Genomic DNA, 72,089 nt, shown 5'->3' on the forward strand with positions numbered 1-72,089 from the left:
AATGTACCTCAATGCCCATGTCAATAAACTGAATTTGACTTGACCTGACCTTTCATATTTATATTACCAAATGTTCTTTCCACAATTCAAGACAGATTTGTCCATTTCATTTAATCAGTTCATAACAAACCATAGCAGCATAAAATATAACAGTGTTTGTAGTGCTCAGGTTGGCTTCATACCTGATTACATTTTTCAGTGAAACAAAAAAATGTGACTATGGACAAGCCAAAATAAATGTTTTTGAGGATTAAGTTATATAATTATGGGACTTACTGTGTAAATAGGCCAAATTAATATAACATTGGCTTAGCCTAATTTACTGTCTTTCTTCAACTGGTGTAATTATTGTGCAATTGTGCAACAATATATGTCACCATTAAAATTATTTTTTTATATTAGAACAAAAACAAAATTTTAAGGTATGGGGAACAAGAACAAAGAGATTGGGCAGCATGGTTTATGTAGTAGGGCAGCATGGTTTATGTAGTGCTTAGTCCAACACTATTCCAACACAATGACCCAGTTCAAATCCAGCACTCTCTGTAAGGAGTTTGTATGTTTTCCCCTTATCCACGTAGGTTTCATCTGGGGCATTGTGGACTTATGGTTTGGAAGGGCCTGTTACCATGCTGCATCTCTCAATTTAAAAATATACATTAAATTAAATAATCATGTGGCTTGCTGGCCAGAAAGTCAAAATATTTTTAATATAATCATCTTGCATCCACCATTGAACCTTACAACACTAAACAGGCCCTTTGGCCCTTCTAGTCTGTGCCGATCTATTTTTCTGCCTTGTCCAGTGGTTCTCAACCTTTTTCTTTCCACTCACATAACACTTTAAGTAATCCTTATGCCATGTGCTCTGTGATTAGTAAGGGATTGCTTAAGGGATTGGCATGTGAGTGGGAAAAAAGGTTGAGAACTACTGTTCTAGACCTTATTGTTACTGAAATATTTTACATGAGAAAAATTGTCATTAGCCCATTTCCTTTGGAGTTATGAAACTGTGCACATAACCAGTTAATTAGGTATGATTAAAACAGCGGTTTTCAAACTTTTTCTTTCCACCCACATACCACCTTAAGCATCACTTACTAATCACAGAGCACCTATGGCATAGGGAATACTTAAAGTGTATGTGAGTGGAAAGAAAAAGATTGAGAACCATTGATCTAGTTCCACTGACCTGCACTCAGTCCATAGCTCTCCATACTCCTCTCATCCATGCACCTGTCCAAATTCTTCTTAAATGTTAAAATTGAGCCCACATTCATCACTTCAGCTGGCAGCTTATTCCACACACCCACCACTCTCTGTGTGAAGTTTCCCCTCACGTTCCCCCTAAACCTTTCCCCCTTTCATTCTTAACCTGTGTCCTTTGGTTTGTATATCTCCTACCCTGAATGGAAAAAGACTAACTTTATTTATTCTGTCTATACCCCTCATAATTTTAAATACCTCTATCAAATCTCTCCTCATTTTTCTCTGCTCCAGGGAATAAAGTCCTAACCTGTTTAACCTTTCCCTGTAACAAAATGCAACACCTCATACTTAGCTGAATTAAATTCCATCTGCCATTTTTCAGGCCATTTTGCAGCTGGTCCAGATCCCTCTGTAAGGTTTTGAAAGCCTTCTTCACTCTCCACAACACCTCCAATCTTAGTGTCATCAGCAAATTTGCTGATTCAATTTACCACATTATCATCCAAATCATTTACGTGCCCTCTATAATGTTTGGGACAATGACACTTCTCTCATTAAGTTGCCCCTGTGCTCCACAGTTTTAAATTTATAATTAAAAAATTCACATGTCATTAAAGCGGTGCACATTCCAGATTTTATTCAAGGTTATTTGTATATGTTTTGGTTTAACCATGAAGAAATTACAGCACTTTTTAAACATCGTCCTCTCATTTCAGGGCACCATAATGCTTGAGTCATTTGATTTCACAGGTGTTTGTGAGCACTTAGGTATGTTTAATTACTTCACTGATGCAGGTATAAAAGAACTTCTGATCACCTTTGGAGTCTGCAGTTGCCATTTTTCAACTTGAAGACCAGAATTGTACCAATGAAAAGAGTCTGTTATGAGGCTGAAAAACAAGAATAAAACAGTAAGAGACAAAACCCAAACCTTAGGATTACCAAAATCAACAGTTTGCCACATCATTAAGAAAAAAGAACATACTGGTGAGCTCAGTAATGGCAATAGGACTGGTATTCCAAGGAAGATCTCCACTGCTGATAACAGGAGAATTCTCATCGTAATGAAGAAAAATCCCCAAACATATGTCTGTCAGATCAGAAACACTCTTCAGGAGACAGGTGTGGATGTGTCAATGACTACTGACAGCAGAAGGCTTCATGAAAAGGAATTCAGAGGCTTCAATACAAGATGCAAACCATGGCAAAGGTGGTATGTTTTGGATCTTGGGCAGTTTTTTTATACCTCCATACTTTGCTCTTGTCATCATTCTGATACAGGTTAATCGTGATCTTATTTGTCCAAAAGACCTTTTTTTTCGAGAATTTTGCATGCTCTTTTAAATACTTCTCAGCGAGCTGTAATCAGGCCATCCAGTTTCTGTGGCTAATTAATGGTTTGTATCTTGGAGTGTAGCCACTGTATTTTTTTTCATGTCTGCAGACAGTAGTCATTAACACTTCCACACATGCCTCCTGTGGTGTTTCTGATCTGTCGGATATGTGTTTGGGATTTTTCTTCAGTTTTTTCTTTTATTTAATTACCCATTTCCCCCCCCCCCCCCATTTTCTTCATTATAATGAGAATTTTTCTGTCATTAGTAGTGGAGGTCTTCCTTGGAATACGAGTCCCTGTGCAATTTTGCAATACAAGGAAAATGATGAAGCAATGTACAAACCTAAACAAGGTTGGGAAAAAGATTTTAAAATATGAATAAAGAACGAAACATGGGAGGGACTATGCACTGGAACCATGAGTAATACAATAAATACTCAGTTTCGTATGATACAATACAATTGGCTCCATAGATTAAATGTGACACCACAAAAGTTAAAAGAATGGAATCCAACACTATCAGATAAATTTGGACATGTACAAAAGTGAAAACTTTTTTGAGAGGATTTAAACTTAATATTAAATAGAATTACAAAAAAGTAAGATACCAAAAAATCTTCCTGTTAAACAACATAAAAGACAAAGAATTAAGCCTAAAATTAAAAAAGATTTACTATGATTGCATTCGCAGCAGCAAAATAGAGTATAATGATAACTTGGAAAACGAGGCTACTTTAAAAATACAACAATGGTACATAGAAATTAACAAATGTATTCCGTTAGAAAAAAATTCCTTTCAATCTAAAAGACAAACATACTTTATTTGAACAAATTTGGGAACCATACATAGAGTTTATTAGAAACTGTCAATTTCAGACCCCCATCTCTTAAAGTGATAAGCTACAAGTACAAAAATACTTAAATATGGAATTTTGGACGATACGATTTCTGTTTCTTTTCTATTGTGTTCTTTTTTGTTTATTTATTTTTCTTCTTTCTTTCTATTCTTGCTTTACGTTATAGGGGGTGAGGAGGGTGGGAGGAATGAGGGGAAAAAATAAAAATGTCACTGTATATTTTAATGACAAATGTTTGTATATATTGTTATTGACATGGTTCATGGTGAAGTATTAAATAAAAATTTTTTTTTTAAAAAGCAGTGGAGGTCTTCCTTGGAATACCAGTCCTATTGAATTATTGAGCTCACCAGTACATTCTTTCTTCTTAATTATGTTCCAAACTGTTGGGGTTGGTAAAAAGAGGCAGCATGGTTGGAGTAGCTGTGAGTACAACACCTTTACAGTGCCAGCAATCAGGACCAGGGCTTGAATCTCACGCTGTCTGTAAGGCGTTTCTATGTTTTTCTGCGTGGGTTTTCCCTGGGGGCTCTGGTTTCTTCCCACCGTTCAAAACATACCAGGAGCGTAGATTAATTGAGTGGAAATTGGGCAGCACAGAATTGTGGGCCGAAATGGCTTGTTACTGTGTTGCATTTCTAATTTTTTTTTAATTGAAGTTGGGGAATGTCTGTTACTGTTTTATTCTTGTTTTCAGTCTCATAATGGCTTCTTTGACTTTCATTGGGACAATTCTGGTCCTCACATTGAAAAATGGCAACTACAGACTCTAAAGGTGATCAGAAACTTAGAAGCAAGCCTAGCTCTCTTATATCTGCACCAATGAAGCAATTAAACATAGCTGAGTCATCACAAACACCTGTGAAGCCAAATGTCTCAAATATTATGGTGCCCTGAAATGAGGGCATAAAAAGTGCTGTAATTTCTTCAAACCAAAACATATACAAATAACCTTGAATAAAATCTGGATTGTGCACTTTAATTACATGTGAATTGTTTGATTACAAATTTTAAACTGTGGACCACAGGGGCAAATGAAGGAAAAAACTGTCTTTGACCCAAACATTATGGAGACCACTGTGGATGGCAATGCTTGTGTTTTGAATGATTACACACGTGGTAACAAGAAGCCTAGGAAATAGTGATTTTAGACATAAACCACCTTGAATAAAGTTTAGCAATAAAATCTAAAATCTAAAATCATTGCCAGTCACTTTTAATTAAATTCTGTAACAATCATTCATAGAATCAGAAATTTTAATTTCATAAGAAGGCTATTCACATGATTGTGGTGTAATGGTCCAAAAGTTTTGCCAGTAGGATTTTTGACAAAGGATCTTCAACCTAAAACATTGACTCTTTTTGACTTCCAACAGATGAGTTGTGACCGATAATGAGTTTACAAATTGTACAATGTACATATGCCAGAAATTCTTACTTGCTGGAGATGGGGCTTGACCTGCTGAGTATTCCCACCATTTTCTATTTTTATTTAGATATGCAGCATCTACAGTTTTTTTATTTCTAATTTGTGAAATGGACAGTTTGTCTGAAAGGGAAGATTGGATAGCAAGCAGTTTGTTTCTCCTTGACTTGAGAAGTTTGAGAGAAACATAAACTGCTGAGAGTTCTTTAAACACTGGTGAATGAGGAGAGGATTTTTACTCTTGAGGGAGAATTTAGAATTAAGTGTTACAGTTTAAAAATAAAGGATCACTCACTGAAAACTAACATGAGGCAAATCTTTTTTTTGGGCTCTGGAAGGAAGGACTTTGAATAGTTTATGAGATATATATATATATTGAGGTTTTAGAAGACATTGGTCAGACTCAGTTGGAGAATATGTCTTGGTATCGGAGAGGATCCAGAGGAGGTTCCCTGGAATGAACGGATAATCACATCAGGAAAGTTAATATATCATGAAAATCTGTAGACACAAAATATATGTTGGTGATGTATTTTTACCTTTGCTACATAAAGGATACTACTTGACCTGCTGAGCTTCTCCAGCATTTTGTGTTTTTACCTCAGGGATGTTGGTTGGCTGAATTTGCTGGAGTTCGGGGGATCTCAATGAAAACGATCAAATACTGAAAGGACTGGATAGAATGGATGTGGAGAGGTTATTTCTGATGGTGCGGAGTCTGGGAGCAGAAGGTGCAGCCTCAGAATACCAAAATATCCCTTTGGAACAGAGATGAGGAGGAATTTCTTTACCCAGCGTGATTAATCTATGGAATTTATTGCTACTGATGGCTGTGGAGGCCAAGTCATTGAGTATATTTTTGCTTCGGAAGGGAATCAAGGGTTACGGAATGGGGTGAAGAGGATAGTAAAATGGACATATTGGAATGACGGGGCGGACTCGATGGGCAGAATGGCCTAATTCCACTCCTAAAGGCGACTTTAGACCCAGAGTAATGCCGAAAAGAATAATCCGGGATTTAAACATGAGCTGCTGGATTTCGGGAAGGGAGAAGGGACGGGAAGGGTTTCCTTGTTCAAAAAAAAATGACGCCACCAACAATGACGCCGACATTGTCCGAGAGCAACCAATAAGATCTCGGATTATTTTTCGGATTTGACCAATTGGACTGCTGTTGCTGGGGCACACTGCAGGTGCGACTCGGTTTGCCCACCCGCTCAAGCGCACGCGCAAACAGCGGCCAATCGGAGCGGTGGTGAGGGTGGAGCTGGAGTTCCGCCCCCTCCCCAAGCCCGCGGCGCTGGAACGAGGCCGCAGTGCCGTGGTGAACGGTGAGAAGCGGCGGCCATTTTATCTCGTCAGAGAACAAAGAAGGTGCGGCGTGTGAGCGGGAGAGACATTAAAAGAGCCATCCTCATCTCGGTAAGGAGACTGACCCCGACTAAATGCGAGGGGGATGACACAATAATAGGCGCCCAGTTAAATCCATCTCAATGAGGTCTTTCAGGATGTGCTATGTATTTCTTCCTCATTCCTTCGGTTGCTTAGTGACAGGTTGAGAGCGCCTCCATCGCTGGCTATGTCCTCCTCCCATTCTAGGGTTAAATTTAATCGACTCGCGATTATTTTTCTTGTGTATCTTCATCAACCAGACCATTTTTAACCCTCATTACCCGCCTCGAGGGATGGGAGGTCTTTCCCACGTGGGTTCCCCCCCCCCTCCTCATTGTGTTCTTTTAATCATTAAATCCATGATTTTCCTACTTCCTAAAAAGTATCTCATAAACGATTTTCCTTCCAGAGCCCAAAGACTCGGAGTTGTATTTGGACCCTTGACTGTTGCTTTGTTGACTAATCAATAATGCAACATTCTTGCTTTTGGCGGAAGAGTTCGCTGGTCCCTCCAATTGATTGCAGAGGTTGTTTGCTATGTGCCGCTTGCTCTCAGCGGCGAAATTTTGTGCTGGTCCCTTTTGAAATGTTAAACATGATTCGGATTGAGTGCAGCGTCCTCGCATCCTTTCCCGCTAATCGCCCCCTTGGCCGCAGCAACTGCTACACTTGCGCCCCCACCTCCACCTTCTCACACCTGGCTTTATTGTTAATATAAAAAATAATCTGGTATCAACGCAAATTTGTCCAGGGAAAGACAGTCACCTATGTGTGCATGATCATGGTGACCTGTCGGTGTGAATTACGAAGCTGTCAATAATACTTCCGGATATATTTACAGCATGAGAGCTGCCTCTAGGTATTACATGAAGTAATTGTTCCCTTATTTTATTTAAGTTTTAAGAAAATAGATTGTCAATATAATAACAATAAGACATTGAAAAACTTTCATGAGGTCTGGGGGGGGGGAAAAAAAAGGTAAAGGATCCCTCTTCTCCCAGCACCCCCACCCCAGGATAGAATCCTTAGTTCATCAGATTTGCATCCTGTTATTGAGGGCAACATTACCACGATATTGAACTGCAGAGTAATTCTGCTTTGCTTCTTAATCCAGAAGTTGTGCCTTCCTACTTTTTTTGAACATGAGACAAATACGTCATATCAACATTATTATTTAATTACTGTTAAAGGTTCCATACAAGCACTATTCCTAGTAATTCAAATCTGTTTATAAGAACTTTTTCATGTACTAAATAGCTTCCAGATTGCCAAACCACTACCATTGTTGCATATTACTTTTTTTAATTAATTGTTATACTATTTGCTTTCAAGTAGATATGTTTCTCTCAACTAGTGGTTTTCAAACTGTCCCCCTGAACTCTCATTCGACCTTAAGCAATTCTTATGCCATAAGTGCACTGTGATTAGGAAGGGATTGCTTGAGGTGGGACGTGAGTGGAAAGAAAAAGGTTTGAAAACCACTGTTTTAATCGTACCTAATTGACTCGTTATGTGCATGGTTTCATAACTCCAAAGGAAATGGGCCAATGACAAATTTTCTCAAGCAAAATATTTCAGTAACAATTGGATCTAGAGCAGTGCTTCTCAGCTTTCCCTTTCCACTTGCATGCCACTTTAAGCAATCCCTTACTAATCACAGAGGACTTGTGGCATCGAGATTGTTTAAGGTGGAATGCAGTTTAGTGGGGCAGTTTGAAAACCATTACAGACTAAACCCTAACTTGCTTGGTATTGTTGGATATCTGGATTAAGTGAAATACCACCAGAAAATGAAACTATGAAACCATATCTGGATTTTCTTTTGCAGCTGAGGAAATTAAAAATTAAGATGTAACATTTTCCCACAGATTATTTTTAAGGAAAGAGAAGAATTCTTTATTAACAGAATAGTAAAGGAAAAGACCCTTTGGCCCTCGATGCCTGCACTGGATATAATGTCCAAATTAAATTAAAATTTTGCAACATGATATATATCTTTCCATTTCCTGTATATTAATCTAGAAGCTCTTTAATGCTCCTACCATTTACACCCATCACTACCCCTGGCAGACTGTACCAGGCTTCTATCACCCTGTGAGGGAGGGGGGGACTCACCCCACACATTTCCTTTAAACTTCCCCCTACCTCACTTTAAATGTCTTTGACCATGTGACACTTTTACTCTGGAAAAGTTTTATGTAGTCATAACATGACTTCCTTGCTCTTATACTCCTGCTTGGCAAGGAACTCTGGACTGCAACCTCTCGATCCCTGTGCTTTTAAGAATCCTGCCATTAATTTCATATGTTCTCCTTAAATTTGATCTCCCAAAATGTACCACTGCATACTTGTCCTGATTAAGCTCCACCTGCCAAATATCAGAATCAGGATTTATTGTCATGAACAAATCACAGAATTTGCTGTATTGTAGCAGTATCAAAGTGAAAACGTGCATATTATAACATCTTATGACATTACTATAAAAAATAAAATAATAACAATCACAGGGCACTAAAAGTAAGGCAATGTATTTGGTTCATTGATTATATGGGAATCTGATGGCAGTGGGGAAGAAGCTGTCTTTGTGCCACTGAGTGGATGTCTTTAGGCTCCTGAACCTTTTCCCTGATGGTAGAATGAAGAGGGCATGGCCTGGGTGGGTGGTTTTTGAGGATAGAGGCTGCTTTTTTAAAACGATGCCTCGTGTAGATGACCTCGATGGAGTGAAGGCTGGTGCCTATGTCGTCGCAGGCTGAGTTAACAACCATCTTGAGTTTATTCTTGTCCTGAGAGATGGCACCTCCATACCAGGCATGATGCAACCAACCAGAATGCTTTTTATGGTGCACCAGTAGAAGTTTATGAGTGTGTTCGGTGACGTACCGAATCTCCTCAGATACCTCAAAGTATCAATGGAGGCTCCAGAACAGTTCCTTGGAGGTGTTGCATCAATGGAGGCTCCAGGACAGTTCCTTGGAGATGTTGACACCCAGGAATTTGAAGTTCCAAACACTGGTGTTTGGTCAGTGCTATGGAGGGTGTAGCCTTTAGGGTGCAGTGCCATGTCTGCATTTAACCACATTTCTGTAAAGCGCAGCGCTCTCTGATGTCTCTCTGATGTTGAAGTCTGGCTTGCAGTTAATCAAATTTGTTCTCCAAGGACTACGTTGGCCAGGAGAATGGTAGGGAGCGAAAGCTTTGGTTCCTGGTGTCTCAGCTTGACCTGTAGCCCCCTCTTACGCCCCCCCCCCACCCTTGTGTCCACATGGTTGGATCTTCTTTACCTGCCTCATGGGTCTGCTGCTGGAGTTATGTTGTACCTGCTTGAGCCGTTTAAAACTTCACAGAATTGTTGTACTTGCGCGAGCTGTTTAAAGGTCCCCCGGCTCGACAGAGTTTGCTGGTCCTGTCAATCCCAAGAGATCTTAGGACCTCCATGCTGTCGGGCAAGTTTGATATTTTTGTTTCACTTTTTTGTTTGATTTTTAGGAGTTCTGAAAGGGAATGTTTGATTATTCCTGTCAGAGCTGCTCGCAAAAAGTTGCCGCTGTAAGGCGTCATTTTAGATTGGTCCATATCTGTGACCAATCTAGGTGTGTATTCTTTAATATCCCAGTAACATTCCACAACTCCACTAATCTTTGTGTCATCTTCACACGTACTAATCTCAAGGAAACACAAAAGTCTGCAGAAGCTGTGTTGTAAAAACACAACAAAATGCTGGAGGAACTCAGATAGTCTTCTCTGCATCAATAGCAGAGATATGTTGCTGATGTTTCAGGCCTGAGCCCTTCAAGGATTTAGCAGAATAAGCCAGAAGCAGGAAATTGCAGCATTTAGACCAGGGGTTCCCAACCTGGGGTACATGTACCCCCAGTGGTACATTTGCACTTTTCAGGGGGTACATTGGGTGTGAGAGGTACAATACATGATGTTGTAATCTGCAGTCAGATTGCACAATGTCGTGTTTTTTTAATCCTTAATTTTTAGGGGTACACGGGAACCTATAAAAATGCCCAAGAGGTACAGAGCAACAAAAAGGTTGGGAACCCCTGACTTAGACAATGCTGGCTGGAGGACCATCAAATGGTATTAATTGGATATGATAAGGGGTGAGGTAAGAATTTATCATATTTATGCAAAAGGAGACAGATCTGAGAGCCCGAGGTCGGGGAAAATGACAGGGGAAGAAGTGGGGTGGGGGAGGGGGGGTGGATGTTTAACGAAAGGCAGAGAAGTCAATATTAATGCCATCTGGTTGGAGGGTGTTCATTCGGAAGATGAGGTGTTGTACCTCCAATTTGTAGGTGGTCTCAATCTGGCAGTGCATTCGACCTTGGACAGGCATGTCAGCAAGGGATGATGTAATTTAATTTAATAAAATCAACTGGAAATCTTAAGGTAATCTGTGTACAGTTCAAAGTCCTAGAAATTATTGTAACATGCAGATATTTGTATTTTCTTTTGGGCAAAGCAGTTTTTATTTTGCAATGTTCTGCTCAACAGTTGTAGTGTGGAAGAAATTTACTTTAAAGTGATATTTTCACCAAGATCCTCATAATGTTATTTTAGAGTATTAGAAACTTTACAAATAAAATATTGAGCAGCACTGTTTGTGTAGTGGTTTGTGATGGGAACTTGGATTTGAATCCTGTGCTGTCTATCAGGAGTTTGTACGTTCTACCCATGTCTGCATTGGTTTTCTCCGGGTGCTCCGGTTTCTTCCCATCATTCAAAAATGTACTGGGGGTTGTAGGTCAATCCGGTGTAATTGGTTGGCACAGGTTTGTGGCGGAAAGGGCCTGTTACTGTCTGTATGTCTAAATTTAAATAATTGCTTTAAGATGTATATTATGCAACAGAGAAGGTGATAATGTGATTAATCCCAATTCTTCAAATGACATCCTTTAGTATTTTTTATACTATCAAGTAATTTAAAATGGCACTTAATGCAAAATCTTCTGCTTGTCATGACAAATGTTGATCTTTCTTGTTGCATAATTATAAATACTCCATGTAGTGAGGAAATTCACATGGGTGGAAATATTCTGTTGTGGTTCTGTCTTTTAACGTAGAACTTTACAGCCTTTGGTCCATGATGTTGTGCCAACCTAAATAAACCTATTCAACAAACTAAACCTTCCCTTCCTCACATCCATAACCCTCTATTTTTCTTGTATGCATATGCCTGTCTAAGAGTCTTAAATATCCCTATTATACCAGACTTTACCACTGTTGGCAATGCATTCCAGACACCCACTACTGTGTAATTTTTTTTAAAAAAAAACCTTGCTCCTAATGTTTTCCTAAACCAGTGGTACTTAACCTTTTTATTTCCACTCACATACCACTTTAAGTAATCCCAATGCCATCAGTGTTCAGTAAGGTGGTATGTGAGTGGCTTTAGTTGCCCATTCAGAGCCAGTTCTCCAGCGCATGATGTCCTGTTTTGCGGAAACTGCCAAAATGTTTGGCCTGGAAGTCAGCCTGAAGAAAACTGAGGTCCTCCATCAGCCAGCTCCCCACCATGACCACCAGCCCCCCCACATCTCCATCGGGCACACTGAACTCAAACGGTCAACCAGTTTACCTACCTCGGCTGCACCATTTCATCGGATGCAAGGATCAACAAAGAGATAGACAACAGACTCGCCAAGGCAAATAGTGCCTTTGGAAGACTACACAAAAGAGTCTGGAAAAACAACCACCTGAAGAAACACACAAAGATCAGCGTGTACAGAGCCGTTGTCATACCCACGCTCATGTTCGGCTCCGAATCATGGGTCCTCTACCGGCATCACCTACGGCTCCTAGAATGCTTCCTTCAGCGCTGTCTCCGCTCCATCCTCAACATTCATTGGAATGACTTCATCACCAACATCGAAGTACTCGAGCTGGCAGAGTCCGCAAGCATTGAATCCATACTGCTGAAGACCCAACTGCGCTGGGTGGGTCACGTCTCCAGAATGGAGGACCATTGCCTTCCCAAGATCGTGTTATATGGCGAGCTCTCCACTGGCCACCGAGACAGAGGTGCACCAAAGAAGAGGTACAAGGACTGCTTAAAGAAATCTCTTGGTGCCTGCCACATTGACCACTGCCAGTGGGCTGATATCGCCTCCAACCGTGCATCTTGGCGCCTCACAGTTCGGCGGGTAGCAACCTCCTTTGAAGAAGACCACAGAGCCCACCTCACTGACAAAAGACAAAGGAGGAAAAACCCCAACACCCAACCCCAACCCACCAATTTTCCCTTGCAACCGTGCCTGCCTGTCCCACGTCGGACTTGTCAGTCACCAACGAGCCTGCAGGAGACGTGGACATACCCCTCCATAAATCTTCATCCGCGAAGCCAAGCCAAAGAAAGAAAGAATATGAGTGGCAAGGGAAAGTTGAGAATCACTGCTCTAGACCCAATTGTTAGTGAAATATTTTGAGAAAAATTGTCCTTGACCCATTTCCTTTGGCGTTAAACCATGCACATAACGAGTCAATTAGGTACGATTAAGAGTGTTTTCAAACTTTTTTTTCCCTCCCATGTACCACTAAACAATTCTTACTAATCACAAAGCACCTATGGCATAGAAAATATTTAAAGTGTTATGTGAATGGAAAGAAAAAGGTTGAGAACTGCTGCCCTAAACTTTCCTCTTCTCACCTTGTACAGATGTCTTCTGGGGTTTGCTAGTCCCTCCTCCCTTCCCCCCCCCCCCCCCCCCAGGAAAAAGATGTTGGCTGTCTACTCCATCTATGCCTCTCATAATCTTGTAGACCTCTAAGTCACCTCTTATCCTTCATTCCAAAGAGAAAAGCCCTAGCTTTGTCAACTTTGCCTCATAAAACTTTTTTTTCCAATCCAGGCAACATCCTGGTAAATCTCCTCTTCATAGCTTCCACATCCTGTAATGAGATGACCAGAACTGAACACAATATTTCAAGTGGTATAACCAGAGATTTATAGAGATGCAATATTACCTCATGACTCTTGACCTCAATCACTGGCTAATGAAGGCCAGCAGACCATAATCCTTCTTAACTACCCTATCAACCTTTGCAGCAACCTTGAGAGATCTGTGGATTTTGGAGCCCAAGGTCCCTCTCCATGTTGTTAAGAATCGTGCCATTAACCATCTACTCTGCCTTCAAGTTTGACCATCCAAAATGCATCACTTTACTCGCCTCTGAAACATCTGCTACTTTTTTGTGCAACTCTGCATCTTGTCTCTATCCTGTTGTAATCTAAGACAACCCATCTGTAAACTTATTGACCCATCCCTCTACTACTTTGTCCATATCATTTATATTCAAAAAAATCACAAAAAGCAGAGGTCCCAGAACAGATCCCTGTAGAACTTGACCCTGACCTTCAGGCAGGACATGTCCATCTACTACTATCTCTGCTTTCCTCAAGCAAGCCAATTCTGAATACACACTGTCAAGGTTCCCTGGATCCCATGCCTCATAACTTTCTGAATGAGTCTACCATGGGAGAACCTTGTCAAATGCCTTACTAAAATCCATATGCACCACATCTACCACCCTACCTTCTTATCAATTTATTTTGTTACTTCCTCAAATAACTCAATTAGGCTCATGAAGCACAACCTACCCCTCACAAAGCCATGCTGACTATCCCTGAAAATACTACACTTCTATAATTACTCTTAAATCCTGACTAAGAATCACTGCCTTAAGATGCACTGGTCTATAATTGCAAGGATTCTCCCTATTACCTTTTTAAGCAAGGGGATCATGTTTGCCATTCTCCAATTCTCTGGAGGATGCAAATATCATTGCCAATGCTCCAGCTACTCTTCCTGTAGTAACCTGTGCTATATCTCGTCTGGTCCCAATCCTAATATTTCTAAGATCCAGCACTTTTTCTTAATCTCAAACATGCTGCAGCACATAAGCATGTTCTATGCTATTCCCACATTGACCCTCTTTCTTGTGAACACTGAAGCAAATATTCATTTAGGACCTCCCCTACCACCTCTGCTCCAGGCATTTGTTGCCTCCCTTATCCTTGAGCAGCCCTACATTCACTCTCGTCATCTTTCTGCTCTTCACATATGCATAGAATGTCATAGGGTTTTTCTTAATCCTATTTGCCTTGTGCGCTCTTCTAGCTCTCCTAAGTCTTAAGGTCTTTCCTGGCTACTGTACAATTTTCATGACCCTTTCCTGTCTTTTGCTTCCTAAATCTTATGTATGCTTCCTTCAGGAAGAGAAAGCAAGAGGTATACAATCCAGTGATCATTTGGGAATCCCAGGTGGAGAGGAGAGGATATTTAAGTTCTTGGGAGTCATTATCTCAGAGGATCTTTCCTGGACCCAACACACTAATGGCATCGTGAAGAAAGCACGTCAGCACCTCTACTTCCTCAGGAGTTTGCAGAGGTTTGGTATGACACCAGAAACCCTAGCAAATTTCTATAGATGTGTGGTGGATCGTGGTCTGCTTTACCCCTAAGTGTAAAGCCCTTCTGAAAGTAGTGGAAACAGCCCAGGCCATCACAAGCAAAACCTTTCCCACTATTGAGGACATCTACATGGAACACTGCCATCGGAGAGCAGCAGCAAACGTCAGTGATGCACATCATCCAACACCTGCTGTTTTCTCACTACTGCCATCAGGAAAGGGGTATAGGTGCCACAAGACTCGCCACCACCAGGTTCCGGAACAGCTGCTACCCCTCCACTATCAGACTCCTCAGCAACAAACTCATTTAATGATCTCTTGTGCACTTTGTTGATTTTTTTTAAATTCTCTCTGTATTGCACAGTTCTTTATTTACATGAATACACCATGTACAGTCTTTTGCACAATCAATAAGTAGTAATTCTGCCTTGCCTGCAGGAAAAAGAATCTCAGCTGTATGTGATGTGTTTGTGTATGTACTCGGAAATAAATCTGAATCCTCTTAACACACTATCTCACCTCTTGTCAACTATGATACACTTATCCTACCATCTTTTCTCTGTTTCACTGGTACAAACTAGCCAGAACCCCTGCGTAAGTGGTCCCTAAACAATCCACCTCATTGCTTCTGTCATTTTCCCTGAAAACATCTGTTCCCAATTTACTCTCCCCATTTCCAGCCTCATCCCATCATAATTAGCCCTTCTCCAATTAAACACCTTACCATTTTATCTACTCCTATTGTTGTCCATTGCTATGTTAAAGATCAGGAAATTATTAATACTGTCACCTGACCAGGTTCATTACCCAATACCAGATCCAGTATGGCCTCTCCTCAAGATGTCTTGTACTGTTGGAATTATTCTTGGACACACCTGACAAATTCTGCCCCATCTATCCCTCTTTCAGTAAAGAGGTGGCAGTCAATATCTGGGAAGTTGAAATCTCCCATAACAACAACCCTGTAATTTCTTTGCCTTTCCAAAATCTGCCTACTTTTATGCTCGTTAGTCTCCTGGGGTCTATTTGGGGGCCTTTAGACTATTCCCAATGTGGTGATTGCTCTCTTTTTTTCTGACTTCCATCCACACTGATTCAGTCGACATACCTCCACAACATCCTCTCTGCAGCTGTAATAATGTCTGTGATTAGTAATACTACTCTTTCCCACACCACCCCCCCAAATCTTTTTCCTCCCATCCTGTTCCCTTTTAAAAGGGTATCTGCATCAGCCAATCTTGTCTTTGTGCCAGCCACAGTTTAATAATTTTACTTAACTGATCCATGCCCTAATTTCATCTGTTTTCCCTAATACTTTCATTGAAATAAACACATTAAAAACGCTCCAGTTGACTGCATTTATGCTTCCTCCACTTCCATTCCTTCCTCTTAAACTCACTACACATTGCATCAATTTTTTCATCATCTGCTCTATTATTTGCCCTCTCATTTTTGTTCCCTTCCCCCTGGCGAACAAGTTTAAACAGTTCTTTTTTTTTAAAAAACCCTCCCTGCCGGGATATTGGTCCCCCTCCGGTTAGATGCAACCCATCATTTTTGTACAGGTCATACCTTCCCCAGAAGAGATCCCAATGATCCACAATCTGAACCCCTGCACCAGCTCTTCAGCCAGCTCTGGCATAACTTCCTATTCCTGCCCTCACTGGTGAGTGGCACAAGGAGCAATTGAGAAATTACAACCCTTAAAGTCCTGCTTTTCAGCTTCCTTTCTAACTCCCTATATTCCCTCTTCAGGACCTCATCCGTAAACCCATCTATGTCATTGGTACCAAAGTGGACAATGACATCTAGCTGCTCACTCTGCACTTGAGATTGCTGTGAACTTGATCTGAGACATCACTGACCCCTGGGAGGTAACATTCCATCTAGGAGTCTTGATCTTGTGCACAGAATCTAATTTCTGTTCCCTTAATATTGAATCCCCAATCACTACAACTCACATCTTCTCCCCCTTTCCTTCTGAGCCTTAAGTCCCAGCCTCTGTGCCAGAGACCTGACCATTACCACTTGTCGGTGGTAGATCATTGCTGCCAACAGTATCTAAAACAATATACTTATTGAGGGTATCGGTCTCAAAAACAAGCCAACGGTCTTGTCTATTCACCTTGCCTCTCCTCAAAGTTGCCCTGCTCCCTTCCTCTTTTGTATGACTGTCTCCTTATAGCTTCTATCATCTCCTCTGACTTCTGAATGATCCGGAGTTCATGCAGCTCCCTAATGCAGCCTGTAAGGAGCTGCAGCTTGGTGCACCTCTTGCAGGTATAGTCATCAGAGACACTTGTGTTGTCCTAGATTTCCCACAAACTGCAATTGGAGCATACCTCTCGTTGCCATGTCCACTACCTACTTTGGGTGATTACAAAAGGATCTTTCCTGACTTTGCCTTGAAGATTGTACATAATTTAATGGTTATGCATAATTTATGTTAAGTCTGCAATCAATGGTTTTTCATGCAATCTTTGCTATATTTTATATTCAGATCAAAATATTTTTAAAAACTGAATATAGGATTTTGCAATGCTGTTTGCAAAATTTGAACAGACATACCGGTAAATTATGGTTGATAATTTTTTTACAGTGCAAATCATTCTTGATTGAGCTTTTGGATCAAAATGCAAAATCAACTCTAATCCAGCACCCTTATAACGTGTCAGCTGTAAGATTTTCAAAACTATTGGATATTGTCCCTATTAATATACATTAAAATTACTTGTACAACACAGTAAAATATATTAAAAACACAACAAAATGCTTGAGGAACTCAGACAGTCTTAATTCTTTGCTTCTTCCTTGAAGAAGGGCTCAGGCCTGAAATGTTGGCCATATATATATTTGTCTCCTATGGATGCTGAAAAACTGGCTGAGCTCCTCCAACATTTCAGTGTGTTTTTACTACAATCACAGTGCCTGCAGACTTTTGTGTTTCACTTAGTAAAATACACTCACTGGGTTCACTGGAAAATGTAAAGGAAGCATTGGAACTAGAACCAAGTAATCCAGATGCCAAGTAATTAGGATTTATAAACAATAGGCAGGCAGATTATCAGAATTTTACTGTACCTTTTAATTAATTAAACCAAATGTCTTATAATGCTTCTTCTTTGGCTCAGGTTTCTGCAGCTTGATGATTGTGTTTTGTTTTTAATCCATGTCCAGTCTTGACAGTAAACATATGTTTATTATAACTGAACTTATTAAGTACACTTGCAGGATACCCAGCTTTGCCCAGGAAATAAAACATTCAGTTACTGTTCGCTCCAGAAGATGTCATCTTGAATGCTGAGTTGTAGGCTCTGATCATCTTTAGGAAATGTTTGGACTCTGCTGGTGGCAAGCAGCAGCATTTTCGATGGCTGAGAAGGTTTGCCCAGTAGAGATATGTCAAGATTTCCATTGGAGCAACATATCGATGGTGTTTCACCTTTCCACTTCTTAGCTCCACAATGTACGCATACCTCTGACATTGAGCCAATTACAACAGCATTAATGAAAAAATTTCATTTTTCATGTCACCCTAATGTCAACTGAGTAATTGAATGAAGCATTTAGTAAGCTGCCTGCCCCCTTCATCTGGTGGCTTTTGTTAACATTGCCTGGAGTCTTGCTTTTTCTTCCTCAGCAGACTTATCCTACCATCTTTTCTCTGTTTCACTGGTACAAGCTAGTCAAAACCCCTGTGTAAGTGGTCCCTAAACAATCCACCTCATTGCTTCTGTCATTTTCCCTGAAAACATCTGTTCCCAATTTACTCTCCCCAAGTGATTCTCAACTTTTCCTTGCCACTCCATGATACACCTGTAGAAGTTTACGAAAGTCTTCAATGATGTACCAAATCTCCTCGGGCGCCTCACAAAATATAGCAGCTGGTGAGCCTTCTTTGTGATTGCTTCAACATGGAGGTTCCAGGACAGTTGCTCAGAGATGTTCGCACCCAGGAATTTGAAGCCCTTGATCCTCTCCACTACTGAGCCCTCGATGAGACTGGGTCGTGTTCCCCTGATTTCCTTCTGAAGTCCTTGGTTTTGCTAATGTTGAGTGCAAGGATGTTGTCATTACTATTCAACGAGCTGATCTATCTCCTTCCTGTACGCATCTTCGTTGCCATTTGTGATTCTGCCGACAACTGTGGTGTCATTGGCAAACTTATAGATGGCATTGGAATTGTTCCTGGCCACACAGTCATTGGTCTATAATGAGAAGAGCAGTGGGCTAAGGATGTATCCTTGAGGTGCGCCTGTGTTGATCAGTGAGGAGGAGATGTTGTTTCTAATTCGTTTTGACTGGTCTTCTGATGAGAAAGTTGAGGATACAGTTCCAGAGGGGGTTACAGAGTCCTAGAGTTTGTAGCTTCTTGACCAGCACTGAGGGAATAGTGGTATTGAAAGCTGAGCTGTAGTTGAAGTGTTGGTTAATATAGCATATCACAGTTTCTTTCAGAAGATGAAAGGAAAATTGAGAAAATAGCTCTTAAGCTTTTTTAAATCATATTCTGATCAGCTTTGCAGCTAATGTTTTAATTTCATTTGCAATTTTATATACAGTAAAATCCATTTGTTTTCCACTTTGGTTTTGGTACTTCTAATAATAAAATCTATTTTGCTATCATTTGTTTTTAAAGTTGCCCTCACAGATGGGTGAGTATTTTTGTAATTTTCAAGTGTGCTGATAGTTATAGTACAGTACTGAAACCTTTGGCCCAACTCATTTGTGTCATCCAGATTATTGATAGGGATGCCTGCCCATTTACAACTTAAAAACAAAACAAGCTGGAAAATTGCAGGCTGGTAGTGTACAGAAAAAGAAATGGTTAAAATTTCAAGTTGAAAATATTTCATCAAACTAGGAGAGAGAGGTCAATTTTTAGTGAATTGGGTTAATCAAATATAATCTGTTAAGGTATGTCAATAAATTCAGAATTTGCTGAAATACAAACCTGCTCCTATTTACAGGGTAAATACATGCAGTTTGCCATGGTACTGTTGACATTTTCTGGCAAGATTTGGCCTTGTCAGAGGGTTTTGCTAGTGTGATAAGCCATTGTACTTATTTGCAATTCTGAGAATTCTCTTATTGGATTATATTTTTTCCATTATATCAACAGTTTTCTGCTTGGATTTACTTTTCAGTTCTTGGACTCTATTTAGATTATTACATGCAGGCAATTAGTATGTAGGAAACTGATTTAGCATACTCCATCTTGGATTATTTACATAGTACATTAGATTGGGCATGTGGGTAACATCAGATTTATATTTATTGTCAGAGTACATAGATGACATCACATATAACTCTGAGATTCCTTTCTCCTGCAGGAGTGGCAGAATTACCACTGATTGGTAGTGCAAAAATAAACTGTACACAGTGTAAACATGTAAACAAAGAACTGTGAACAGATAATGAATGTAAACAAAATGAATACAGAGAACAAAAAGAAAATAAAGTACACAAGTAAGAGTCCTGGAGTCTGATGGTGGAGTGGTAGCAGCTGTTCCTGAACCTGGTGGTTAAGTCTTGTGATACCTATACCTTTTTCCTGATGGCAACAATGAGAACAGAGCATGTGCTAAATGGTGTGGGTCTTTGATGATTGCTGCTGCCCTCCAATAGCAGCGTTCCCTGTAGATGTACTCAGAGGTGGGGAGTGTTTTTCTGTGATGTCCTGGGCTGTGTCTACTACCTTTTGGAAGGCTTTACGCTCAAGGGTATTGGGGTTCCCATACCAGACCATGATGCAGGTGGTCAGCAAACTTTTCTCCACACATCTGTAGAAACTTGCCAGGGTTTCTGGTATCATACCAAACCTCCGCAAACTCCTTAGAAAGTGGAGGCGCTGATGTGCTGTCTTCACAAAGTTACTGGTGTGCTGGGTCCAGGAAAGATCTTCCGAGATAGTGACTCCCAAGACCTTAAATTTGCTCACCCTTTCCACCTCTGATTTCCCCCTCCCCAATGATCACTGGATTGTATACCTCTGGCTTTCCTTTCCTGAAGTCAACAAATCACTCTACCATTCCATTAGATTATGTAAATAATGTAAAAATAGAAAACAATTTGGTGCATGCATGAAAGGATACTTGTGGATAAAATTGATGGATGAGAAGTAGATGATAAGCATTGCTCTGGAATCCAAAAGCTTGCAGTAGCATTTCACCTTTCTTCCCAGACTTGGGATTTTAAGTTCAATAATTTTTTGACCCCCTTTTCTACAAATACCATGAATAGATAGTCATCTTCACAAGGTCTCTAATGCTGAACAATAATTGTGAAATTTATGCTGGATATATTTGGAACAGTTACAGACTAACTTCTTTAGGATCAGAAAATAGAATGAAATCTTATTAAAAGGCAAGTTCAGGACTAGGGTCAAGAAACATTTATTTGCACACATAAGGCATAAGATGATTCACTGTTGAGAATAATTAGAGGCAATTAAACATAGTTGAATGATGAGGACAGACCTTTAAGCCCACAAGTCTGCACCAACCAAGGTTCCAATCTAATCTTGTGTGCTGCCTGGACATGATCTACATTCTTTTTCCCTATGTATTGTTTGTTGGTATATGTGTTATGTCTGGGTTGTGTTTTGCTGTTTCGTTAGGTTGTACTTGTGAAATCAGATTACAATATACTTGTTCTTTTATCTCCTATAGATGCTGAAAAGACCAGCTGAGTTCCTCCAGCATTCAGTGTGTTTACCTTTGCAGAACACCACTGATCTCTGACCTCAAGTCAGAAAGTCACCCCATCACCACTCCTCTGTCTTGACTGGCAAAAATTAATTTTGGATTGAATTTTCCTAGATTCCATGTTACTTATTTTGGACTAGCCCATCATGAGGGGCGGTCAAATACTTAAATCAAGTGCATCCACTCCCCTACCCTCACATTTAATAAGTACGAATGGATTCCTTCCTCTGTACACTTCAGAGTGCAGCAAATCTTAATTACTGTAGATGTCACTTCTGAACCAAGGCACTTTCTCATGGCTAATGTGGTCACCATGAGATTGTGTGGATACCAATCCTTGAATCAGACTTGCCTGCTGAGCTGCCAGCCAGGCCAATCAAAAAAGCCTGCCTGCAACCAGTCTTTTAATCTCTTTCACATCTGGAAAATTGATGCACTTGCCTTGCAGCCACTTACAGAACAGTAGTTCATTGCTATTATTGCCTACCTTTGGAGCCCACCCTTAAACTCTCCTATTTTAATTTGTTCAATTTTGATCTTGTATCAGATTACTGGTAATCTTGTTGTTTTTAAATTTTAATTTAATTCACATACAGCACACTAACAGACCTTTCTGGCCCATGTTGCTCAAATACACCAATTATCTTAACTCCGTATCTTTTTGGAGGCGGGGGGGGGGGGGGGGAAAGGCAGGAGCACCTGGAGGAAACCCACGCAGACATGGGGAGAATGTACAAACCTCAGACACCACCACATTCCACGCTGCAATGGCATTGTGCTGAGTGCTCTGCTGTCCATGTCAGATGCACAAAATAGGGTTTTTTAATCTTCTTTCAGGCCCTTAAACTAACTGGACAGCCATAACAAGGAGGTATGAATATAAAAGCAAAATGCTGGAGGTCTTCAGCAGCATTAGTGAAGAAAGAAACAGTTGATGTTTCGGGTTGATTCAGGGAAAAAAAACATTACAGTGGTACAGGCAATAAACAGCAGTTGTCATGTGGGGCTTTAATCTGCATGTAGATTGAGTGAATCAAGTTGGTTGAGGCAGTCTTGATAGGATGCATCACTGATGGCTTTCTTGAAGAGCATGTTACTGAAGCTACAGGTGATCTGGTCCTGTACAATGAGTCAGATAAAATTTTACAGTCAGGCATCTTTTACAATCATGAGCTATAATCACACTAATTTAAAGCTACTCTATTGTCTTATTTGACTTCTGTAGGTCTGGTCAGTACAAATTGTTTCATAGGAATAAAACATGAAAGTTTGCATGTGCTGTGAAACTCAGGGATTGGGTCAGTCCAAATTCTCGGCAGTATCTTTAAAATTTAATTACAGATAAATTTTGATAGTTTATTAACGAATATCTTTTCACATAAAATACGAAGTACAAAAAACAAATACATATTTTTTGTTAAATTTCCGCTACAGGTACACAATCCTTTATTGGACATCTATAATTCGGAAAGCTCCAAAAACTAGCAAGTGGGGAGAGAGACCGGCAGCGCGAGTCAGGCGGGCGAGAGACCGGCAGCGCGAGTCGGGCGGGCGAGAGACCGGCAGCGCGAGTCGGGCGGGCGAGAGACCGGCAGCGCGAGTCGGGCGGGCGAGAGACCGGCAGCGCGAGTCGGGCGGGCGAGAGACCGGCGGGCGCGAGACCGGCGGGCGCGAGACCGGCGGGCGCGAGACCGGCGGGTGCGAGACCGGCGGGCGCGAGACCGGCGGGCGCGAGACCGGCGGGCGCGAGACCGGCGGTGGGGGAGAGACCGGCAGCGCGAGGCGGGCGGGGGGTGGAGAGGCCGGCAGCGCGAGGCGGGCGGGGGGGGGGAGAGGCCGGCAGCGCGAGTCGGGTGGGCGGGGGGGGGGAGAGGCCGGCAGCGCGAGTCGGGTGGGCGGGGGGGGGGAGAGGCCGGCAGCGCGAGTCGGGCGGGCGGGGGGGGTGGGGAGACCGGTAGCACAACTGGAAGGGGTGGGGGTGGATACGGTAGCACAATTCAGGTGGGCTTAAATCTGGCTTTCCGAAATCCGTAAAAATCAGAAATTCGGAACACACTGTCCCCTAAGGGTTCCGGGTAAAGGATTGTATACCTATACTTCCACGTAGTTGCACTCCTACAAAAGCTAAGAGTTTTCAAGAAGTCCTGATTCTTGGGTGGTCCGGATTTCAGCCAAGAATATTTGCTAGTCTTTACTATGGAGAAGATCATGGAAGCTGAGGAAATGAAGCAATCAGACTTTGTTTGCAAAAAGAGTGGCAGAGAGGATCAATGGAGTCTCCCTTCGCCCCCTCCCCCATCGAAGTGATCTACCGGGACCATTGCCTGAAGAGGGCGCACAAAATCAGTGAACCCGTGCAGACTTGAAAGGCCAACGTGGCCTGTTTCCACTCCGTAAATGGTTATATGGTTAAATGAGTTATCATGCCTTGGACTAATAAGAATTACCACTGGAGAGGTGTTGATGTCCTTGAAGCACATTAGGTGGATAAATCCCTACAACCTCATGGAGAGAGTTTTCTTCATCTTTCATCAATGGTGAAGTCCCTGAAGACTGGAGGATGGCACATACTGTTTGAGCAGAGCAAGGACAAGCCGAGGATCTACAGGCTAGTGTGCCTAATGTTAGTAATAGGCAAGTTGCTGGAGGGGATTCTGAGAGATGCAGACTGATTAAAGGTCAGTTTTGTTCATGGGAGACCATGTCTCTCAAATCTGAACTTTTTTTCAAGAGGTATCCAAGGGGAATGCTAAAGGCATGAATAGACTGAATGCTCAATCTTTCCCAGAGTAGATGATTCTCGAGGTCAAAAGCATAGACTTAAGATGAGGGGGAGGAGATGTAAAAGGGATCTGGGGGTAATTTCTTTTTTGGCATTCGGGGAGATGTGTATATAGGAAAGGATCAGAATGGTATGGACCAAAACAAGCAAATGGGATTACCCCAGAATGCTAACTCTATGGGCATGGTCTAGTGAGGTCAAAGGGCCTTTCTAGGACATGGAGGAGCCATATATAATCATAATATTTAAAGGGCTATTTGGGCAGGTGTTTAAGCAAAGACTAAAAATAATTAAATGCTTAATACAGGCTAGTACAATTAGAATAGACCCTTCATGTAGCAATGACCTCCTTTGTCTTGGACTTCAGTTAAATCTGAATTCTAAATGTTATTGTACTTTATTCTTCTAAAAGAGTATGTTGAATCTTTGTTCTTGTTCTTTTCATTCAACCCTTCATAAAAATTCAGCTGTAAGTCATTTGCAACTCAACTACACTGAAAATTTTGATTTTGGGACCTTGCTGGAATTATGCTGTTAGTAATTTTTGTAATCCTCCTCCAGAATCACAAGTTTCTCTTGAGTTCACCTTTTGAGGGCTTAGAAACTTAGTTGAGAGATAGACTGCACTGGTTATTAGGTTGCATATCTATTTTTGCTGTATTTTGTAAGAGCACTGATTTACCTAGTTTACACACAATTAAAGAATACACTCACTCATTTCTTTCTTTATTCGCTTCAAATACAACACTGTATTCTTCAACTCCACAAAGGAATGAATGTATCGAACCGTCCGGCCAAACCTCCTATGATATTGCAAGGCAGGTGATGTATAGCCCGAATGGCAGGGGTGCAACTGGTCCTCCGACTCTAGCTTCAATGCAGAACATGGATCATCAATCTTCGCCTGCTTCCATCTGTCACTGGAGATCGTGTCAGGTTTTCCATTCCTGTCATTTACAAAAATTTTTGGGTGGTGTTGCAAGACCTGAAAAGGACCATTGTAAACAGTCTGAAATGGTTTGCAAACAGCATCATGCCAAAGGAACACAAGTACATTGTTGTAAACCATTGGTAAATATTTGGTCCACCTAGATGAAGCACCTCCTGCTGTCAATGGTGTTTTCAATTGGCGATGGAAACACTCAACGAGGCCGTTGACCTGCAGATAGTAATGTGGGTAGTGCCCAAAAGATCAGTGAGATTTTAGAACAATGCTGACTTGAACTGAGACCCTCAATCTGTTGTAATAGTGCCCAGAACACTGAAAGATGTAATTCAGCAAACCATGAAAGCACGAGCTATTGTTTCCGCGGAGATGTCAGTGACAGAAATGGCCTCCCACCTGATGGTCCAATCCTCGCGTGAGCAGATAAGTATATCCCCGGGGTGGTGGAAGTGGGCCTACCAAGTCCAGGCACGTGATGGAAACAGGAATGTGGAACACAAAATCCCCCAACTTTGATTTCATATTCCACATTCTGGAGACTTTAGAGCATTGACACGGCAAGTAGGTCCTTGCCCATAATCCAACATCCCGTTTAACATGAGGTGAGATAAAACATTCCATAATTAGTTTGATTGATGGTCTTCTACTAGGATGAGGTAGATTACAAAGAGACTCAAAAATCTCCTGCCTCATAGCTGCCAGCACAAAAGGCCTAGATCTTTCTGTGGAAAAATCACAGACTAACGATTCATCCAGGGTCACATCTTGAAGATGGAGACCAGAGTTGATCCACCCATGCCGGATGAGATTAGGATCGATGTCCTGTGCACGAGCCATGGCGGTGAAATCGTTGGCAGTAGTTGTATGTAAGGTATCAATGTCGCACCTGGATAGGGTGGACCATGGCATTCGCTTTCCCTTGGATGTGCCCTATGTCTGATGAAAATTATAAGATGAAGTCCAAGTGCTGAATTTCTCAGGCCGAATAAAGATGTGAGCTGGTACTCGTGGTATGCGTAAGAGGCTGGTGGTCAAGAGTTCTCAACCAACCGTTCTATACTTTGCCTGACCCAGTGACCGCTTGGCTGCAAAAAGCCAGTGGCTTCAATTGCCCATGGACTCATTCTAACACTGTTCCAACGGCACTGACAGATGCATCTTTGTAGAGAGAGCAAGGCGTTGGGCTTTTGAATGTACAAGCATTGTGGTATGTGCAAGTGGAGTCTTCACATCGTTGAAAACGTGCAGGAAACTGTAATAGAAATTCATCGTGCCTAAAAAAAAATCTCAACTAGCCAATCGTTACATGTGTAGGAAATTCTCTAATTTCTCTCACTTTTGATTAATCAGGCAAAATAACTACGTTACCTAACTCTATGTCACGAAAATATAAGATCAGCAGTGCCAAAAATGCACTTACTGTGATCACAATGTCAAATTCATCAAGCCTCTGAAACAATGAGATAAGGCAACGCTTGTGTTCTTCATCCACGCTCATGACAAGAATACTGTCAATGTAAGCAAACACAAAATAGAGGCCAGCGAATATGTGGTCCATAAACCACTGGAATGTCTGAGCTGCATTCGCATAAACTCATGTGTCCCAAAAGGAGTAATTACTGCTGTCTTGGTGACATCAGAAGGCTCAACTAGTACCTGATAATAATCACATACTTGATCTATTTTCACAAATACACTTTTGCCGTGGAGGTTTGCTGAGAAGTGTTGTAAATTGCTTATTACTCCTAAGCGTCACTTTGGATAAGTCATCAGTCTTTCAACATTGTCTAGACCTACGTATGCCCTGTTTAAAAGTCCCCTTCGGCCATAAAGTATACATAGCTGAAATAATATCTACTACATATCAACATTTCTACATCACCACATTTTGGACCTAATTTATCTCTTAAATAAGCCTGGAGTTGATGATAACAAAAAAAGGTGTTATTTTGTATCCCATAATTATTTATTAATTGTTCAAATGACATTAAATGTCTTCATAACAATCTTCTATATATCTAATTCATTTACGAGACCAAATATTTGAAAATTGATTATCCATTGAGAATGGAATAAGTTGATTTTGTACCAAAGGCATTTTAGGTGGACAGTGCTCATTCCAATTTCATCATTTTCTTCATTCCAAATATTAATTAAATGTTTCAACAAGGGTGCTTTGCTCTCCCCAAATAATAATTTCGATTCCCATTTATATATAAAATCTAATGAGTTCCTCTCTCCTATTTTATCAATTTCCATTTTAATCCATGCTGGTTTTTCTTCCTCATCAAAAAAAAGGTCAAAAACCTCAAATGAGCTGCTTTATAATAATTTTTAAAATTGCAAACCTCCTAACTCAAATTTCCATGTCAAATTGTCTAAAGAAACTCTTGATATCTTATCCTTCCAAAGAAAATTTCTAATGTATTTAACTCTTGAAAAAGCTTTTGCGGTATCATTATTGGCAATGTTTGAAATAAATATTGTACCCTTGGAAATATATTCATTTTGACACAATTTACCCTACCCAATAATGTTATTGGTAACAATTCAATTTATATACATTCTCTAACTTATTATCTACCTGTATGTCTAAATATTTTATATGATTTTTCAGCCATTTTAATTGGGTAACTTGTTGACACTGAGTGTAATCCCCTATAGTAAATTAATTTTATGTTCTTCTTTATTAATCTTAAACCCTTTACTATCCGGATCAGATTGAATCAGTTCTGCCAGTGGTTCAATTGCTAAGTGAGATAAAGCAGATGATAAAGGGCATTCTTGCCTACTAGATCTGGTTAACAGAAACTATGTCAAAACCTGTCCATTCATAACAACTTGAGCCTTAGCTTTAACCCTATTAAAAACAAAAAATCCCATTCTAATCTATCAAATACTTCTGCATCCAAAGCCACTGCCACGCTTAAATCTCCCGTCTTTTATGCTAGATGTATTATACTTAGTAATCTAATGACACTATCCACAGATTTTCTCTTTTTCACAAATCGTGCCTGATCCATATTTATCAATTTTGATAAAAAGTTTGTCAATCTATTAGCTAAGATTTTTTGCAATTACCTTATTGTCTATATTTAACAAGGAAATTGGTCTAAGAAGATGGTTTTAAAGGGTCTCTTTTTTTTTGTATTGCTGTTATCGCAGTGAAGAAAGTTTCCAGGAGTGTACGTGTTGCCATCGCCTGTCCTAATTCATACATAAAATGTGGAATCAATGTCTTTAAATTCTTTATAAAATTCAGATATGAAACCATCCTCTCCTAGAAATTTTTTTTTGTATTGAGCATAATGCTTCCCCACTTCCATTGATGTGAAAGGGGCATTCAACTCCCTTTGCTCTTATAAAGTTAACATCGGTAGCCTTGTTTCTTACAAAAATATCTTCTATTATCATCTCTCTGCGACTCAGATTTTTATAACTGAGATTAAAATTGTTTGTTTCATTAATTTCATAAAGTTTTTAAGTAATCACATTTGATTGTTTTAATTGCATTAATAGTTCTTGAATTTTGTTTTCAATTGCCAAGCAAAAATCTTATGAATCTTTCACCTAACTAATAATGTTTAGTTCTCATTATTGCTTTCTCTGTTCTATATGTTTGTAATATACTGAAGTTTCTTATTTATAAGCCTTCTACATTTTTTCCTCAGAGACCAGTCTTTGTAAGTCCTTTTCTAAACATGTTATCTCCTTTTCCAATCAATCCGATTCTTTCATGTAAATGCTCCTTAATTTTAGACGTACAACTTATTTGTCCCTTTAAATACACTTTAATTGCATCCCTTAAAATAAATTTATTATTAACCAAATTAGAATTAGTCTGAAAGAAAATCTGGATTTGCCTTCTAACAAAATCACAAAAAATTTTTTTTTAAATAATAACATTGAATTACATATCTATAAATTGTTCTTTATCAGACATTGTAAATGTCATTAATAAAGGTGAATGATCAGAAAATAATTCTTGCTTTATAGTCAATATGTTTGACTCTAGCTTGAAGATGTTCTGATATTAAAAAAATAGATCTATCCTTGATAGATCTCTCTTGGGTGAATTCTTCTCCATATATCAATTAAATTCAAATCTTGCATTAATGTCAAGGTGGTTTTCGCTGCCTTTGCTCTGGTTACTGTTGCAGATGATCATCTAAAACTGGATCTAGACAAAAATTAAAATCCCCAGCTATTAAAATATTCTCATGGGCTCCTGCCAAATTTAAGAAATGTTTCCTGCATACATTTTTCATTGTTCACAGTTGTCACCTTCATCACCTTCCATCTTTAAGGCCAACGATTTTAATATTATTTCTTCCACTAAAATTTTCTGGTGGATCAACTTTCTCCCAAAGTTGCTTCTTTTCAATGGCCCAAGCATTAGTGTCATTCTCCACTTTCACCATTCTATCCTGTACATCTTCCACACCAGCCTCCACAGTTTTGACTCTTTCATCTACATTGTACAGAAATTGCAAAATAAATTGGACAATAGCTAAATACTTCATGAATTTTTCATCTTTATTTTTATTTCCCTCAGTTATTTTAATAATTGGACATTTGTATATACTTCCACTTGTAGCATTTTCAGTTTCCTACCTTTATCTTTAAAAACTTTCATCTGTCTTGTCACCTCCTCTTAATCACTGGCCTGCGAATCAGACAGAGACATCTCTTGTTCCTGGATTAATGCTTGGTATGTATCAGAGCCAGCAGAGACTCAGATGGCTCCAGCGACATCTTGGAGCTCTTGCAGTCAGTTTATACGTGCCTGCACGTGCAGTTCAACTTATTCCTCAAAGCCATCGTCCGAGAGAGACGGTTGTGATGGCACTGTGGAGTATCAAATGGCCCCTGTAGGGAGAGAGATTTAAATACTAAATTGGTCAAATTCATGCTGAGATAGTATGACAATGCTATGAATCTTAGATTATAGGTTAGTTCAATATAATTTTTTTTAAATCAACTTCCTTGCACCACAAAAGATAATAAATTGAAGTCCAATCTATCTGATCAGTGTTTTTGATGTGGTCAGAAGGTAGGCACTTCTTTACATTCTACTTGGTCTTGCCCCAAAGTGAGACCTATTTGGTCAAACTTGGCGATTTATTTAGAACAGGTTATAGTAATTAAATTTGCAGAAAATCCACTGTTATTCTTATTAGGTAATATTGAAGGGATAAGACCAAAATTTAAATGATCTATATAGAAAAAATAATTTCAAAAGATTGCCTTAGCAGTAGCAAGAAAATGTATAGCAGTAACTCACCTAGGTATGGAATGCAGAAATGCATAGCTGTGTTACTTTGGATAAGATCACTTAGGATCTGAGAAATAAGAATGATGTATTTTTGAAAATGTTGCGCCCGTATTTACAAATTGAGGGAATTAACTTATTGACCTTTTCCTTAGGCTCCAAAATCTAGTTAATATCATTGGTTACATTAAATTTATAGATGATTAATGCCGTGTAGTGAGGGGGACCCTCTGGCAATCAGGTTTCTATTCTTGTTTTCTTACTTTTCTTTATTCTTTCTATGTCTTTTCTTGCTTTCATTTCATCTCTTTCTTTCCTTTTTTCTTGGGGTTTGTTTGGGGGAGGGTTGGGGTTTATACCATCATGTAATGGATTTGACATTAATATTTGATTATTACACTTTATATTTGACTATGTATGGAAAACATTTAAATAAAATTTTTTCAAAAATTTCATCAGTGGTGACTGGCATCATGAAAAACATCAGGATTAATGAAATGTTCAGTTTCATTTAAACAGAATTCAATTCATTTTCACCTCACCGTCGTAATTCCTTTGGGGTCATATTGATGTTTTTATTCAGGACAACATGAAGCACGTACAAAATTGATTTTTCCAGAAGTTGCCTTTTTTATTCCTGAAACATTAATTATCTGCCACTTGTTCTTTTAAATCTGTCTTTAAGAAATTATTCAAAGAATGAGTAACCTTTTTGTTATTAACAAGCCTTTTAATTTTTTTACTGAAGTGATTGTGCAGTATCTCATTTGACCAGATAGTTCTGCTCTGGCACTATGATCTTGCACAATAAAGAAATATTGCAAACTATTCAAACCAGCTGAGAGCAGCAGTGTTCCATTTTCTCCACCTCTTGTACACTTTTTGGCACACTGCCACTGCCTTCCCACCAAAACAAAGTGGCAGTCAATTGGTCACACTTTGTGACGTAGGAGGAATATAATTGGATTAGTGATTTTTTTTTTCCCCCCCCCCCCTCTCTGGTGATGTAATAGTTCAGTATTTCATTGCCCTTCCTGGTGGTTCAGCTCAGTTGTGTTTCAGATTACTAAGAAATCATTTACTGGAATGCTTGCCTGTTTTCAAGGAGAAATTATTTTGCCTTGTATTTGAAAGAACCTAAACATAGGAATCCTATTCTCATTGCAGGAACCTGGCAGTGTATTTGGCCACCTTTGGAAAAAGAAGCTTGAGCTTGGTATAGCAACAGACTTCAAACACCTGCTGTATTTCCTTTGTCTAATGTGCTTTAAGGATGAGCCCAGCACTAGGAGCAATGGAAGTGGAGAACTATGCAAAGGGAGTCCTCCTAGAGCCGTTTGTTCATCAGGTTGGAGGGCATTCTTGTGTCCTCCGTTTCAATGACAAGACCATTTGCAAACCCCTTATTCAACGAGAACACCAATTTTATGAGACATTGCCACCAGAGATGTGTCGGTTTACACCGCAGTATAAAGGTAGGTGCAAAGATTTCTTCCATGAAAATGCATCATGTTTTTATTTTGGCTTCTCTCCTTTACCATTGTGCACATTTGTTATGGTATTGGGGTAACCTGGGAGGGTGGGACAAAGAAAATTTGTCTTGTTTTTGTTTCAAATTTATCAGATGAAAGCCGTGATCTGACAGGTGGGGTCCAGTTGCCAGCTAGAACGCAGTGTAGTTGCGTGACGATTGAATAGCCTGTTCTTCTATACTTTAGTGGGTCTGCTGCTGGAGGTAAGTTCACCCAAAGTGAAGAAAATGTTAATTATTTAAAGTGTCTAGGATTTGATCTTCTTTTAACTGTAAAGACGTGGCAGTTTTGCAAAATTGTTATGGTTTTTATTAAATTGAATTGTAAATGAAACCGCTGGAGCTTTTCTCTCTCTAACGATTTCAGTAAGCTTTAGCAGGCTTTTTAAAGTTGAGGTAAAAGCTGGAAAAGCAGCAGTCTGCCGCCTTTCATCTAGAACAGGACCGACTGGAACAACTAGCTCCACCAGGGTGTGTGAGTCGGCCAGTTCCATTGTAGGCTGTAGTTGGGAAAGTTCCTAGTACAGTAAGTGACAACATCTGGATGTTGCAATCTCACGCAGTTTTGATTTAAGAGGAAAGAAAGTAATGTTCACAGATCAGATTTTGTTTGTATTTGGTGCAATAAAGTATTATATTAGGTTAAGTTCAGTTCTGGAACGTAGGTAATAGTGTTTTACCTTTACAGTAATTATGTTAATCATACCATTCACTGGAATGCTTTGTGAAAGATGAAGATGTGTATTTCTAGAAAGACTTAAGGTTTTAATTTTGCAGTGAATAATGTTTTAAAAGATGTGCAGTTGCTAAGAAGATGTAATTTTAAGTTTTCTACATTAATATGTAAATGTGCTTGATATGAATTTAGGGTTGTTTTGTGTTGTGCTTTGGCAGAAGGTGGAGTTTACAGCTCCCCTTCGTTCCATCATGTTTGTTTTCCAGGATAAAGCCCCAGTCCTTGTCCATGCTTCCCTTAATTAACCCTGCCTGTCTGAAGGACAACTTGGGTTCCGCCACCCCCTGGTTAGGTCCATTCTTGATGCTTACTCCATGGCCAGCTGCTAAAGGCTCTGAACTGCGGGTTCCTTCATCCAGAATGCTCTGTCTGGCAGTCGCGCAGGATGACAAAGACCCATTCAGACTGCTGTTGGAGTGCTCAAAAAAAGACGATGTTGTGATTGAAGCAGCAGTCAACCAACAGCTGAACCAAATTCTTTAACTCATTGAGCCAAATCAAAGACTGGCCTCAGATTTACTTACTGACCTCTTCAATGAACTTGTAAAGAAGCAGGCACAGGTCATTGACTGTGGGGTTTGGTGGTGGGATTGCACTACATCTACAAGAATTGCAGAACAATATATGGAAAATACTCATTGGTATCCTTTTACATAATTGCATTGTAATATGTTCTCTTGACTTAATTTTGAAATTGTCTGCTGAGTTGTAGGGTTTGTTTGGGCATTGTGCTGTTTTGTCTGTCTCATAATTGCAGTTTACCCAAGTTAACAAAAATTTACAGGAATCTGTAGTTCACTGTGTCAGAATGTTGCAGCAAGCTTTGTATTCACTATTCTGCATCAGCCTCTTTACTATTTGGCGTTATGATGTGCATTGCTATGCTGTGTTTCATCGTGGGAAAACTGCGGTTCATTGGCCTCCAAGATTTGGAAACTACTACTTCATCCATGTTGCTCTATTGCATACATTTACTCAATAAATTGCACAAACAATAATTTCATTTCCAATAAACAACTTCCTCAAGTCTACATGTCTCTCTTGTTTTATTGACTCCTCCTTTATTATATGCAGATGTATATGTGCAGTGTTTGGGGTGAGTGTCTTTAAATTGGAAGTTTATATTTTTCCAGGTGACGAAGATGTCTTTGTCTAGTTTTTTTTAATATTTGTTTGGTTGAGAGACGGCGCAACTGAATTAAAACCTGAAGGCTTGGGTAAGCAAACAGGCTGCTTTGTTGTTGCTGTTACTCTGTTGAATCATGTGACTCATTTAGTTGCTAAGGGTTTTAATGGCTGTTTTCTGCCCATCTCACAATTGTTGGCTTCTCTGTTCTTCTTCTAGGCGTTGTTTCTGTAAGTTTTGAGGAAGATGAAGAAGGAAATCTGTGTTTAATTGCCTACCCACTAACAGGGGACCAAGGTGATTTGGAAAATGTAGATAACTCCGAATGTGAACCTAAAAATAAGCTAATAAAATGGAGTAATAAAAAGCCCGTCTTGCTAGAAAATGACAATTACAGCAAAGAACGGGTCAGGCAGCACAGGAAAGAAGATAAGATGAAAAGGTTGGTTTCAGTAACATTTCACTGCCATTTAATTTTATGAACTTCATCTCTTGGTCATGTATAAACAATGGTTGAACTTGACATTTTATTTTAATGGAGTGGGGAAATCTGAGAAAGTCAATGTGCTTGATGTTTTGTCTTGAAGCTTTAAGAGTTAAGATAATACAACTTGTTGAGTGGTTTGACCCATCCAGTCCTTTGGTAGAAATTGTTTCCCTGGGTAAGTTTTGAGATGAACAAACTGGTCATCTGATTTATTAAAGTGAAAGTTTTTGACTTCTCCAATCTTCAAAACAACTGTAATTTGATTTTGTTTTACCAGATATGAGTAATTTTCCTAAAGTAAATGAGTAATATTTGTTTTAAACCAGTAAGTAAAAAGAGCTTTGGGCTCTTTATTTGATATCTTTAATCTTTGTCACCTACTTAACGAATTTCTCTGTAGAGTTGACATTGAATTTAACATGTATATTATTGTTCTGCTTTTGTAGCTATAAACTAGATGAGGAATTTGAATCAAAGAAGTCTGAGGTGTTGTTTTATAATATAGAGAAGAAATCTGGGAAGGTAAAACACAACCCTTGGAGCATGAAATGTCACCAGCAGCAGTTGAAACGTATGAAAGATAATGCCAAACACAGAAACCAATATAGTATCCTTTCCTTTGTGCCATTAAAGTACCCTCTTGCTCCCTTCCTGTGTACATGGTTATAAACTTTTTAAAGTGCTGTTCTTTTTCCTATCCTTTATTATTTTTTCTCCCCCTCTCATTTGCACTTGGAGATTCATCATACTTGTGGTTAGTGTTTCATTTGCAAAATTGACATTGATTTATTGTCTTACCATATATACATAAATGTCAAATTACCTTCATGAAAAACATTTGTGTATTGGAAGGTTTTTTTTATATTTTGGCAACAATCTGGAGCTTTATGTGCACTCTTAATTTATTTTTAAAAAAAAACATTTTATTCTGATTTTAATTAATTTTCTTAAATACAAGTTCCTGGCTGCTATGGGATATGGTATTAGATCAATACTCAAGGCCTTCATCTACTCTTGGAGTACTAACCTACTTTGCTGTGGGTTACTGTGCTCTGCCTTCAATTAATGAAAGGATAATCAATTGTAGGGAAGCTGTGTTGTTTAATATTTGTTGTCTCCATTTGCATCTCTTAAAAGCAAAGGGAACCTGCTTCTTGTAGAAATATCTGAAGCAGTTTTTTTTTTAATTTTAGACATGGCCTAGAACTTCCCAGAAGGCAATTTGATCATTAAACTTAGTATTGTATAAATGAGCTCTTCAGCCCACCAAGTCGATGGCAATTATTTTGTCCAGCTACACTAATCCATTTGCCCATATTAGGACCTTAGTCTGTGTCTTGTCTGGTAGTGTGTTCCAGATAACAGCCTCTCTGTATATATATTTTTTTTTCAAAAGCATTTTCACTACCCTTAATCATTCCTTGCTGTTTCTCAACATGCCTTAGTTCCCTATCATTTAGTGCATATGACCTGCATTTGACTTCCAATTTCTTGTTGAGATTAAATGCAACTTGCCAGTGCTTTGCCCAACTTGCTAACTCATCTGAAGATCCTTCAGACCCTGAGACAACCTTCCTTGCTTTGCTGCCTGACCACCAGTTTTTTGTGCCATTCCCAAATTTGCTAATTATACCTCTCTGGACAAGGTCAGAAGACATTAGTACAGAATCCAATCCAAAAGATAAGGAAGTGGAACGTTGTATTTTCTATATATGATTTCATGATTGCTTTGTAAATAGTTTTTTGTGTTTGGAGTTTATACATTTAGTGAAATTGCAGGTGTCTACATTTAGACTGAATGGTTAATTTGTAAATAAGTTTTAAGTGGAGTAATTTGTAATTATGAATAAACCATTACATATTTAGTGCATTATCGTTGTTGGAAACCACACATATGGACATCTCTATATTTTAAATGTCCTAAAAAGCCTTAACGCTGTGATCAGAATTTATTTTACTGGAGAATTTAACCTGCCGGTATGAAGTTCCATGTGTTCTGGACTTGAAAATGGGAACCCGCCAACATGGAGATGATGCTTCTGAGGAAAAGAAAGCTAATCAAATTCGTAAATGTCAGCAAAGCACTTCAGCTGTGATTGGTGTCAGAGTCTGTGGAATGCAGGTACGTACACTCAGTGCTATGTATTATGGGAAGTAGGTGGTGTTTGCATTGATGAAAGCAGGAGATGACTGGGGGGGCACAAGGATTTTCTGTTTGCTTAGTAAATGGCAGAACACTGGGGAATTTTGTGGAACAGACCTCTGGATCTGGATCTATAGTTCCTTGAAGGTGGCGACGAAGGTCAACAATGGTGAAGAAAGCATTTTGGCAATACCAGTCTTCATCAGTAAAGGCATTAGGTATAGTTTGGATGTCGTGTTCCAGCTGAACAAAAGGGTATGGCCACATTTGAATACTCCGGGCAGTTTTAGTCTTCTAATGACGGGAAGGATGACATCAGTCTGGAAAAGGTGCAAGAAAGGTTCATGAGGACTTTATTAGAACAAGGACAAGTGATAAAGGGAGGCTGGATGGACTGGGGTTATTTTCCCTGGAGTATAATAGGCTGAGGGATGATCTCAGAGGTATTCACAATAATCAAAAGTATAGGACAACATTACAGCACAGTACAGGCCCATCAGCCAATGTTGTGCTGACCCACATATGCCTACCAAATAAAAACCCTCTTTTTCTTTCATCCATGTGCTTGTCTGAGCATCTCTTAAATTCCCCTATTGTTTTAGCCTCCACCACCACCTCTGGCAAAACATTCCAGACACCACAAGTGGTTTTTTTTCAAATTGCCCCTGATGTCTCTCCTTAACTTTCCTCCCTTCACTTTATACAGATGTCCTCTGGTGTTTGCTGCTCCTGCCCTTGGGAAAAGGGGCTGACTGTCTATCTTATCTCTTTTAACCTTGTCTCATTAGACATATTTTCCAATCCAGGTAAAATCCTGGCAAGTCTTCTCTGCACCTTCTCCATAGCTTTCACATCTTTTCTGTAATGAGGTGACCAAAACTGATCTAGAGTGTGATTAGCCCAGCATACTGTAGGCCTTCTTAACTATCCTATCAATGTGTGTGACGTCCTTGAGAGATCTATGGATTTGGACCCTAAAGTCCCTCTGTTCTTCCACACTAAGTGTCTTTCCATTAACCATGTACTCAACCTTCAAGTTTGACGTTCTTGGATTGCATTGCCTCACATTTAGCTGAATTGATTCTGCATCCTGCCAAGATAAATTTGTAACCTTCAACACTATCCACACCTCCAACCATCTGCAAACTTGCTAACCCATCCATCTACCTTCTCCAGGTCAAAATCACAAAGAACAGGGGTCCCAGTTCAGATTTCTGCAGGGCTCTACTTGTCACTGACATACAGGCCGAATATTTTCCATCCACTACTACTCTGCTTTTTACAGGCAAGTCATTTCTGAATTCACAAAGCCAAGGTTCCATTGATCCCATGCTTCATAACTTTCTGAACAAATCTCCCATGGGGGACCTTGTCAAATGCCTCACAAAATTTGTATACACCACATCTACTTCCTCAAAAAACTCAATTAGGTTCGTGAGGTTTGACCTTCCCTTCACAAAGCCATGCTGACTATCCCTGAGAAGACTACTTCTATAAATATTTCTAAATCTTGTTGTTAAAGAATACTCTCCAATAGTTTGCCCACCACTAATGTAAGACTCACTGGTTTATGATTCCCTGGATCCTCCATATGACCTTTTTTAAAACAAGGGGACCACAATTGCCATTCTCCAATCCTCCGACCCTTTTCTTGTGGCCAAGGAGGACCTACAGATTATCATAGAAAAAATGAACAGTTATGGTCTCTACCCCAGAGTAGTTGAGTCTAAAATTAGAGAGCACAGCTTTAATGTGATGGGGAGAAAGGTTTAAAGGGAAACCTGGGGGGCAAGTTTTTTGACATAGTGGGTGGTGTGTGTATTTGGAATGAGCTTCCAGAAGAAATGGTAATTGTACCCACTTCTATAACATTTAAAAGACATTTGGACCACTCTTAGAAAAGAAAGGTTTTGGAGTGATATGTGCCAAGCCAAGGCAAATAGGGAAACTTAGATGGCAAACGAATGTACAATTTTAATTCCATTATTTTAATTAATTCAGCTAGAAATCTTGTTTACTTAGAGGTTTTAAGAAAAAAATGCTCCATGCCATTGAGCAACAGATTGTGTGTTCTTTCTGGGAGGAGTTTGCTTTTAATTAGACATGCAAGGAAAAATGTTAATGACATGTTGTCAAAGTTGATCGTAAGCTGTTTCGTGATCTCTTCATCATGTAATGTAGAACAATGCTGTCTGCTATTTGTATTCTATTAATGTAACTAAAGTGTATTACGTAGTTGTGTGATTTTAGATCCGAAGTATTTTTAACAGGTGACTACAACATTCTTCCCCAGGACTCGAGTCCTATTAATTGTACAGATGATTTAGTAAGTCATTTTATTAAACTTCAAGAGGCATGATTGATCATTTAGCTTTGGTAACCAGAATGAGCGGAGAGAACCAGATGTATTTGATTTGAGCTAGCTTGCAGCTGTTTGAAGGATGGATGATAGAGTTCAACTACTTGTACATCTTTAAAATTGATCTCGATCCCAGAATTTAACTTTTTTTGGGGGGTGGTGGGGGGAAAGAGTTGATGATGCTGCTTGAAGATTTTTCTCTCAAATGTAGATCAGTCATTCAAAAAGATGTCAATAAATCAGTCGTTCGTTCAAAATGATAATTGAGAGAAGCAACATAATGTGCATTTCCCATTTTTCTCTCCAGGTATATCAACTAGACTCCAGCCAACTCATGTTTATGAACAAATATCATGGAAGGAAGCTTTCAGTACATGGATTTAAAGATGCACTTTACCAATTTTTTAATAATGGAAAGTACTTGCGCAGGGACCTTTTTGAACCTGTTCTTAAAAAACTCTCTGAACTCAAATCTGTATTAGAAAAGCGGGAGTCGTATCGTTTCTATTCTAGTTCCCTGCTTATCATTTACGATGGCAAGAAATCAACAATGGATTCTGATTCTGAATACTCGGAAGATCTTTCTGAAGAGTCGGCTGATGAGTCTGCAGGAGCTTATGCATACTCAAGCTCTGCCAGCAGCATGGTGGATGTACGCATGATTGACTTTGCTCACATGACTTGCAAGTACTTTGGTGAAGATAGTGTGGTCCATGAAGGGCAGGACACTGGCTATATCTTTGGACTTCAAAACTTAATAACTATTATTAAAGAAATAAGAGATGACAGCAACGAATAAACTAGAAAAGGGTAATGCTACTGTTGTGAATGGGTTTTATTTGTCGTCAGAATATCAACTGATCAATCTCTTGGTCTTGACATGTGTGGACCCAATGTGGTGGATACACATCAGCAGAAGACAAACAGAATGGGCATTTCCTACAGCTGGTGCCCAAGGAAGGCACTTACAGATACCTATTTATTTTAAATATTTCATGAACATTCCATATTATTTGAGCTATCAGATACCTCTGTGTTCCTGTGCGTAACTTCATAAATAAAATAAATCTGTTTTGTGGTACCTAATGATTTTGTTGTTATTTAAACTAATCTTAAAAGAGCCATCCACTGGAAAAACTTCAGGTTTTTTCTATATTTCAAGGGGGCATTTTCCATTAACTGGCTGAAACTAGCCCTATTCTGTACACTGCTTTCTATGAGCAAGTGTAATTGTGAAGATCCGTGCAAAATTACAGATAGTGGAATCTGAAGCAACACAGAATCTACTGGAAGAACTTGGCAGGTTGACCAGCATCAGTGGGAGGAAAATAATGGCCAAATCAAAGTTGCAGGCCAGAAGTACAATTGTGAATTGGCTTGCCTCATTCTTGGCCAGCATCCTGACTTGGTACTCTATTTCAAATTCTCATCTCAAATATTTACCTAGCTCAACCTTTTTAAAATGATGCAGCTATTTCTAGTAGATATGTGCTGCTTTCTTATTTAGTTCCAGTCACGTGAAGCTCTCTCACAGCTGAGAATAAAACAAAAGTAATGCAAGGTTGTTCTTTCTTTGGCTTGGCTTCGCGGACGAAGATTTATGGAGGGGGTAAAATGTCCACGTCAGCTGCAGGCTCGTTGGTGGCTGACAAGTCCGATGCGGGACAGGCAGACACAGATGCAGCAGAAAATTGGTTGGTTGGGGTTGGGGGTTGGGTTTTTCCTCCTTTGCCTTTTGTCAGTGAGGTTGTTAAGGATGTCAGAAAGAGCATCTTTTCAGTTAAATGGCATTTTCAATATGGAACCTAAAAATGAATTAACATTTTGCCACTCCTCCCACTATAAAGCCTCATGAAAGTATTAACTAATCAAATTTATTTTCTTCATTGGTTCTTGAGACTTTTCTAATGGTTTGGATTAATGTCTTAATTTGTGGGACATTGAGGAGAAAAAAAAATGAACTGAATTGCTTATCATCAATTTGACAGGTAGCACCTGTGACGTTTCTACATGTTCTAGCGTGATTCAAAATCTCACTTTGTAGTGTTGTTTGATCACCAATGCTTCTGTTTTTAAGCAACACATTTGTTTAGCGGTGCATTGTATTGAAGTGGGTTTTTTTAATATCTGTTTCAGCATTTCATGGTCTCTGGAAATGTCCTTTTTTTTGCTGCAGACACAAACTATCTATCTGGAACAAGTCGCCATCTCTGGCTACTACTGGTATGGAGTTTCATAAAAGAGCAATTGCAACCCTGACATGATTTTAAAAACTCCCAAATAATGTTAGTGATTCCACAAAATCATTTGTTTCCTCCATCCCCTACACAATTCCAATATACACACAGAAGAATTGGTTTGGGGGAATAATGGTCAACTTAATAAATTTGAGTTTGAATTTGGTAAGACTGAATTTAACATTATTTCTGAGTTATACCGTTAGCTCATTCTAAATTCCATGACCTAGTTTGTATAATGTCTCAAACTCTGGGGAATTGATGTATTTTTCTGATAAATCAATGCTGTACTTTTGGGCCTATATACAGTGCCTTCCATAATGTTTGGGACAAAGGTTCATTTTGACTTTCATTTGCCCCTGTGCTCCAGTTTTAAATTTCTGATCAAACAATTCAGGTGTGATTAAAGTGCACATTCCAGATTTTATTGAAGGATATTTGTATACATTTTGGTTTGAAGATGTAAAAATTATAGTACTTTTTATACATAGTCCCCTCTATTTGGAAATCCTAATGTTTGGGCAATGTCTCATACTGTTCTTGTTTTTTTCTGCCTCATCATGACTTATTTGACTCATTGACACAACTCTGGTCCTCATGTTGAAAAATAGCAACTACAGATTTTAAAGGTGATCAAAAGCTTAGTAGTAAGTGTAGTTCTGTTATACCTGCATGAATGAAGCAGTTAAACATACCCAAGTTCTCACAAACATCTGTGAAATCAAATGTCCCAAACACCATGGTGTACTGAAATGAGGGGAACTATGTTTTAGAAAAAAAAATACTGTAATTTCTACATGTTCAAACCAAAATATGCACAAATACCCTTTCATAAAATCTGAAATGTGCACTTTAATTACATATGAATTGTTTGATTACAAACTTAAAACTAGAGCATGGGTAAATAAAGGAAAAAAGTGTCTGTCCCAAACATTTTGGAGGACACTGTACATGGAACCATATATTCACTGATGCACAACAAGTGGAAATGGTGCAACAGCCATAATCTGAACAGTCCTACATTTTAGCAGTTATTAGGTTAAAAACAAAGTACAAATCGATCCCACAAAAATTATTTAATGTCTCCTATGTTTATTGACTGCATCTCTGCATGAAATTGTCTGCTTTCAAAAGGAAGCAACCTTTTAATGTCTGCCTAAGCACAGACATGGAGGTTTCATTTAACTTTTTGGTTGAAGGGGTGCAGCTCCAACAGCACTTGTACCTGTAATACTATAGAACAACAGTGCTTGCTCAGCTCCACTGCAACTAAGAATGTCAGTAGAAAGATGAACACTTCCAGTTGTGCGCCTTGGGGATAAATTCTAAAAAAATTTTATTCTGGAAAGTATTGGAGATAAATTATAATAACCTAATTTGGTCTAGCAAGCCTATCTACAGTGGTTTCATAATCTGTATTTCAAATTTGCATTTCAAAAATGGCCTTTTCTCCCCATAAACTTGACATGGTTATATCATTAGATCAGCCTTGACCACATTGAATGGTGGAGCAGGCTGCATTGCCTACTCCTCTCCTGCTCCTATTTTTTTAATGTTCTCATAGGACCATTGTTCCAAAGCATGCTCCAGTGATTACAGATAACATTTTTTAAATCATTACAAGAAAGTTTCTGTGTGGGAGATTGTGCATGATTCTTATAAATGAAAGATGAATTTGAAAATCTCTTGATGTGATGGCTTGGTTGTCAGGTTTTTATTAAAAATTAATGTATTTCCAGCATTCCAGGTAGAATGGAAAAGGAAGTTCCCCGGAAAATCTTTAGCTCTGAATCAACCTCACCGTTGCATGATTTTGTCTTATTGCTACCTGTGAGCGTCTGCTCTGTCAAGTATTAGATTGTTTTTCAATATTATAGCATTGACCACTCTTAAGTATGAAATTGGCTGCAAAGTATTTTAGTGTATCCCTGTAAGTCTTCCTTCAGTTTTTTAATAGAGGAGGAGAAAATAGGAGCAATCATCTGAGTATGTATTGCTAGGGAGCCTTAAGTCTTGTACAGATGTAGAAGAATCATAGGCCTTCGGGAAATGGCAGATTGTGACCAATGCCAGTTCATTCAACCTTGGAATTCTTGCTCTCAAATGCATTAATTACAGGGAGCAGATGCTTTGTGTTCACAAACCATCCATTCATGCCTTTGGAACGGATTGTGAAGTCCGGGAGCATCATTGGGAAATATTATTTATCTACAATGTCCCTTTTCTTTAGCTTTGTACTATTTTAAAATATTCAACTTTGGGTGCTGCCAACTGCAATAAGTGTATCTTAACACAGGCTGACTTGTCAGATACATGCTGGAAATAATGCAATAAATTCTATATAGCAAGCCACTACAAGACATTTAGACAGTGAGTTCCAGTCAAGATTCCTTGTAATTTTAGGTAATAATACACGATATAGTGCTTCAACTTTTCTCTGCATCAGGCAAAGAGTTGTCATGAGCATTGCCCCGGTGCCCCTAACAATAGGAGAAATAGAAGCAAAAGGGAGTCCCTTCAGAGACACTGAGTGTCTGGATTCGCCTCCACCATTCTCATAACTTCTGCAGTTGCACAGACTCCAGTTCAAACCATCAGGAACACAAGTTCCAGATCTAAACTCCTGATATGATCAGGAAGTCTTTAGCACTTGATGCCCGATGGAAGCCTTTTCATGCCTTCAGTACCCTTTTGAATCCCAGTTCCGATACCTGGTTCCCAGCAACCCGCAACTAGCGTGGATTCTTTGACCACAAGTTGTCAGTAGCCTGAAGCCTGTGTGAGTCTTCAGCCATTGAGCTCCTCACTGGTCTGCTGTTGTGATCACTATCCTGTCAGTTGTCTCCTATGCTTCTTAATAGGAGAGGTTCTCCCATTTTCTGGTTCCCAGCATTGGACCACTGTCTCCTGGAGTCTGCAACCCCTCGTGATACATTGCCCAGCACAGGCCCTGAGATTGCAAGGTTTTTAAATGGAGTCAGCTAATTTAATAGGCTGTTTAAAGCCTTTATGGCATTATTGGCATTAGGTTGTAGGACCCTGCACACCAGTGCTCTGTCTGCTTCCTGTTCTCCCGTGTGCATGTCGGCAGCAGCGCTGCCATTTTATTTACTGATCGCTGAAAATTTGTACTAAATTCCTCCAATCGAAATTGCCAGCACCAACCTGAGGCCAGCTTAGGAGATTGTCTTCATTATTAAGCCAGTTCCTTGGGAGGTTACCATAGATGAGGCACAAGAATAGAAGATGCTACGCTATACTAATCTTGGTGCAGAAGAGCGAGACTGGAAAGTTAGGGTGAAGTAATTGTAGGGGATTTGTTGCCAAATCCATGACTAAGCTTCTGCAGGAAATAGGAATCACAGGGCAGGCCCTCAGAAAGACAATTAAATCCCTCTCTGACTGAGCAGTCACTGGCTCTGGTTGAAAAAGAGAGATCCCATCAGGGCTTGAAATGACCACTAGGAAAAATGGATATGGGGCACACACCCAGGTCTGATCAGCCTGTGGTGGGCCTGCCTTGGCAGAGGGCGTCTTGTATTTAAATGGCCGAAACACCCAATGATACCAAGGAATACAGCCAAATATGTGTCTGATAGTGAAAAATACTCTAGTAATTACCTCATTATTGTAATTGAGGCAACCAACCATACTAACTCCGAAAGAGTTATTACAATCTCACCAATACTGAAATGTCAGAGATTGTAATACCCCGTCCTTTAAATCAACTGGAGCCATTTCCAATATTAGAACATTCTTCCTCAAATTTGGTGACCAGAATTGTACCAGATCTAGCTATTATTTAACAGTTTTAGCATGAATTTCTTGCCCTTGATTCCTTCATAAAAGCAAGTCAGGTAGTATCTTTGAAAAGAGAAAAAGGTTTCTGTTTCAGGTCAAAAACACATTATCAAAGCCAGGAAAAAGAGAAAAATTAGTGTTCTCCCACGTGCCAAAGATTCATGGTTTGGTGGTTTCATCAGCCACTGTAAATTGATGAATATCTGGGTGAAAAGAAGAATTTGGGCAAAATTGATGTAATTGTGAGATGAATAAAATGGGATTAGAATAGGATTAAAGTAAATGGGTGTTTAATGGGCAGCGTATAAATCTCCCAGGAGAGATTTGCAGTTAAGGGCTATGATCTACAAGTTACAAATTGTGGAGAGAGTCGAGCAAAGTTTTGTTCAAGGGATACTCGACATTATCAAACCTTTTTTTGTCTGAGGTCCTTGAATTAATTGGTTGATTTAGATTAAAGAGAAAAATGAGCTATAATATCCTCTTGTGAATCAAAGGATTGGGAGGTTTGGGTCTCACACCAGAGATCTGAGCACAAATCTAGACTAACACGTCAGTGGAAGTACTGAGGGAGCTCCACTTTTGGAAAATTAGTTTGTTCCCATTCCAACAATATAAATGTAATTAGATCATCAATCCCCACATGTCCCCATAACTCTCACATCAGTTCAGTTTTTCAACCTCAGTTCTAACACAGTCTTTGAACGTAGAATGGAGTAAGTTCACATTTTGACAATGCTCATTATCTGACTTAGTTCTACTTCAGCACAGTTAAGTCAATACTTAAAAATGACATTAGTATTGCATATCTTGGGGGTGTGGTGTAATGGCATAAGTGGGAGATGTGAAGATATGCTTCTCCTGGGAGAACGAATTAATAACTGACTTTAAAACTTTTTTGAAATTTTGAAAGTTATTGAGCTCTAGGAACCTAACTACAAACTTTGCAATATGGCTTCAAAGAAGTGGAAAGCACAGGCAATGAAGAAAACTGCAGTAAAAGAGGTGAAAAAATTTGAAGAAACTGGGCCTAGCCTTGAGCTCAAGTTCCTCCTCCTCAAGCAACTCGTGCTGCAACCAACAGTCTGTGTACAAGTGACATTGGCACCAACTCTCCGGGGAGCCGGAGAAGGGGCCCCAGAAGAGAACCATCGATCTGCAGTTTCCACAAGAGCAGTTGTGCATGCATAAAAGTTCGCGCATACGCAAAACTGAACAAGCTGTTTCCCTATGGGGAACAACTGAATTGATTAAAATTGCTGTCAGCAGCTTTAACTTGCGGCCTCAGCCTTCAATAGAATCGGAGGCGAAATCTGAAACACGGGAGTGACTTAGAAGAACAAGAAGAAAATTAAGACAAAGAAGGAGGAGGAATAGAATGAAGATCAAGAGGCCCAGCTGACACAAGACATTGAAGCTATGCAGGCTAGGATTCTGAAGCCTGAAGTCAAGACGTGGACAGCCAAATACAAGTTTCAATATTGAATCAGTTGTAATTATTGAGAAGGAAGATTGATGAGCAATTTGTATCTGTATAAGACGAGATGCTAATATACAATTTGAATATGTTAAAGGGGGAAATGAAAAAAATATACTAAAGTGGTCAATAAATTTCAAGTTCAGAAAATTGAGAATATGTAAGAATATCGTGATGAAGTGGAACAATGTAAATATACAGTTAATAAAATGAAAAGTTCTATTGTGGCACGGGATGTGGAGATGAAAGAACTTCTGCAAAAAAAAAATTGATACATTAGAAAACCATAGCCACAAAAGTAATGTGAAAATTGGTGGATTCGTTGAAGTCTTTGAAGGCTCTAATCCAGTACAATTTATTTTTCAACAATGAACTCCAGAAGTTCTGAATCCTGAAAACTTTCTGAATGGAATTGAATAGAGCAAATGGGGCCAATAGAAAGAAGCCATTGCCAGGACAAGCCCCCCCCCCCCCCCCTGCTCTAATTTGATTAGATGCTTACGTTATCAGGATAAAGAAACTATATTGCAAGTGGCTGTTCAAAATGCCTGAAAACACCAGGGCCCATTACAGTGGCTAATAGGAGTGTGTTTTCTATGCAGATTTAAGTATGATGGTAGTGAAGAGAAGAAAGGAGTTTAATCCTGCTAAATCAGTCTTGTGGAAAAGAGGATGCAAGCTTTCTTTTTGACATCCCACTATACTTAGTGTTTTGGGGGGGAAATCAGGAATTTTTTTTGCAAATAAGATGGAAGCTCTGGAGTTTGCTAATTCTCTTCCAAGTATTAAACAAGATCAATAAATGGATGGACAGAGCCTGGGCATTCAACAAGTTTCATCAGTTCAACAAGTTTTATCAGATCACTCTGATACAAGCTGCTGAGAGAGTATTGAAGCATCAAGAAGTGAAGAATTTGATGACGAGCAAGTGAATAGAGAACTTGAAGAGGCTGCTTATGCCTGAAAATGAGCTATTTCTTACTAAATTTATCTAGAGAATGTTCTTACCTGGGAGGGAGAGGTATTTCCTTTTCCTTCTCCTACCGTGACCATGTGCCATCTTGTGGCGAGGGCCACTTCCTGTACAATAGAGGGGGGTAGTACTGGTTTTTTCGCAGTATTCTTTTCCTTTTGTGGGTGTTTTTCATTTTTTCTTATTTCTTTTTTTAAAAATAAGTAAATATTGCAAACCTTTAGAAATTGCTGCAAGTCTTGATCTTGAATTCCATTTGCCAATTTGTAATGCACCTCAATGTGGCGATAGATTTTTTTTTCCCATGCTACATACCATGATTGAGTAATATATTCTTGTAAGCTTAATTAATGAATACTTTTTTTATATCAGTAATCTGAAAATGTTTGAGCCTTATTGCTTCATGCTGTTGGCCAAAGGCCCAAAGAGATGTGGGGCATGATGGATGAAACATGCTAGACTCCAGGTCAACCACGGTCTAGTTGAAAGGCAGAATATGCTCAAGGGACTAAATGACTTCCTCTTGTTCTAATTCTCAGCTGAATTAAGTTTTTATTTCAATGGATGTTAAAAAAAATTTCCAAAGATAATTTGTTTCGATGTTTAGTGAATTCAAGTAAACAATGGAGAAAGTATTTAATTCAGTAATGGGAAGGGTTTCTCCCCAGTAAGCTTCTCAATAGCCCAGTAAGTTTAATACTGGGCAGTGTTGGGCTACAGACTCGAGGGAACAGAGGACTGCACAGGGAACCAGAAAATGGGGAGAACACCCCACCCACCCACTGTTTGAGGACAAGCAGAGGAGATGATCCTGCAGGACAGTAACCACAGTGGCAGACCAGTGAGGGGCTCTGGAGCTGAAAAACACATAGGCGGTGGACTGTAGGTGACTTGAGGTGAGAAACTCACACAAGCTGTGGGTGGTTGGCAACAGCGATCAAAGAACTTGTACTAGAGGCTGCAGACTGACTCTAGATTGATTGAAGGGGTAACCAGGTGTCGAAAGTGGGATTCAAGAGGGTGACTTATTGTATTGGAGGTTCAGATCTGGAGCTCAGGTTGCTGATGTTTTGGACTGGAGACTGCAGGAGCACTGGAAGCGAATCCACGGACACTCAGTGACTCTGCTGGAATTCTTTTACTTCTCTTTCTCTGACTGTAAGAGGTGCCTGGCAATTTCAGCTGATGGTGAGTCTGCCTTTTATGGCAGACTAAAGCCAATTTCATGTAATATTACAAGTTTTATTACATGACAATAAAGCAATCTTGAACCTTTGGATAGATTAGAAGGCTGCAGATTTGATTCTTATGTTCATTGAGCTAGGCTGATTCTGTATAGTTTTAGAAAAACCAGCATAATGTAGTTACTGCAGTAACTTAGAAAGCAATTTTGTGTGCAGCAGGCTCCAGGAAATAGCTTTGATAGAAGTTTTGATAGTTAAACATGTAGTGCGCGTCGAAAGAACCGAAGACTTGTTGATCCAAACCAAGGCTTTTATTAATTAAAAGACTGGAGCATATCACACGTAGGTCAACCAGTCCAGAATGACCTGGTCTGGCTAGGAGCAATCCTTTAAGACCTGCCAGTAGGTGTGGCTACACTCTCAGCCAATCACAGTCATCCTACTTCTTCTTCTTCTTTGGCTTGGCTTGACAAAGATTTATGGAGGGGTAAATGTCCACATCAGCTGCAGGCTCATTCGTGATAGAATCTGTACTATCACAAAACATTAAGTGCAATTTCCAGGATCAGGTAATGGGTGGAGGCAGTAATTGGCGAAAACCCTCAGGAACAGCAGAAAAGAGCAACCTAGTGAGTTCTCTGCATAAAAGGGCAGTGGAAATAAGAAGACTGAAGGACTGGAGTTGAATGAGAAAGGCAGAAACTGTGGCTTTCAAAGAGCTGCAATGGGCATAATGGACTGAATGACCTAATCAGGTATAGACAGGATTAGATTTGTGGGTCAAATAGCTTGTCAACACTCACTGCCAGCCAATTGGAGCAGGGCCTACAAACGGCTGGAAACCCTGGCATTCCCAAGAGAGGAGGCAAAAAAAAAATTAAAATGACTGCCGTCTGAAAATAAGCAACCAGTCTTCTCCAACTATTGACCAACTGGCTTTGAGCTGAACTAAATTCCTGTGGCCATGTGTCATCTTCAGAGAAAGCTTTTTTGACTCGTGACTTTTTCTGATAAGTGAACCCATTGCATTTGCGCACGAATATTCTGTAAGGTTGGCCCAGGCAAATTTGCACTTTAAATCAGGTCAGTAATGAACTAAAATTAAAAATACATTAAATAATTTTCATAAGATGCCTGTCCAATATTTAAGCAGTTCAGAAAGGGATTTAGAAAAGCATTTGCCTTTTTAAAGCCCGCTGATCCTTTTTACAAGCTGTGCAGACTGAGACAAGTCTGGCTTTCAGAACTGTCGTGAATTCCTTTACTATTTTGGGCACCTAGAATTGCAAGCATGTCAAGAATCCCTCACTGCAAGGATTTGTTATGGTTCTAAAACTGGTAAAGTTGTACAGAAATGGAAACTGGCTCTTCAGCCCAACTTGCCCATGCTAACAGAGTTGTCAGAGCTAGTCTCATGTACCTCCGTTTAGCCCATAGCTCTCCAACCTTTTCCTATCCAAGTTCCCATCTAAATGATTTTTAAATGTCATAATTGTACCCACTTTTCTTGTTCCCTACAGTATGCCTATTATTCTCTGCATGGGAAAAGCTGCCACTCTCACTTTAAACCTATGCTCCTAGATTTGGTCTCCTACCCTATGAAAAAGACTGATGATTCTCTTTATCCGAGTCCCTCATGATTTTGTATACCACCTCCCAGACTCCCATGTTTTTATCTTCTTTCCTGAAGCTGAATATCTTTCTGGGGATACAACCTTCTCCAGGTCTTAAGCCTTCTATGATCTCTACCCTCTGGTTTCTGGTTTTTCAAGATTATTTCTGATCTGTTTCATTCCACTACTGGACAGTCTGTCTTCCAGTTGCTTGTTCCCTGAGTCCCCTCCCTGAACATCTTCACCTTCTTTAAGGCACTTTTCAAACCTTAACCCTGACCAAACATTAGAGAATTTTTTTTGTCATGTTTACTGTGCTCCAGTTGAAAAAAATTTGCTTTACATGCCATCCAGTCAAGTCAGCCTAACTATGAGTATAAACTGAACAAAAGTTAAATAAGTTTATATCGGCTGTCAGAACATCATGGACCAAAGGGCCTTGCTATGCTTTAATGTTCTACATAACTTTCTAAAAAGTACAGAGTATATCACAGAGAAACAGTTCAGGTACAACAATGGAAGAGCATCACTTTACTTGTGAGAGGTCCTTTCAAGAATCTGATGGCAGCAGGCAAGAAAATGTCCTTGGTCCATGTTTTAACATCTTACTAAGTTCAAAGATTATTTTGTTTAATGGGTTCTGTGAAACATCTTAAAAATGTTATTAAAATAGAGTAGAAATAATGCTTTTTTTAAATTTATTTCTTGGGATCTGGGTATCCCATGTAAGTCTAATATTTATTGTCCATTTCTTCTTGCCTTTGACAAGCTGGCGGTGACTCATCTTCATTAGCCACTGCAGTCCTTCTGGTGAAGTTACCCCTACAGTGCTGAGAAGGTGGAGCTCCAGGATTTAGATCCAGTGATTTTTTTTTTCCCTCACCCTATGTCCAGGATGGTGCGCTAGTTGGAAGGGAACCTGCTAATAATGGTGTTCCCTTGCACCTGCTGACCTTGTGTTTGCTGGCAAAGATTGTGTGTTCAGAAGGTACTCTTCAAAGTATCTGGGTGACCAACTGCAGGGCATTTTATAGATGGCACACGTTGCAGCCACTGTGCTGATGGATGGAGAAATAGCAGGGACCAAGAGGAAGAACTGAGGGAATGCAACCATTCATACGGCTCTTTCTGGGCTGGCAAATGCACAATGGAATGAATAACCTAACCAGATATGGGCAGAATAAGATTTATGGGCCAATTAGTTTCCCAACACTTGCTACCAAATTAGGCCATGGAAATAAACCTTGACATTCTTAGAAGATGAGGCAAAGAAATGTAAAATGAACATCCACGTTATCCTCTGAAAACAAACAAATTATTTTCTCCTTCAGCAATTGACCAACTGGCTTTGAAGAATTTTGAGCTCTTGTCCTGTGGCTCATTGTAGTTTTCAGAACAAGCTTCTTTGGTTTGATGGTTGGGGCAGGAGGCACCGGTTACTAAGCTGGCCTCCAGATGCAGGATAAATAATGTTCAAGTGTGAGTTCAAGTCCTGCCACTCATGGCAGTAACACTTCCACTGGATTGTCATACAGAGCTCATCTGGTGCTTTAGTGGTACAGATAAAGCACTGCTGCCTCACAGCTCTAGTGACTCTGGTTTGATTCTGACCTTGGGCACTGTCCGTGTGGAGTTTGCCTCGAGTTTGCCTGTTCTGTGATCACATGGATTTCCTCCCGGTGTTCTGATTGCCTCCAACATTCCAAAAAGGCATGTGGGTTGGTGGACTAATTGGTCACTTTAAGTTCATTTATTTGTCACAAAATATCTAGGACAGGGAGAAGGGTTCTTCTGTGAGCAGACTAACAGGTTTTCTCTACCATTCATACAACAGTGTTAAGAGCTCAAGGATCACAATGAAAAGGAAGATCAATTAACACCAAGCAAGGTTGGGGAGTTCAATCAGGAGCCTGATGGCCGTGGGGAACAAATTGCCTTTAAACCTGTTGGTCCATGCTTTCACACTCTTCAGCCTTCTCCACGATGGGAGGAGGGAAAAGAGAGTGGCTCCAGGGTGGGATGTATCCATCAGTGCGTTGGGTGCTTTTCCTAGGCAGTGAGAGATGTAGATGGAGTTCATAGAGGGGAGGGAAGTTTGTATGATGTTCTGAGCTGCATTCACCACCTTCTGTAGTTTCTTCTGATCTTGAGCAGAGCAGCTCCCATCCCACACTGTGATGCATCCAGCAAGTCTGCTTTCAATGGTGGATACATCCAAATCATTAGTGGACAAGGGGACATGCCAAACTTCCTTAGTCTTCTGAGAAAGTAGAGGTATTTGTGTGGTTTCTTGATCGCTTCATTGATGTGGTTGGCCTGGGTTAGGTCATCAGAGATGTTTACTCCTAAGATCTCTTTTGACTTAAACACTTTTAATGTGGACAGGGGAATAAACTCTGCCTTCTGAAGTCATTGATCATCTCTTTTATCTTACTGATGTTGAGTAAGGGGATGTTATATTAGGATCACACTACTAGACTTTCAATGTATTCCCTCTCATTGTTTTCTGATACTGGACCCATTACTGTAATGTGGCAAATTTAAAATTTAAGATGGAGCACTGGACAATCACGGGTGTAGAGGGAGTATAGTTGGGGGATGAGTACATCCTTTTAAAAATATTTTTTTATTTCTCACACTATGAACCATATCGACCAAAATATGGACAAACATTTCTCATTAAATTTACACAGTGGTCTTTTCTCCCCTTTTTTTTCCCCCTTTCCCTCCTCCTCTACCCACCCCCCTCCAAAATCCATAAATATTCAACATATACAATACAATAAAACCAGAGAACAATATTTTCACACAAATGAAAATAAACAAGAAAAATGCATCATCTATTTATTACACACTGAATCTAGTCGTTTTGTCTTCTTATCATTTTCATTCTCATTTTAGGGGATGGAGGTCATAGGCAAGCTCTCTCTGATAGGTTCCATGTATAGTTCCAAAATTTGTTCAAACATTGTGACTTTATTTTTTAAATTATATGTTATTTTTTCCAATGGAATACATTTATTCATTTCCATGTACCATTGCTGTATACTCATGCTCTCTTCCATTTTCCAAGTTGACATTATACATAGCTAAGGCTATCATAATGAATTTTCTTTTGCACTTTATCCAATTTGAGGCCTAATTCTTTACTTCTTATGTTACTTAAAAGAAATATCTCTGTTTTTTTTGGTATGTTATTTTTTGTAATTTTATTTAGTATCTGATTTAATTCTTCCCAAAATGTATTTACTTTCATACATGCCCAAGTTGCATGTAATGTTGTTCCCATTTCCTTCTTACAGTGAAAACATCTATCTGATAATGATGAATCCCATATTTTTAATTTTAAAGGAGTAATATATACCCCGTGTAACCAATTATACAGTATCATGCGTAACCTTGTGCTTATTGTATTCTTCATAGTTCCAGAACATAAACTTTTCCCATACTTCATTTTTTATCTTTATGCTTAAATCCTTTTCCCACTTCTGTTTAGGTTTATAGCTTATTTCATTTTCCTTCTCTTGCAGCTTAATGTACATGTTGGTTATAAATCTTTTAATTATCATTGTGTCTGTAATCACGTATTCAAAGCTGTTTCCTTCAGGTAATCTCTAGCTGTTTCCCAATTTATCCTTTAAATAAGCTTTCAATTGATGATATGTAAACATTGTACCATGAGTTATTCCACATTTGTCCTTCAACTGTTCAAATGTTAATAAATTATTTCCCAAAAAACAGTTTTCTATTCTTTTGATTCCTTTTCTCTCCCCTTCTCTGGATGAGTACATCCTTGAGTTCTGGTGCTGTGTCTGATGGAGTTGTTGTTACCCATGTTCACTGACTAGAGCAGTGGTTCTCAACCTTTTTTGCTCCAGGCCTCACTTTAATTAAAAAAAACGTACACCCCACCATTAGCAAAAAAGAGTTAAATATTCAAAATAATTTTTAATCAAATCATTTACTGCAAGTGTATTTCAATGCAATTAAGATCAAGAATACACTGGAGCACACATTTCATATTCAACTACTACTTCAATATGTCAACTATCTCAAACACACATTCAACAATTGTCGTCACTCCAATGGGAACCTTGCCCCTGATGCTGGTTGCAGATTTTTTTTTTGATTTTGTTAGTTTCAACCTTAAATCTCCACATTTTGTAATTTCCAGTTTGTTTCTCTGAGCTTGTAGCAAATCACTAACAACACTGAAGCCACATTCTACTAAATAAGATGCTGGAAAATGTATCAATAGTTCCCTTGCTAAAGTAGTTGAGTTTGGGTATTTCTTTTTGATCTCGTTAGACAGCCACATTATAGTTCCTTTCACTTTGAACAGAATTTTCACAGATTCATCATGTTGCAATTCAGATAACTCCTCTTGGTTTTGCACTGGAACTTCAGATAAGTCCACCAGCAATGGCTGAGTTAACCAAGAGGGAAAATCCATTGCCTTTAAATCACAAAATCTGTCATTGAAATGGTAACCACATTTTCAAATGGTCAACAATGACCTTTGTAGCAGCATTGGTTACCTCACATTTATTCAACCAATAGAAACGACTGAAATATTTTTGCAGAAATATTCCTTTGACATAATTCTAGAAGTGTCATGAATCCAAATATCTTTCTTTTTGCATCAACGAGCATCATGTATGCTACTTGCAGTTGCTTGTTCAATGTATTTAGTTTCTCAAAAATGTCCATCAAGTAACTCATAAGCTTTGCCATCTGTTGTTAGCAAGAACTTAATTTTAGGTTTGTCCTTCAAATACTCCCTAAGGAGATCAAAGAGTTTTATAAACCTTTTGAAGCAGTTCCCCTTTCTTACTTCAGTGTGAAGCAATAATCTCACATGTTCTGCATTTTTATTGACACAAAACTGCTTAAACAGGTGTTCACATTTGGCATTAGTTTTGATGGCATTGATACACTTGATCGCAGAATGTAGTATCTCATGTAGAACAGGGGAAACTTTCTTGGCAACTATATTTTCTTGGTGGATGACACAATGCACAACCAACAGGTTTGGATTTTCCTCCTTCATTAATTTTAAACATCCTGGGTTTTTTTACCCATCATAGCCGATGCACCATCTGCAACACAAGATACAATATTTCCTTTTGGTATTTCATTTTCATCCAAATAAATTTTGAGCTTGCTGTACATATCAACAGCAGTAGTGGTTATTTCTAATTCACAAAATAACATCCCTTTTTGAAACTCTTCCTGATCAATATATCTCACTTATGCCAATAACAGAGACTCACTGACCCATACAGTAGATTCATCCAGTTATATTGAGAACTTCCATGATTTCAACTTCTCAATAAGCTGTTTTTCAACATCTTGACCCATGTCATCTATTCTATTACTCAATGGCATTGCTCGGACATCTTTGTAATCCTTTTGCAGAACTGTTTTGAGAAACAATGATCTTGCAGGTTTAATCAGTTCCTCTCCAATCATATGATTCTTCCCATGTTTTGCTATCGGCAGAGAAATTTCATAGCTAACTTCAAGGTTGCAGTTCAGGGCTGTAGTTTGCACAGCGAATAATGAAGTGGGTTTTTTTAAAAACTATTTTCAAACTTCTCTTTCAGTGATTTATAATATTCAAATTTTGAATTGACATGGTTAGGTTATTTTACCCTCAAATAAGCTTCAAGTCGGCCTGCTTTCATCGATTCATTTGTCAAAGTCTGTTGGCATAATAGACAAAAAGGTGCAAGTTCATAGTGTACAGCAGGTATAAACCCAAACTTCAAGAACTCCACTGAATATTGACAAACCTTTTGCTTGCTTGGTCTTCTCATTTTGAATATACAGCAGTGCGAGCTCCCTGAAACAGATTAATCTATATTTTATTATGTCTTAGAATTGAAAAATGTAATAAAAGTCATGATCAAATCAAAGGAAGAATAATGACCCTAAAAAACATGAAAAAAAACCACTAACATGATTTCTGACATTTTTTTTCTCACAGAGAATGCATCAAAACTGCACTCGTCTCGTGCTTTACTTTCTGGGGTCCCTATTTTTTCTGATTTTTGGCATCCCCCTCAGGCTGGCGCCTGGGGCGGATCCCCCCTCCCCTACCCACCCCCATCAATATGCTTGTGCACAAAGATACATATAGATACAGGTCTCACTCACTTCTGAACTGAAAAGGTAAAGGGGTATGGACAGAGACATGATTGTTGAGATCATTTGGAATGGATGATAATAAGACCGGTCAGAAAAAATATAATTATAATGTTAACCAGGGATAACCACAGTTAAAATAAGAGAAACAACGGAGAAACATCGGAAGAGCAAAAATAAAATATGAAAATAAAAAGAACAAAGTGATTTTACTTGGTAGTTACCACAATTGTGTTGTACAGACAGTGTTGCCACCAAAATAATGAGTTTATTTTTTCAAACTAACTTTTTAAATACTTTCCCAAATATTCTTATGCCCCTCTAAAATATTCCCACACCCCACTGGTGGGGTATACGCCCCACCTTGAGAATCAATGGACTATAGTCTGTGAGACAGGACGTCAATAATCCAGTTGCAGAAGGGCCACTGAAGCCTAGATCTCAAAGTTTTGGAATAAGTTTGCTGGTGACAATGGTCTTGAAGGCAAAGCTGTAGTCCATGAACAGGAGTCTGATATTGGTGTCCTTGGTGCCCAGGTGCTCCAGGGCTGAGTAGAGAGCTGGGGAGATGGCATCTGCTGTGGATTTGTTTGGCTAGTAGGCCAACTAAGGGAGGTCAAGGCTGGCAAGTAGGTTAGAGCTGGCTGATGTGTCAAGACCAGCCTCTCAAAGCACTTCATAATGGTCTATATCAGAGCCACCGGGCAATAGTTACTTAGGCCTGTTATTGTGCTTTACTGCACTACTGATACTGAAGCAAGTGGGGTCTGTAGCCTGATTTTGGGAGAAATTAAGTGTGTCTGTGAATACATCTAGTTGATCTTTTCAGGCTCTAAGGGACTCTGGACCACTCACTTTCCATGGGTTCACCTGCCAGAAGGCTGTCCTGACTTCAGCATCGGTGACCATGGGTGTGACTTTGCTTGTGGCAGTTAACATGGATATTCCAGTTCAAGTGAAATATGAAAGTTTGCAGATCTTGTGATTGTAGTGAAAGCACAGAAATGCTGGAGAAACTCAGCAGCTCTCACAGAATCCAAGGGGGTAAAGATTTCACACCTTGAAGAAGGGCTCATGCCCAAAACATCGGTTATGTATCTTTACCTCCTACGAGATTGGCTGAGTTCTGTGTTTTCACATATTCGAGTTGAAGAATATTATCATCTGTCAGTACATATTCAACCAGATGAAACAGTGTTTCTCCAGGCCTGGCAGTTCTGATTTTGCTCCTGTACCGGTTATGTTGATGGTAGGGATCCTCAATAATTCCTTGAGTCCTATTTCAGCAATATTACCAGTGAATGTCATCACGAGAAGAAAGGGAGGTCCCAGTGATCTTCTTCGCTGTTTCAATGATCCTCTGATGCCTTGCAGCTACAATGATGCATCCAGACAGGACACTCTCAACTGTGCATCTGTAAAATGTTGTCAAACTGGGATCTGGTAGCCTGCACTCCCAACCTCAGGAAGTGCAGATGCTGCTGTGCCTTCATGACTAATGAGGAGATGTTATGGGTCCAGAATAGGTCGGCTTTTTATGTGCACACTAAGGGACTTTACACCTCCACTTCTCCACAATGGAACCATTGATATGTCCTGGAGAATGGTTGACCTTCATCTGCCTGAAGTCCGTGGTCATCTTCTTTGACTTGTCCACATTGAAATGCAGGTTGTTGTTCTCGCACTATTTTACAGGCTGCCCATGAGTTACCACATTGTGATGCAGCCTCCATCCTGCCTCCCTCTTTGAAGTGAACACAGAACATGTTTAATTCATTGTGAATTGCATCCTGTATTGCCCTGTACTCCATGAATGCCCTGGTCCAGTTGCTGTGTGTCTGTGGTGTTCTCTTTGGACTCAAGCTTGGTGCAGTTTGTCTCAGGGATTCCTGATGGCCTTTTGGTGATGATACTTGAATTTCTTGTGAAGAACCAAAATTCCTTTACAACCTAAATTTAAATTTAGACCTACAGCACAGTTACGGGCCATTTCAGCCCACAAATCTGTGCCTCTGAATTTACACCCAATTAACTTACACCCCAGTACATTTTGAATGGGGGGAGGAAACTGGAGCCCTCAGGGAAAACCCATGCAGACACGGGGAGAATGTGCAAACTCCTTACAGACCGCATGTGATTCGAACCCAGGTGCCGATCACTGGCACTGTAAGGGCATTGAGCTAACCACGATGTCAACTGTGCTACCCCTAGGGGAAGTTGATGGGGCTGTGGAAAGAATAATAAGGGAATAGTAAAAATAGGTGCCTGATGATAAACACTGGCTGATTGTTTCTGCACAGGATGTCTTTAAAACTCTTTCTGAGAGTCACTTTTTATTCCCGAATATTTCATGTTTGCAAAGCCATGCAGAATCTTTCTATCACATTAATAATTAACCTAAAATTAAAATGACGTTGAGTCATAAGATTCCAATTCAATCAATGTATTTTTATTGTTGGTTGAGTCTGACATTTTAAAAAACATTTGCCTCACTGTGAGACTGGAGAATGACTTTCAGAACTGACAAGAATTCTTTTATAGTCCAGGCACTTGGAATTTCAAGCATGTCAAGCATTTGTTACCATCCCCTCACTGCAAGGACTTGTTAAATTTTTGCAAAAAAAATTAGCAGCTGGACAAACTCTGTGGGTCAGGCAACATCTCAACCTGAAACATTGGCAATGACTTAAGAAGAAAATTGGAAGAAAGTGACAAAAAGTTAGAGTCACAAGAGTTGTTAGCTCAGAAAATTGATATGTTGGAAAATTATAGTAGGCGAAACAACATAAAAATAGTGGGCCTAAAGGAAGATGAAGAAGGCATAGATATGAAGGAATGTGTAAAAGAATGGATCCTGGGAATGATGGAAATGCAGGGAGGAATGGAAACAGAAAGGGCACACAGAACACTAGCTCCAAATCCACAGACACATCAAAAACCAAGATCCATTTTAGTAAAAGTTTTGAGATATACAACAAGAGAAAATATACTGGAGCGGGCAAGGAATAAAATTAGAGAAAACAAAAAACCATTGGAATACAAGGGTCAAAAAATATTTTTTTACGCAGACACGTTTTGAACTCTTAAAGAAGAGGAAGGAAAATCGATCCTGTGGAAAAAAGGTTATAAATTTATGTTAAGATATCCAGCTGAGCTTAAAATATTTATCTCTGGGGAGCAAAACAGACTGTTCTCAGAGGAAGCACGAGAATTTGCAAAACGCCTACAGGACAGAAGGAGAGATGAAGAGATGTAACAAGAATGAAGAAGGGCGATAAAATATATATAAAGATGTAAAAAAAATGTATATGTAAAGAACTAAAGAAGGGAAAGATAAGGGAAGAAAGGAAGTAAGGGGAAAAAAAGAGGGTGAACTTGTTATATGTGTAAAAAAAAGTGTTTTCTGGGGGGGTTGGGGGGGGAGAGAATAATCGACACTACAAAATCAGTTGACACTTGCAAGCGAGTTCGCAATCCAAATGGAGAGGGGAGTTGTGGTTGCCTGGCAAGGGATAAGGGGCAACTCAGAGAGTGGGGAGACATTTGGGGCTAAGGGAATATTGGATGGGGGAGTTGTTGAAGTATTTTATGTTTTAAATGTGTTGTCATACATTGAGTTTAAAAATGGAAACCTGAGAGATAAAAATGGGGAAAAGGTAAATGGTGGTGGTGAGGAAGTGGAAATGAGGTGTAAACGGGGTATGAGATGGCCATATTGAATTATATGACTTCTTCTTCTTTGGCTTGGCTTCGTGGATGAAGATTTATGGAGGGGCAATGTCCACGTCAGCTGCAGGGTCGATTGTGGCTGACAAGTCCGATGCGGGACAGGCAGACACGGTTGCAGCGGTTGCAGGGGAAAATTGGTTGGTTTACATAACCAAATTAAACAAAAGAGGCTATTAAATTTCCTGAAAAAAGAAAAAAATAGACATAGCATTTGTGCAGGAAACACATCTAACTGAAGTGGAACATTATAAATTAAAGAGAGATTGGGTAGGGCACGTAGCGGCAGCATCATATAATTCAAAAGCTAGAGGTGTAGCTATATTAATTAATAAAAATGTACCAATCAAAATAGAGGAGGAAATAATAGATCCAGCAGGGAGGTATGTAATTATAAAGTGTCAGGTATATTCAGAATTTTGGAATCGGATCAATATATATGCACCTAATGAAGAGGATCAAAAGTTTATGCAAGATAATTTTTTTGAAGATTGTAGATATGCAAGGGAATATATTGATAGGAGGGGATTTTAACCTTAATTTGGATCCAATGTTGGATAAAACTGGACAAAAGACGAGCAAAAAGAATAAAGTGGCCAAATTTATGGTTAAATCAATGCAGGAAATTAAACTTATGGATATATGGAGGAGACAGCACCCAAGGGAGAAGGAATACTCATATTATTCGAGTAGGCATTAAACATACTCATGGATTGATATGTTTTTGTTGTCGGTCCATATTCAAGGGAGAGTTAGGAAAACTGAATATAAAGCTAGATTGCTATCTGATCAATCACCCCTATTATTAGCAATAGAACTGGAGAACATCCCACCAAGAACATATAGATGGAGGTAAAACTCCATGCTATTAAAAGGCAGTAATTTAGAGAGTTTATTGAACACCAAATTAAAATGTACTTTGAAATAAATACGGAATCAGTGAAAGACAAATTTATATTATGGGATGCAATGAAAGCCTTCATTAGAGGGCAGATAATATATTACATAACTAAGATGAAAAAGGATTACAATTGGGAAATAGAACAGTTGGAAAGGGAGATAGTAAGTACACAAAAGGAACTAGCATCAAGGGATGATATAACAAAAAGAAGAGAATTGGCAGACAAAAAAATAAAATACGAAACATTACAAACATATAAGGTGGAAAAGAACATAATGAAAATAAAGCAAAAGTATTATGAACTAGGAGAAAAAACACACAAAATATAAGCCTGGCAACTTAAAACAGAACAAGCTAAAAGAACTATATTGGCATCAAGGAAAAAGGACAAACAAATTACATATAATCCAATGGAGATTAAGGAACTTTAAGGAATTTTATGAACAATTATACCAAACTGAGAATGAGGGGAAAGATGATAAAATAGAAGAGTTTTTAGCTAAAATTGAACTGCCGAAATTGCAGGAAGAGGAACAAAACAAACTGATAAAACCATAGAGGAAGTACAGGATATCTTTAAAAAGATGCTGAACAATAAAACACCTGGAGAGGATGGATTCCCAATATAATTCTATAAAACATTTAAAGAGTTATTAATTCCTCCTCTCCTGGAAGTAATGAACCAAATAGAAGAAACACAAAACTTGCCAGATTCATGTAAGATAGCAATAATTACAGTAATACCAAAGACGAGGAAGGATCCACTAACACCAGCATCACATAGACCAATATCTCTACTTAATTCAGATTATAAGATAATAGCAAAATTATTAGCAAACAGATTGGCTGACTGTGTACGAAAAATAGTAAAACAAGATCAAACTGGATTTATTAAGAAAAGACGAACAGCGGATAATGTCTGTAAATTTATTAATCTAGTTCATGCAGTTCAAGGAAATAAGAAGCCAACAGTGGTTGTTGCTTTAGATGCAGAAAAAGCCTTTGACAGGGTAGAATGGAATTCTTTATTCAAAGTATTACAGAGGTTCAATCTCAGAAAAATATATTAATTGGATTAAAGCATTATATAATGGACCATTGGCGAAGGTAACAGTAAATGGATATGTATCAAACCAATTTAAATTAAGTAGGTCAACTAGGCAGGGATGTCCATTATCTCCCTCACTGTTCACGTTAGCAATAGAACCATTGGCAGAACTGAAAAGAACAGAAAATAAAATAAAATGGATAAAAATAAAGGAGGAGTATAAAATCAGTTTATTTGCAGATGACATCATAGTATACTTTACAGAACCAGAAATATCAATAAAAGAATTACATAAGAAATTGAAGGAATATGGAGAAATATCGGGGTACAAGATCAACACAAATAAAAATGAAGTGATGCCAATGAGTAATGCGGATTATACAGAATTTTAAAATAGAATCGCCATTTAAATGGCAAACACAAGCAATCCGATACCTAGGTATTAGGTTAGATAATAATTTAAGCCACTTGTACAAATTAAATTATCAGCCACTCATAAAGAAATTGCAGGAAGACTTAGAACATTGGAAAGAATTACCGCTAACATTGATAGGGAGGGTAAATTGCATTAAAACGAATGTCTTCCCAAGGATACAATACTTATTTCAATCGTTACCAATTCCCTTAAAAGAGAAATTCTTTAATGAACGAAAGAGAATAATAAGGAAATTTTTATGGAAAGGGGGGAAACTGAGGATAGCGTTAGATAAATTAACAGAGAGGTACACTAAGGTGGTTTGCAGTTACCAAACTTTAAAAATTATTATAGAGCAGCACAATTAAGGTATTTATCAGATTTTAATCAGACAAGGGAAAAACCAGATTGGACTAAGATAGAGCTAGATAAAATAGGGGAGAAGGTACCGGAACATATATTTTATAAGTGGGATGAAAAGCTGGTACGATATAAAAGCTCACCAGTATTGCATCATTTACTCAATATATGGAAGAAGATTCACTTAGAAAGGAAAAAAACAAATTACCAAATACCAAAATTATTATTGACGCAAAATCAGTTAATCCCTTTTACAATAGATAACCTTTCCTTTAGAGAATGGGAGAGAAAAGGAATGAAAAGAATAGAAAATTGTTTTTTGGGAAATAATTTATCAACATTTGAACAAATGAAGTACAAATATGGAATAACTCATGGTACAATGTTTGCATACCACCAACTGAAAACCTACTTAAAGGATAAATTGGGAAACAGACTGAGATTACCAGAAGGAAGCAGCTTTGAATATGTGATTACAGACACAATGATAATTAAAAGATTTTTAATGAACATGTAAATCAAGCTGCAAGAGAAGGAAAATGATGAAATAAGCTATAAACCCAAACAAAAGTGGGAACAAAATTTAAACATAAAGTTAAAAAATGAAATATGGAAAAAGTTATGTTCTGGAACTATGAAGAATATAATAAACACAAGGTTATGCATGATACAGTATAATTGGTTACACAGGTTATATATCACGCCCCAAAAGTTTTTAAAAAATGGGATCCAACATTATCAGAGAGATGTTTTCGCTGTAAGAAGGAAATGGGAACAACAGTATATGCAATTTGGGCATGTGAGAAAGTAAAAAAAATTTGGGAAGATCTAAATCAGGTATTAAATAAAATCACAAAAAGCAACATACCAAAAAATCCAGAGATCTTTCTTCTAAATAATATAAGAAGGAAAGAATTAGGCCTCAAACTGGATGAAGCGCAAAAAAGATTTATTATGATAGCCTTAGCTGTAGCATAAAAATGTATAATGTCAACTTGGAAATCAAAAGACAGCCTGAGAGTACAGCAATGGTACATGGAAATGAATAAATGTATTCCATTGGAAAAAATAACATATAATTAAAAAAATAAAGTCACATTATTTGAACAAATTTGGGAGCCGTACATGGAACATAACAGAGAGGGCTTGCCTCGGACCTCCATCCCCTAAAATGATAAGAAGACAAAATGACTTGATCCAGTGTGTAAAAGTAGATGACACAATTTTCTTGTTTATTTTCATTGTGTGAGGACATTGTTTAATGGTTTTATTGTATTGTATTGTTGAATGTTTATTAGTTTTGGAGGGGGGAGGGAAGGTAGGGGGGGAAAAAAGGGGAGAAAATGCCACTGGTTGGATGGGAAGTGTCAGAGAGTAGTGGTGGAAAATTGTTTGTCCAATTGGAGGCCGGTAACTAGTGGAGTTCCTCAGGGATCGGTCCTCGGTCCACTATTGTTTGTTATATATATTAACGATCTGGAAGTAGGGGTGGAGAATTGGATAAGCAAGTTTGCGGATGATACAAAGATTGGTGGTGTTGTGGACAGTGAGGAAGATTACCGTAGATTAAAAGGTGATTTAGGAAGGCTGGAGGTGTGGGCTGAGAAATGGCTGATGGAATTTAATACAGATAAGTGTGAGGTGTTACATTTTGGAAAGGCAAATCTAAATAGGTCATTTGCATTCAATGGTAGGCTATTGAGATGTGTAGAGCAACAAAGGGATTTAGGAGTGTCTTGGGTAAACTTATACCTCTCATTTTGTTCATTTTAGATTGGTCACAGTGTTTTAGCTACCGAAAGAAAATAGACACACACACCGAGAGCAGTTCAGTTTATACAAATGTTTATTACTAATTCAAAAGCTGATTTCACACTACAATATGCAAGCCCTTCCCAACTATACTTATCAACGCTTGGACTGGTCCCAACTGCCGAAGCGAGGCAACAACTGCACACTTGTAGTAGGTTGTCAGGGCGCTGGTAGCAGCTTCTCCACCTCCCCCGACCGGGACGTTGCTCGGACTCTGGCTGTTCTTCCTTCTTGACAAGGGGTGTTCCCACCCCTCGGAGAGTCTAAACTTCAGCAGCAGGACCACAGACTTTTATACCCCAAAAACAATTAATCATGCACCCACTCCCTCTAACATTTGTCAGTCAAAATCAAAGCTGAGCATACTATTCTACAATTTAGAAGATTAATTATTATGGAGCAGGATGCTATGATATCCTGGTTTATCTCGTAGATACAAGGACTCATTAAAACTTCTTGAGCAAGACAGGTTGTGACCAATACGTCAATTTCAGAGTGTCGTATTTGACAACTGCTTTCCCTGGGCCTCACGGTGGAATTCCATTTCAAAGTGTATCTTCAGATAAGTCCCCATGGCTGAGTTTAATTACATCTGCTAGTTCTGAAAGTAAGGTGACCTGCGTGTGGACCCAGTGTCGTCAGTTCCACATAAGCAAAAAGCATCTGAGTACATGGTTTTAATCCTCCATTACATTCCACCCCTTGGTCACAATCTGTCATTTGCGAGGCCTAACCAGTATTTGAGTACAGAGGGAGCGAAAAAAGAGAAATCAAAACAACAATTACAAAGATAAGCAATGACGCGAGCAACCAACGGAGGATAGTGTGGCCCACTCCCCCAAATGTAGCAGTTAGCCATGAGAAAGGATTCCAACCAAGGCTCAAATTATCCTTGTTGGCCACAATACCCAGATACTGGAGCTCACGAACAGATTTTGAAACATGCTGAACAATAACATATTTATATAAGCTGCACTTGAGGCTGGTGACCGAGGACTTCCTTGGTGTAATGCATCGGACCGTGTTTCCCACTGGGAACTCCCTTGGAACGTCCTCGACATTACAAATCCAATTGCTGGCATCAAAGCAGCTGTTAAGCCAGATCACCAGGAGTGTAAAATGGAGAACCTGGAACAAAGAAGCCTGACACATGTCACTCACGATACCATAAGCGTTCAGTGTTTAAACAGACTAAATCATCCTGTCCCTCAATAGCTACCCACCGAGTGTTACCCTGGGCAGGTGTCACTATTTCCCCTTTTACAGGAGGGCCACTACCTGGTGGTGCCACCCATACCTTTTATCCAACATTCTCTAGTTCGGGAATGGGGGGCAATGACTGTTATTCCTCTGGAATAGGCTGTAATTCAGGAGCGTGAAGAAGTTGGTGGAAAGGTGTACCTCCTTTTAAAGGGCGATGATTCAAATTGTCGACTGCCTGCTGCAGCACATGGCACCATCCCTTCTGGGTCCCCAGTGATGTTAACAAATGAATTTGTTCCTTCAGTAAGCCGTTCATTTGTTCAACTAACCCGGCAGCCTGCGGGTAATAAGGAATATGGTGGACCCATAAAATACCGTTGTCATTTGCCCAATCACAGATTGCTTTCCCGGAGAAGTGCGAGCCATTATCAGAGTGAATCTCCTCTGGAACATCATAACGATAAATCAAATGGTTTTGTCCTTGGATAGTGCTAGCTTGGTCAGCCGTCTTGGTGGGAAAAGTAAAAACCAGGCCCGAAAAGGTGTCAACCATTACTAGGACGTAATATTTACCCATGCAGTCTAGCATGGGGCCTATGTAATCAATTTGCCAGACCGCAGCTGAGTGAGCACCCCGTTTTATTCGGCCATGCGGACCAGGTGGAACGGTATGGAACTTCACAAGCTGACATTCTGGGCATGTACATATGACCATGCGGACATCATCCTTATGGGTGGATAAAGCATGTGTACGGGACCACATAGCTGATCCCTTCTCCCCCAAATGACCACTCTGTTCATGTGCCCATCGAGCCAGGGGGACGGTATCAGCACAGCTGATAGTGGCAAGCTGATCTGCTACTGCATTATGTTGAGCCATGTTAGTCGCCATATTGGTATGGGCATCAACGTGATAAACGGTTATCTCACGATGGTGGGAAGCATCCCACAACAGCTGCCACAACTCTTTGCCCCATACTGGGCGGTCATGTATCATCCAGTTGTTCTTTTGCAAATCAGGCATCCATACCACAAGTCCATTAGCCAAAGCCCAGGAATCAGTAAACAGGCGAAGAGGGTGATCATGGGGATCTAGTGGTAAAGTGACTGCCTTCAACTCAGCATACTGACTGGAGCCACCATCCCCCTCCTCCGATAACTGAGTTCCTGACCTAGGATGGTAAGCCACCTGTTCGTGTATGCGGCCCACCCCTTCAGGCCCTCTGGTCGCACGACTCTGAATATACCACTTCCATTTAACAATAGAAGACTGCTGAGCCCGCCGGATCTTTAGATTAGCATCATTAGCCAGGACCCAATTCATTATAGGAAGTGCAGGTCGCAATTGAACATCTGCATCACCTGTCATTCTTTCAGTCTATAGCAGGACCCAGTAACAGGCTAGTAACTGTTGTTCAAAAACAGAATAACGAGTGGCAGCCTCAGGCATGGTACGTGACCAGAATCCTAGTGGGACTCGGCGACCCTCTTGTTTCTGCCAGAGGCTCCAGGAGGCCACATCATCAATATAATGGTGAATTGAGAGGGAAGGCGATACTGGAAGGTGGGTGAAGGTATACTGGCGCCCCTTCCAGTTAAAGGCGAACTGATCCTATGAGTCCTCAGCTATAAGAATACTGAAGAAGGCCTTAGCGAGATCAATGACAGCATACCATGTTCCTGAGTTCCCAGTAGCAATGTTTTCAATAAGAGTGACAATGTCCGGAACTGCTGAAGCAAGTGGTGGGGCATGTTTGTTCAAAAAACGATAATCAACTGTCATTCTCCAGGAGCCGTCCGGCTTCTGGACCGGCCAAACAGGGCTATTAAAGGGCGACGTTGCGGGCCTCACTACCCCTTCTTCTTGCAGAGCATCGATGGTGGCAGTAATCTCTTCCTGCCCCCCAGGGAGATGATATTGTGGAATGCACACTGGTTTCATGGGGGCTGGCACCATCACAGGATCCCACTTAGCCTGACCCACTACTAGTTTTTTTGTAATAGTTCGAATTCCAAATTCAAATCCCCCTTGGCTAGTATTAAGGGCCATACCGGCCAACATATTAATACCCAGGATACACTCGTCAGTAGCAGCCACCAGGGCATGTAACCAGACAGGGGAAGGGCTATCACCCACCATGGCACAGACTTTTATTTCCTTTGCCAGGGTGACCGCTCCTCCCAACCCCTCTATTCGAAAGGCCGGTCCAGTCCAGAGGTCTGGATTACCAGGAATCACCGAGTGCTCTGCACCGGTGTCGACCAAAGCCAAGTATTGGCGATCATTACCCCCACCCCAGTGGATTGTTAACGGTATGTAGGGCCGCGGATCCCCGTGTGTGCGCCGTGTCTCGATGGAGTAGACACGGGAATCCTGCCCACACCTTCAGGCTTCAGAAGGGTTCGGGGGCTTCCAGGACCACATGCTATTGTTATCTTTAAGAGCCTGTTTAACCCATTGTTTTACCTCATCATGAGTAACTGGAGCAGGAGAAGCCAGCTCGATAGAAGCAGCAGTGGGAGCAGAAAGCACAGCTGGGCCAGGAGGACTCAGCAGCTGGGGATGATGTTCCCCTGCTTTTTGCCTAAATCGATCTCCAATGGCAGCCAGCTCTTTTACAGAGAAATCACGGATCATTGACTCCTTCCGACCCCTGTTCCCACTTTGGCTCACAGGGTCCTCCACCCAGTCTAGGGGAGGAGGTGGAGGCCATCCAACAGAGGGAGTAGGCCATAGAGCATAAGCAGGGGTTTGGGTATTTTCCCCTGGGTCCACATGGGAAACCGGGGTATCTATCCCTTCCATCTCTACCCTTACATCATCCCCCCTTCTGTCTGTTTGGGAAATCTGCTGCCTTATAGGGCGGGCATGAACAGCAGATGGAGAGGGTAGTATGTTAGACACATGCTGAGGAGTATCTGCATTATTACCATTGTCATTCCAGATATTCCCATCCCAATCCTCAATTACATCAGGATCGTCACCATTCCTTATCATGGCATGAATACGATATGGATCGGGTTCTACTCCATGCCTTTCCTTATCTGCACAGAGCTGCTGCCGGAGTTTAATATTACGGCAAATCATTTGGACATGCTTATCTTCCCATTCTTTGGCTCTCTCCTGACTGGTACGAACAATCTCGCTCATCATGGAACAGCATTGTCGCAGGACTTCTAGCTCCTCCTCTAATTGCTTTCTTTTGCACTGAGATTCTACTTCTCTTTGAATTAATTCTGCTTCACGCTGAACGGAGTGGCGTAATGCTATGGCCAGCAACCAAAAACCATTCGTCAGCATTCCCTTTTTATCAGGAAATTTACTTTCTCGAAGGAGAGTGGCAACCCGCTCTCCCAGAGGTGCACTTGATGAGTCTAACTTCACATCCCAACTAATGGGTGGTCCCAACAAAGACAGGGTATTGGCCAACATGCCAAACCCATCGTCTTTGGAAGTCCATCCAGGAATCAAGAACTGCTCAGGGCTCACCTCTTTCTTTCGGCGAAACATCTTGAGACCAATCCTGCTCGCAGCGCCAATTGTCTTGGGTAAACTTATACCTCTCATTTTGTTCATTTTAGATTGGTCACAGTGTTTTAGCTACCGAAAGAAAATAGACACACACACCGAGAGCAGTTCAGTTTATACAAATGTTTATTACTAATTCAAAAGCTGATTTCACACTACAATATGCAAGCCCTTCCCAACTATACTTATCAACGCTTGGACTGGTCCCAACTGCCGAAGCGAGGCAACAACTGCACACTTGTAGTAGGTTGTCAGGGCGCTGGTAGCAGCTTCTCCACCTCCCCCGACCGGGACGTTGCTCGGACTCTGGCTGTTCTTCCTTCTTGACAAGGGGTGTTCCCACCCCTCGGAGAGTCTAAACTTCAGCAGCAGGACCACAGACTTTTATACCCCAAAAACAATTAATCATGCACCCACTCCCTCTAACATTTGTCAGTCAAAATCAAAGCTGAGCATACTATTCTACAATTTAGAAGATTAATTATTATGGAGCAGGATGCTATGATATCCTGGTTTATCTCGTAGATACAAGGACTCATTAAAACTTCTTGAGCAAGACAGGTTGTGACCAATACGTCAATTTCAGAGTGTCGTATTTGACAACTGCTTTCCCTGGGCCTCACGGTGGAATTCCATTTCAAAGTGTATCTTCAGATAAGTCCCCATGGCTGAGTTTAATTACATCTGCTAGTTCTGAAAGTAAGGTGACCTGCGTGTGGACCCAGTGTCGTCAGTTCCACATAAGCAAAAAGCATCTGAGTACATGGTTTTAATCCTCCATTACAAGGAGTGATGGTAAATAGTACCCTCAAGGCTGATACTCAGGTAGATGGTGTGGTGAAGAAGGCATTTGGAATGATGGCCTTCATAAATCGGAGTATTGAATTCAAGAGTAGGGAGGTTATGATGAAATTGTACAAGGCATTGGTGAGGCCAAATTTGGAGTCACCAAATTATAGGAAAGATATAAACAAAATAGAGAGAGTACAGAGAAGGTTCACAAGAATGATGACAGGATTTCAAGGTTTGAGTTACAGGGAAAGGTTGTGCAGACTAGGGCTTTTTTCTCTGGAGCGTAAAAGATTGAGGGGGGACTTGATAGAGGTGTTTAAGATTTTAAAAGGGACAGACAGTGTAAATGTGGATAGGCTTTATCAATTAAGAGTGGGGGAGATTCAAACTAGAGGGCATGGTTTAAGATTGAAGGGGGAAAATTATAAAGGGAACATGAAGGGAAATTTTTTTACGCAAAGGGTGGTAGGGATGTGGAATGAGCTTCCGGCAGACGTGGTCGAGGCGGGATCATTGGTTACATTTAAGGATAGACTGGATAGTTACATGGAGAGGAGAGGACTGGAGGGGTATGGACCGGGTGCTGGTCAGTGGGACTAGGAGGGTGGGGATTTGTTACGGCATGGACTAGTAGGGCTGAACTGGCCTGTTCTGTGCTGTAAGTGGTTATATGGTTATATGGTTATATGGTTATATGGTGTATATTTAAGAGGGAAATGTTTGTATGTATTTTGGTTGATATGGTTCACAGTGTGAAAAATAAAAAATTATAAATAATTTTTAAAAAACTGAAACATTGGCCATCTCTTTTCCCCCACAGATGCTCCCTGACATTCTGACTTCCTCCTGCAACTTTTATTTGCTCGAGATTACAGAACCTGGAGCCTCTTGGACCTTCCTTTATTATACTTTTAGCACTCACCTTATTTTCTCTCCTGATGTTGAATATCTTTTCTAGCTCTTTAACCTCCTCCAGATCTTTGACCTTCTTTTATCTTGTCCAATCAGATTCGATTTCAGATTTATTGTTAGAGTACATTCATGACATCACATACAATCCTGAGATTCTTTATCTTTGCGCGTGTGGAAGAATTACCACTTACTGGTAGTGCAAAAAAACTGTACTCAATGAACACATTTAAACAAATAAAGAAATGTAAACAAAATGTATTACAGAGAGATAAATCAATGAAGCTCAAAAGTAAGAGTCCTTAAATGAGTCTCTGATTGAGTTTGTTGCTGAGGAGTCTGATGGTGGAGGGGTAGCAGCTGTTCCGGAACCTGGTGGTGTGAGTCTTGTGGCACCAATACTTCTTTTCTGATGGTAGCAGTGAGGACAGAGCATGTGCTGGGTGATGTGGATCCTTGATAATTGTTGCTGCTCTCAATGGCCCTATTCTCTGTTGAAGTTCTCGATGGGGGAGGGTTTTACCTGTGATGTGCTGGGCTGTCTCCACTACCTTTTGCAGAGCTTTCCACTCAGGGGTATTGGTGTCCCCATACCAGACCCCAAGATCACTTCTGATCTGCTTCATTCCAGTTACCTTCCCCACAGTGAAATCAAGCACCAACAAGCTTACAGTCAGTTTCTTCCCCGCAGCCAATGGACTCCTGAATGAACTCAAATTTAGAGTACTTGAGATCAAATTTAGAGTACTCTGTGCAGTCTGGTCACCGATTTATAGGAAGGATATTAACAAGATAGAGAGAGTGCAGAGAAGATTTACAAAAATGTTGCCTGGGTTTCAGCATCTGGAATACAAGGAGAGATTGAACAAATTAGGTCTTTATTCCTTGGAACGTAGAAGGTTGAGAGGGGATTTGATAGAGGTGTTTAAGATAATGAGAGGGCTAGATAGAGTTGATGTGGAAAGGCTTTTTCCATTGAGAGTAGGAGAGATGGATACAAGAGGTCATGGGTTGAGAGTTGACAGGCAAAGGTTTAGGAGTAACATGAGGGGGAACTTCTTTATTCAGAGAGTGGTTACTGTGTGGAATGGGCTTCTGGGAAAGGTGGTGGAGGCAGGGTCAATTTTGTCATTTAAGAAAGAGTTGGATAAGTTTATGGATGGGAGGGGGATGGAGGGATATGGGAAGAGTGCTGGTAAGTGGGATTAGAGGAGGGTACTTGGATCAGTGC

At 39.8% G+C, this 72,089-nt stretch overlaps 1 protein-coding gene and 1 long non-coding RNA gene across 3 annotated transcripts; one reads left to right on the top strand and one right to left on the bottom strand.

Annotated features, from left to right (window-relative positions):
- Window positions 1-1,825: 1,825 nt before the first annotated feature.
- LOC138763348 (uncharacterized) lies at window positions 1,826-5,929 on the bottom strand. Its single transcript, XR_011357499.1, has 2 exons — window positions 5,368-5,929; window positions 1,826-2,099 (listed from the first exon to the last, which is right to left on the bottom strand). It is a non-coding gene; the product is annotated as an uncharacterized lncRNA (long non-coding RNA).
- Window positions 5,930-6,090: 161 nt separating this feature from the next.
- On the top strand, window positions 6,091-39,812 carry LOC138763347 (inositol hexakisphosphate kinase 2-like). 2 transcript variants are annotated; one of them, XM_069937328.1, is made up of 7 exons: window positions 6,091-6,250; window positions 22,784-22,987; window positions 31,517-31,824; window positions 33,962-34,184; window positions 34,676-34,836; window positions 36,176-36,351; window positions 39,039-39,812. In XM_069937328.1, exons 3-7 carry the CDS (start codon window positions 31,623-31,625, stop codon window positions 39,528-39,530), a joined length of 1,254 nt encoding a protein of 417 aa, XP_069793429.1. In that variant the 5' UTR covers window positions 6,091-6,250; window positions 22,784-22,987; window positions 31,517-31,622; the 3' UTR covers window positions 39,531-39,812. The 2 variants fall into 2 exon arrangements, with proteins under 2 accessions (XP_069793429.1, XP_069793428.1); XM_069937327.1 differs by lacking the exon at window positions 22,784-22,987.
- The last annotated feature ends 32,277 nt before the right edge of the window (window positions 39,813-72,089 follow it).

Source organism: Narcine bancroftii, chromosome 5 (assembly GCF_036971445.1).
Source record: "Narcine bancroftii isolate sNarBan1 chromosome 5, sNarBan1.hap1, whole genome shotgun sequence".
Taxonomy (NCBI): Eukaryota; Metazoa; Chordata; class Chondrichthyes; order Torpediniformes; family Narcinidae; genus Narcine; species Narcine bancroftii.

Excerpts from the sequence above, each read along its gene's own strand:
- LOC138763347 (XM_069937328.1), top strand. The coding sequence starts at position 31,623 with ATGAGCCCAGCACTAGGAGCAATGGAAGTGGAGAACTATGCAAAGGGA. Across the intron at positions 31,825-33,961 it reads GTTTACACCGCAGTATAAAG|GCGTTGTTTCTGTAAGTTTT; the intron begins GTAGGTGCAAAG and ends TTCTTCTTCTAG. Across the intron at positions 34,837-36,175 it reads CAAACACAGAAACCAATATA|AATTTATTTTACTGGAGAAT; the intron begins GTATCCTTTCCT and ends CGCTGTGATCAG.